At 38.6% G+C, this 72089-nt stretch overlaps 1 protein-coding gene across 1 annotated transcript; it reads left to right on the top strand.

The window, feature by feature from the left end:
• Positions 1-58778: 58778 nt before the first annotated feature.
• Positions 58779-59990, top strand: LOC149230823 (heat shock cognate 70 kDa protein-like). Its single transcript, XM_089381426.1, has one exon. It carries the CDS (start codon positions 58779-58781, stop codon positions 59988-59990), a length of 1212 nt encoding a protein of 403 aa, XP_089237552.1.
• Positions 59991-72089: the final 12099 nt, after the last annotated feature.

Here is a 72089-nt window from a genome sequence, read left to right as displayed (position 1 = left end):
AGTGGTTGTCTTCCACATTGTATTATAGGCCCAAGTGGCCTCCACAAGTCTCTCAACCCAATATTTTTTGTTGCTGCTCACAACCTTGGTGAGGATGCCTTCCAATGCTCTGTTAGTGACTTGTACTTGTCCATTGGCCTGAGGATGATAGGAAGTTGACTTCCTGTGTTTGATCTTATGCTACCTCAAGAAATTCTCAATTAGGTGTGATGTGAACTGAGCTCCCTCATTGGTGACCAGTTCTCTAGGGTAACCAAACTTGTAAAATACATTATCCCTTAAGAAATCAACCACTTTCTCTTATGTTGCTACCTTGACAGCCTTGGTCTCATCCCACTTTATCAAATAATTAGTGCATACAATTATGTACCTTTTCTGCCCCGATGGTGGATCAATGGGCCCAATGAAATCCATGCCCCACTTTTCAAATGGCTTTAGAGCCACCTGAGGCTACAAGGGAATTTCATCCTTGGGATTAGGTTTCCCCATTCTCTAGCACTGATCACATCGAGTGGTGTATCTTCTTGCATCTTGGTGGAGAGTGGCCAGTAGTAGCCAGCTTGTAGTACCTTGAAGGTTGTCCTCTTGGCTACAAAATGGCATCCATAAGGCCCATCATGACATACCAGAAGGATGTCAAAGATTTCATCCTCCCTAACACATCTCCTCAAGATTTGATTTGGGCTTAGCTTGAAGAGGCTACCCCAATCCAAGTGAATGGGGCACTCTTCCTTACAATCTTGCTCTTTTCCTTGGATGAAAGATTTGGAGGGAAATGTGCAGCAACTAGGTAGTTGGCTATGTCAGCAAACCATGAGAACTGAAATAGAAAATAAATGCTCATCTAGAAGCTAATCATCAACCATACCTTCCACACTTGCAGGAAAAGAAAGTCTAGACAAAAAATTATGCAATTACATTTTCCCTACCTGGCTTATCAATGATAGTTAAATCAAATTGTCTTAATAAAACAAACCATCTAATAATTCTGGCATTCACGTCAGGCTTGTTCATCAAATATTTGATAGCATCATGGTCAACATGCGCAAAGGTCTGATAACCAATGATGTAGTGTCTAAATTTTTTCAAGGAATGGACAACAACTAGGAGCTCATTTTCAGTCACAATGTAGTTTAATTCAACCTTGGACACATTTTTGCTAATGAAGTAAATGGCATAAGGCAAACTATTATCTATCTAGCCTAGAGTTTCTCCTATAGCTTTATAATAGGTATCAACATGGATGTGGAAAGGAAGAGCCCAAGTTGGGCCTCAGGGTATGGGTGCAGTATGTTGGTTGATAAAAGGTGCCTTTTAAAACTCCTAATTATCCTCACATTAATTATCAATCCGAGCAAGTCTTCTTATTTCAAGAGTGTACATAGTATGTGGCTGCTATTTAATTCAGAGAGTAATGTTTCCTAAATTGCAGTATAGATCTTTAAATACAAGAGTAAATGGATGCATCTAGTAAATTCCAATTGCAATTAAAGAAAACTCAATCCTCTAACGAAATCAAATCTTTCACCAATTCAAGTAACAACAACATCAGTTGAGAGTACAGTAATGATAACACATCTCCATTTAACTGATTTAATCTAAATCAAACTCACTATGCAGTAAATAATTTAAACAACAATAACATCAATCTGAGAGTCTAACAACGATAGTTAATACTCTTTACAGTTGATTATATCAAAAACAATATTTACCTAAGTAACTTGATCCAAAATGACAATATTTTAATTTATATAAAACAAAGATATTCTGTTAACACCGGAAAGTAATAAACAACGAAGGATATAAAATCACATAAAGCAAGAATACTATCAAACCATTATACTTGCGAGAATTCGAAATGTATGACACAAGGAAAGCAGTTGAATCCACCAGAGGCCGGGCCCTTAGCCTCAAGCGAACACTGCTAAGTTACTTTAGATAATGCGAGGGAACATCAACTTCACTTATATATTAATCATCAAACTGAATGAGTATTACAATATATTCGTGTTCTTCTCGACAGCGAGAGTCTGTAATTAAAATTACAATTTCAATAATAACAAAGATTCCCCCTTTCCTTCTTACAAACATCTCCTTTTATAATAGGAAAGGGTAAAAGATAAATGATAAACGCGATCCCTCAGGATCTCTCGATCCTAAGGGATTCACAACAGATTTCCAACTTCAGACATCCTTTCTGTTAACACCCAGGTTGTTCCCTTTGACTCCCAAGGGAATACGGCCGGGGTAACCACTAACCAATCTTTGGATTACAACTTCTAGACAAACTGTAATCAGAGAGGGCTCTCTCTTTAAGGTTTTTCTCTGTTTTGTGAAGATTTTAGGCTAGTTATGAATTCAGGGTTTGGTTTTGTGTTTTGGTTGAGGGATGTCTTCTGTACCTAAAGTGGAAATCTTCAAATAATTCTAGTCCATTGGGCAATGGAGTCTGTGGCTACAGGTTGTCTGAGGGATTGAGTTGAGTTGCTGAAACTGCAAGGCCAATTAAATACATCATGAAACAAAATTGAAATTGTGATTATGAGGTTTGTTCAACCAGTGAAAAGCAATTAGGAATTCTCCACTAAGCTGTGGGTGTAAGAAAGAGATATATTGCACAGGAGCAAACTTGAATTCCTGAAACAACAATCACTGTGAAAGATATAGTTTGGAGGTGCAGCAGTTAAGAATTACACCTTATGACTATAACTGAGGAAAGACATTTATACCAGCATAGATTGAGTTCAGGGTACTCTGTGAATAAATCATGGAACTATTCTTTTTCTCTGCCATTAACTATGAAACACAAAAACATGAATAAGCTATGAAAGGATATCAAAAAAAACACATAACGAAGAGTTTTTAAGGAAAACTTATTGTGCCATGAAGTACACAGGAATCCTGTAACATTCAGCAAAACACCACAATGACTCAGATAACGCAGAGCTTTGGAAATTCCATCAGCCTTTGTATTAATACTCTGAAAATTTACAGCATAAGAGACTCTAGAAGAGAATTCAACAACCACCCTCGCAAGCTTATGCGAGGGGGGAATATATACAAATGGTGATACAAAATATCTGAAGCGTTGAGTCATCTGAGAAATAAATATGTACACCAACTTGTATAGAACAATAGATAAGAAGTTATTACAGCTTTGAATACAACATAAATTCTCTTCAATTCTGTCAGAAGACTTTTTTGACCTTTGGAGGCCACTGAGTCGGTTGAATGTTCTGTTATAAATGCTGGATGACGTGTCTTTGTGGTTCTGTCCTCCTGTATCTTTTCGGCCCTGTCACATGTGACTGTCAGTGTTGCTTCAGTGGCCGAATAGTTTTGCTGAGTTGGCTCAGCCCATTCTTCTCCATGCATGCTGATTTTATCAAAATTTTCCTGTGCATGATAACTTATATATTTCAATGAGAAAACTTGATTACATGCTCTGGTTTTACAATATTAATTGTATCATTTTGGTCCAGACTTCCTGTGTGGGCAATTGATGTCTTAAAATTTCCTCTAAAGTCTCATCTGCCTCTGTGTATTTATAGAAATTTGGAGGCACTTCAAACAAATGTTTGATCTCATCCATGATGAAAAATAGGTTCTCAACCCTGTTGTAGAGACTCTGCCCTGATGCTGGCCCTGATTCTTCTGAAGTACTGGGCCTTTCTGTAATCTGATTTGTAGCAAATGTGTTGACCCTTTTGGCATAATTTTCATGGGAAAGTAGTCTTCCTGCGCTGTTCAGTAAGCTAGGAAGACCTCTGTTCTGCAATGCCACAAATTTGTCCATGAACTTATTAACCTATGTCTGCATATCCTGGCTTCTTCTTTCTAGTGTTTGCACCAGGCTTCTTAGTGTTAGGACTCTTTTTATTAGCAAAATGGTCTCAGTCCTGTTGGAAATTCCCATTGTTGCCAGCTGAGCACTTGTTCTGTTATTAAGCAAATTAATCATTCTGTTGGCAACCTCGGGCATATTGCCAAGAGACGCCCTTGCTCTTTGGATTTCTCTATGTGCTTTCCCTATGAGCTCTATTTTCTCATGAATGGTCTCAATGTATTGCCATTGATCAGTTATGGATTGGCCAATGTTGGCCCATAGGACTGTCTTGAGTTCAGCCACTACTTTTTCAAGTGTGAGCTCCTTCTCCAGCTCCTTTATCTTCTCTTTGAGAGCCTTTATCTCTCTTCCTTTCTCAGCAACACTTTGTTTTGATTTATCATATCTTTCATTTAACTTGACCAAATTTTCCCTGGCCTCATTTAATTCTGCCATTTGGGCTTCCAGGGCTTGGATTTCATTCCTCAGTTTCTGCATGTCCAGGGTTGGAGCCTGCTCTGTTGTTGGCGCTGGTGCTGATGTGGAAGGCGCTGCTTGTTCTGTCCGTTCAGTGGGAGGAGCAGTAGTTTGAGGAGGCTCCTCAAGGTTGATTATCTCTGGAGGAGGCTGAGATGTTTGTCCTCCTTCTTTTTGTTGTAATGTTGCCTGCAGTGCAGCCTGTGCAGCCTCTGATTCTCCCAATTTCTCCTGTGTCTGGATCAGCTGTTTGTATAATGACACCAGCATAGCTGCTGCATCTTGGTCATGTCTCAGCTGGGCAACTTCTCCAGTTTGTGGGTGAATGGTTGCTGGGACTTTTACCATTTTCCTTAGTGCTGCCATATCTGCATCTCTTAACTTCAATAATGCTTGTACAGCCTTGATGTCCTTGGGATCATGCCCAAGTTCTATGATTATCTCCTCTAAGGCTTTGATTCTGTTGTCCTTAGCTTGAGAGGATGCTCTCTCCAACTCAAGTTGGGCAGCTATATTATTTAGGCTATTTTCTAGCCTGTAGTTCTCCAATGTCTTATCCGCCAAGGAGGCATACACCATCTCACCCGTTTGCTTATGTAATTCGATTTGATCCATTGGGTGGATGTCCTTGGAAAGGACCTCAAGGTTGGTCCTTATGTAATCTGCAGTTAACTGCGGCTGCAACACGGCTGGCATAAAGTGGCTCATGATCATCTTGCCCTCCTGGACATCATATGCAGACATTAGTCTTTGCTGGTTAGTGGGAGCCATTTTCAACAAATGATTATATAGCTGTATTCTTATGGGATCATTCCTCTTCTTTATATCAATGAATTGTTGCTTGATGCCCAGTTCACCTCCTCTTTGATGGCTTGAGGAGCTAACTTCTCCCCCGATCATCCTCTCTTGTTCCTGCTGGAAGGAACTTGCAGATGCCTCCATACTAGGTGGGCCCATGCCCAAAGATTGCCCTATAGGCATTTCTTCCTCTGAGAGGGGATTCATTCTGTGTCTTTTCTCCCCTTGAGTTGTTGATGTTGTGAGGGGAGTCTCTCTGTCCCTCTTTCTACTTATGTCTTCTTTTTGTGGGGTTTGGAGGACTGAGGCCTCCACTGTTGTCTCCTGCCTAGGAGGCAGAGTGTCCTGAACTTGCTGCCCGGTGGATTTTGGGGCCTGTGATGTTGGCTCTTGTTGCACTGGCTGTTCCTTTTCTTGCTGCCCCCCTTGTTGCTGTTGTACCTGTGGCTGTTGCTGCACTTCCTGCTACTACACATGTTCATGAGGTGGCTGCTCTGGCTCCATCTCTTTCTCTTTGCCTTTGCTAGAGGTTTGATCAGTAGCTTTGGATGCTTGCTGATGTGCTGTGGAGGATGAGGCAGCCGCTCCCACCTGAGTGCCTGGAAGAGCAAATACCTATGCACAAAGCTCTAAGTCAGCCATCTTTTGGAGATTTTTAACTGCTCTTTGATTTAATTCTTCTTGTGTGACAGCTTCCTCTAAGGTGCCTCTCCTCCACTTTATTTGAGTTGCATATTTTTCTATGTGAGGCAACCTTACGTGGTCATAACTGGCCAGCCTATACTTGACCCTTCTTAAGGTTATGAAGTGATTGGGGTCATAAGGTTTCCAAAGGAAACTGGTCTGTAGGCCAAGGGATTCTAGCATTCTATCTGCTTCTTGCCAACCTTCCTCCCTTTTGTTGTAAATGAAGTGGCCTAATTGGTTTCTTACTTTGAGCTGTGCTTTCTTGCCTTTGCCTGAAAAATGTAGCACATCAGCATTCCCAAATTGCCTGAAGTATTCAAGGGCAAACAATCTCATGGGCACATATTTGGGCAATCTGTATGGGGGCAACTCACACCCATATATTCTGATAACTGTGTGGTTTTGGTAATAGTACCAATCCCCAATGTTGTATACCTTGGACAGCTGAAGAATCCTCTGCATCTCATCAGTTAGTCTAGGAGGAGGTGAGCTCAGAAGCAGAGACATGGCTGGGTGGATGAAAAGGTCTATAAACTCACAATAAGTGTATGGAGAACAAGATCTGCAGTGGATAGCAGAGGACCAATAGACTACTGACCTTGGATTGCCTTGTGCATCCACTCTCTTCACAGCAAAATGAAATTTCTCATGTTGATAATACAAAATTAAGTGGTAGATGTAGGAGGTGTATCTGAACACCCTTTCTCTTGCCAAGTTCATCAATTGCTCATGTATTTTGTCAGATATGTAGGTGGCATAGTCATAGCAGATTGGAGACTTGCCAGGGGAAAACATGAGCATCATCACCAGCACAGTTTCATCAACAAACTCAATTGAATTATAGCCCAGAATGGGACTGATCATGTCTACAAGGTCCCTGCCCAATTGGTTGAGGTAAACATGAGAAATGGGAGGGTACTTCACGGTGTCAGAGTCAATGTACAATTGATTTAGTTTGGTGACCTGAGCATCTGTCAATTTAGCTCCTTGCTTTATCAGATCAGTCAGTGATAAAGGAACTAATTTCTTCTCAGTTTTGAAGTGCAGCATCACTCTGATGGCTTCAGGGGTGACATAGAAAACAACTGAGCCTGAAGGGTCAATCACAGCCCTCTGAGTGGCGTCGTAGCAGTCAGCACATAGGTGGATTAGGTCAGGAAACTGGTTGACCTGAGGGAGCTTGAAGATAGGGAGGAAAGAATCCCAAATGCCCAATACATCTGTTCCAGTCTCGTGTTTAATCTTCAATTCGTTTAACAAGTGGATGTGGTACTTGCTGTGCATTAGCATTTCTTCTGATATTTGATAATCCAGGTCTGCTAATGGTTGCCATTCCAATTCTCTCTAAGGGGCATTTAATGGAGCAATATTCAAGGCTACAGGAGCTACTAGTGCATCCATGGTTACTTTAGGATTATGTTGGTATGAACTGGTGTTACTGTGCAGAGCAACACAAAGGAGTATTTCTTGGAAAGAGAGGTGATTTACTGAGGAACAGAGGATAAAGGGGCAATGGCAGCAATTGAAACACTGCACAAAGCACTGATAAGGCAAATGCTTGGCCTTAAAAACTCTCTTTACGGTGAATTGGCGCAGCTTGGGTTCTCCGTTCACGAATGCGTGAACTGACTGTATGTTTTGTGAAAACTCGGGTAAACAAGGCTCTGCAGGCGAATTTCGACTTTACAACTGAAAACGGAGGCTAACCATAGGGGATTTAGCGGTAAACACAGTGTTTTCTTACTCTTTAAGCTATTGTTGGAGAATGAAGGATAAAACCAGGCGCAGAGGGAATGACTGGGATAAATACCTGGTAAACTGTCGGCAATAGTCACAAATGCAGGTGGATTTGGTGCACCAACGGTCCTCGGGTCGAATTTAGCAGGTTGACGCTTGTTTGGTCGTAAAATACATGCAGAGGTGCCACAGTCGTTTTTTGCAAAAGTAATGAAAAACACGGTTTTTTCAGCCAAAATATGGATTTTTGGGTTTTTTGGCGCTTTTTTTTGGATGACATCAGCACGACGTCATCAGGGGGGGTCAAGGTCGGATGACGTCAGCATGATGTCATCGAGTGACGTGGTGGCTTGAGAGTGGTCCACGGGGATGGTGAGGTGGCGGGCAGGTCAGAGCAGTGGCGGACGGGGGCGCTGACGCGGCGGTGATGTAGAAGTGACGCGGCAAGGCGGGTTCACAAAAACCGGAAACGGTAAGCGGTATAATATCGCACCGCTCTCTATACGGAAGCGGAATTGTCAGATGGCGCTCCGATACGATTTGGGGGTGACGCGTGGCAGAGGCCTGATGTCACCCTCTGACAGATTTCGGAAGGTAACTTACGGACGTCGGGCCCGGTCCGAAATGCATGAGAGCTGTCGGATGAAAAGGGCCAGATCCGACGGCCGACAGATCGTTAAGGTGCCAGGTTGATACGGACGTGGGCGGGGATTAAAATAATATATTTTTTTTAAAAGCACGCCCAGCGGGATTGTGGACTTTGGCGAATTTGTAGGACTTTTCAAAGTATTTTATCAAAACGCACATTGCACCAATACTTTGGGTAAAATGGGAAAAGTGGGTTTTTATGTATATTTTGCAAATGAAGTGGTTTAGGGGTGAAAATGGGGTTTTTTACAAGGTTCTTTAGCAAATGAAGGGGTTAATGGTTTAGATAACTTCTGAAGGGGGAAGAGGGGTAGGGTTTGGGTTCTTAAACTGACCAGATGTCAATTTAATCCCTGACTGTGAACATATGGCTATAATGCCAGGGGGGAAGGGATATTTATAGAATGCTTGGGGTTTATACACCATAGTGTTTATAATAATAGGGAAAGGGTAACATAGGGGATTTAGATACTAAGAAGTTAGGGGTTAATATGAATGGAAGAGGTGAATGAGGAGTGATATCACTAAGTTTATATAAAAACAACTTAGCTTAGGGAGTAGATCAAAATGAAAAGAATTTTAGACAAGAAATGTGGCTTTTAAAGGAATAAGAACCAACATAAAACCTTAAATTCTTTCATGAACACAACTGATGAAGGGATGTTAGTAATGAATGTGAAAGGGGAGAAAAGGGAGTTAGTCATGCTCCTTTGCTTTGCTGCAACATGATGGAGAAGAGGAGCTTCTCTATCCACTGATGTTTCCTTTATGTTAGACCAGCAAGATTCAGTTGAAATGAATGACATTTCTGCAACCCCATCTACCTACCCATCTACTTGCCTAGCATTTTTTGTTTCTTCATGGAGGGTGCACTTAGACTTGCAGACCCTTATGTGCCTTTTCTTTTCTTTTGGATTTTTCTTTTGATTCTCTACCTCAGGCTACCCTTATTGCTTCCAAAGTCCCTGATTAAGCAGTTGGGAACCTTACTTCTCTACCTAGCTACTGGTCTGCCAAGATTAAACAGTTTGGACAGACTTCTTTCTCTATTCTACAACAAAAAATTGAAACATGGCATGATCCAGATTAGGCTGTTGGACCATCCATCAAAATTGAGACAACATCAAGCTATATACACATGTTGCCTTTCCTTTAAAATATGGGATCTTTGCATCACCAAAGCAGAGCATATTTGGAACTTTCTTTGCCAATCATGAAATATGAAACCTATTGGTATAGGTAGCTAACAATGGCTCCACATGGGGATGGTTTTTCCATTTGAAAGACCAAGAACAGCAGGTCAGAATGCCTTGGCCCTTGACTTCTTGTATCAAAACTTGGAGTATTCCTCTTTGAATCCCAAAATAGTGCTCTTCCCCTCTTGGTAAATCTCTGAACTTATTTGCCTTTTGCTGATAACTAATAAAACTTGAGAAACCGCATTTTTACATGTTAATAGAAAGTAATATATACACCTAAATATGTACAAGGGAAACTTAGGTTGCAGTTATGGATAGTAGTCAAAATAGTGCTTCAACATCCTGCCATTTACAGGTTCTTCATCCAAATCAGCTTCATCAAGACTTTTAAGGAAATAAGTATTGTTTCCTTGTACTGCTTGAACAGCAAATGGTCCTCTCCAAAGGGAATCAAATTTTCCATGTTTTCCCTTATCTTCCCTTCTTGAATCCCATTTGAGGACTTTGTCACCAATGTTGAAATCTTCTGCCTTAGTCCTTCTATCAAAAGCTTTCTTTAATTTCTCTTGTAAAACTTGAACTCTACTATAAACTTGATCTCTAGTTTCCTGCAAACATATTATTTGATTGATCCTTCTTTGCATATCATTGGGCTCAGCTTGATTTTCTTGAAGAAGTTTCATGACAGGAACCCCTAGTGATGAAGGAAATTTGGCTTCTAGTCCATAGACTAATTCATATGGGCTGATCCCAATTGATCTCTTGGTTGTTAGTCTATCTGCCCATAAGGCATTGACCAACTTCTTATGCCAATTCTTCTTATTTTCCTCCAACACTTTCTTTATGATGTTTACAAGGCTTTTATTTGATGATTCTACTAGGCCATTTCCTTGGGGATAGTATGCAGTAGAATGGCCCAGGGTAATGTGAAATTTGTGGCAGAAATTCACCATCTTCTTAGATCTGAAGGCAGCAGCATTGTCTGTTATTATCTTATCAGGACAACCAAATCTAGAAAGAATATTGGTCTCAAGGAACTGAATGATAGTGGAATCATTTGCTTGTCTGCATGGAACAGCTTCAATCCATTTAGTAAAGTAGTCTGTAGCTGTTAGTATCCATCTATGTTGGCCTGAAGATGAGGGATGAATTTCTCCAATGAAATCCAAGCGCCATTGTTGAAAAGGTCTCTCTGTTGCAATAGGCCTCAAAGGAAGTGGCAGTAACTTTCTCTTTCCCTCAAACACTTGACATTTATGACATGAAGTGGTGAATTTCTTGACATCAGAGAAAATAGTGGGCCAATAGTAACCAGCCCTCAGTATCTTATCCACAGTGGACTTCCAATACAAGTGTCCACCACAGTCACCTGCATGAAATTATTTGGTGACATTGTTAGTCTCATTCTCAATCAAGCAGTTTAATAGTATACCCTCATGGTTTTTCCAAAGCAAATTGCCATCCATAACACAAAATCTTGAAGCTTTCATTTTTAGGAACCTACATTTAGTTCTGGACAATCCTAGGGGAGCACACAGGTTTTGCAACACATAACAGATATCAGAATACCAAGGGGATTGTTCAAAGGCTACATTGATCTTTGGAGTCGCCAGCTCCGGTTCATTGTCCAGCTGGTTTATGTCTAAGGCTTGGAAGTTTGCTTCTATCATTAGTTTGGCCAAACCTTGCCCTTTTATTAGTTTTGTAGGTTTTATTTCAATATCAAATTCCAAAATGTTGGCGATCCATTTTCCTCTTCTGCCCTCTAAGTTTTCTTGAGTGAGTATGTCTTTCACAATGGGACTTGGCACATAAGCTATAACATGGGAATAAAGGATGTAAATCCTGAAGTCTTTAATGGCCTTGACCAAAGCATAAGCTTGTTTTTCCATGATCTGATATTTCAGAGGTGCATCTCTAAGAACTCTACTGAAGAAAGCAATGGGTTTCTCATTTCCTTGGTCATCTTTCTATAATAGAACAGCAGCAATGGTATGTTAGGAGGCGAAAGAAAAAATGATAAATTCTCTATCAAATTGGGGATTTGTTAAGATTGGGGTTTGGGTAAGGGCCAATTTTATACCTTCAAAGGCTTGATTTGCTTCTACTGTCCATTTCACTTTTGAATCCTTCTTCAACATGTTGTTTAGTAATCTGATCAATTCTGCTAAGTTTGGGATAAACCTTCTTAAGAAATTGATCTTCCCTAAGAAAGCTTGCAATTCTTTGATGTTTCTTGGGTGGGGCATTTGTAAGATAGCTTGTATCCTGTCTGGGTCAATTCTTATGCCATCCTTTGAAATGATATGCCCTAAGATCTTACCTTCTTCCAAACCAAATAAAGACTTCTTGGGATTCAAGGAAATTCCATATTTCCTACATGTTAAGAAGATCTGCTTTAAATGCTTCAAGTGTTCTTGGTCAGATTTTGAGAAAGGTGTGAGGTCATCCAAATAAATGACAAGAAAGTCATGAATCTCTTTGGAAAAAGAAATATCCATTGCTCTTTGAAATGTTGCCCCTGCATTTTTCAATCCAAAAGGCATTTTTACATATTTGAAAGTTCCCCATGGGGTTGTGAATGCAGTTTTGTCCTGATCATCAGGGTGCACTAGGATTTGATTAAATCCTGAGAATCCATCAAGTAATGAGATCCTTGAGGCCCCTACCACTCTTTGGAGAATGTGATCCATCTTAGGTAAGGGATAGTTGTCTTTGAGGGACACTTGGTTTAGATTTCTAAGATCAACACAAACTCAAAGTCTTATCTCACCAGTTTTCTTTCTTGTAGGTACCAAATTAGAAATCCAATCAGAAAACCTGATGGGTGCTATGATGCCAGCTTTAAACATTTTTTGCAGTTCTTTTTCGATTGAAGGGAGAAGCATGGGATTGATCCTTCTCAATTTCTGCTTAAATGGCTTCTGATTAGGCTTGAGAGGGGTAGTATGATGGATAACCGAGGTGTCATAGGATTTTAAATCCCCATAACCCCATGCAAAGACATCTTGAAACTCTTTGAAGAGGTCAATGTATTTAGGTTTTTGATCAGGAGGTAAGGATGCAGACAATTTTATTATTTTGGGCTTCTCAATAGTTCCAATGTTGCATTCCTCAATGGCAGCATTAAGGGGCTGCATTTTTGGTTTTCTAGGGATATCATTTGAGTCAAAGATGTCCTCTAATGGAGTTAGGCCTATTGGAAGAAAATTGTCTTTCAGCTCTATGATCTCAGCCTCTGTAGCAGCTATTTCTTCATAACTGGTTTGTTGAATTTCTTGTATGTTGTTTTTGTTAAAAATTGTTGGATGTAGGATTTGGTGAGCTGTCTTGGGTGATATTGGCTTGTTGTTCTGTTCACTCTGTATTTGTGATTGACTTGCTCCCTCAGTGTCAATGTTTAATCCTGCAAATTCTTGTTGCAAGGTCAAGAAATTATTTATTTGTGTATCATCTTCAAATACTTGCCAATCTTTAACATTGTTTGGGACAGAAGGTCTGTGTCTTACCTCAGCTGTAAAACAATGCTTAGGTTCAAAGGGTAGCTTGCAGGTACTTGCAAATGTGGCTAAACTATGAGCATGAAGATTGTGGGTCCTAGAAATTTTGGCGATTTGAAATTCAGTGAAGGAGTTTAGTATTTCAGCAACAGCAGACCTATAAGATCTCAACCTTTTGTCATTAGTAACAAAATTTCCCTTCACTTGTTGGATAATTAAGTCTGAATCTCCCATGATTGAAACCTTTGTGGCTTGTGAGGATTTTACTAGTTTGAGGCCTAGTAAAAGAGCTTCATATTCTGCCATGTTATTAGTGCATCTGAAATTTAGCCTATAGGCTCGACCTTCTGCATGATTGTTCTGCTTGTTATGTATCCAAACTCTAGCTCCTACCCCTAATTTGTTGACTGGCCCATCAAATTCAAGGAACCATAGGATATCTTGTTCTAGGGGAGACTTAATAACTTCTTTGTGATCTGGGATTGTGAGTTGAAGTTCTGGTTTTTCATTTAGTTTGTTTTTTAGGACAGTCTCATCACTTGATTGGATCAGCTTTATTTCTAGAGCAGCAGCTTGTTCATTAATGTCCTGATCTTGTTTGAGTGTCTTGGTTTCATCATGATTTGTAAGACCTGAGTTATCATTGAAGAGAATATATGAATCTATATCAGAATGGACAACATATATGGGAAATTTTTGAGGTTTTTCTTCACTGCTGACCATGTATTTCATAAGTGACTCTCTATATAACCTCTTGGGTTGACCAAAGACTGAGATGGTTGCATACGACATGTCTAATTGTAGGGAACCTTGGAGTTTAGCCCCCCATGATCTTGATAACAGCATCCCATATTTGGGTGGGATATCAGCAACTACAACGTCCATTAGAATTGTTTTATTTGGGTACTGAACTAAGGACACACATAAGTCTTTTATTAAGCCTAAACACTTAACTTGGCTGGAGTCAAATGAGAATAGGTCCTTATATGGTCTTGTAATATCTAGATTCAATCTTTCCATGACTGATTTAGGCATCAAGTTGTGAGAGGCACCTGAGTCAAACATTGCATTGTGTAGTATCTTATCATGAACATGCAGGCTGACATAGAAAGGTAAGATCCCTGTAACTGCTGTCTTTCCATCAACCTCTGGACCGAAAAGCAATTCTGGGGTGTCATCCAACACATTGACATTATCTTTATTACGATTAAGTTGAAGGGACTTCTTGATTTGTTGTCTATAAATGTCATGCTTGGCTAGTTCTAAAAGAGGAATAGCTACCTTCAATTTGCCAATTTCAGCTTCTAAGTCAAAGGGTCTTTCAGATGGGATCTTGGTGTTGTGGGTGACAGCCTTTTCCTTGTTCACTAAGTCTTCTTCTTGATTCTTTTCTTGATCTTGAGGCTTGTCCTTCTTACTCATCTCTTGAGGAGTATTACTTGGATTAGGGTGCAAGGGTGATGTAGCCATAGGCTGTTGTTTTGAAGGCAATGGTTCAGTGACTTCTTGAACGGTTATTTCATTTGTAACTGAATCAGTTGTGTCATTTGGTTCTGTGACTATGGCTCTTTTGGGCTGCTGGCTATCCTTTGTTTTTTCAGGTTGTGTTACATTTATAGTTCTGCTTCTTAGCTTATATTGCTTATGAACTTCATAAACAGCTGTGTCATAGCCTTGTTTAAAGTCAAATGACTCACCTGACCTGGTTTGGAATTGCTGAATGTCATCATCCTTATGATCCTCTTGACTCAGAAAAACTTGCTGCTCGTCATTCAGGCCCATCAGGTTAATGTGGGTGTCATCTGTTTGCTCATTCGAAGTGGATGCCTCAGTATAGTTTTCCTGGAAAGGAGGTCTTATGTCTGGATCAGAACGGCCTTGCCAGCGTTTGGGTTTTGATTTCTCCTAAAATTGGGATTCCTGATAGGGTTATTTTGTGGTGCTTCCCATGATGACTTTCTCTCAACTGATTCTACTCTATCACCCAATCTCTTCATACCAGTGAGTATTGCATCCAGTTTTTGATCAAAGGCTGAGGGTTCTTCTTTGAAGGTGGTTCTCTTTTCCAATCTTGCCCTGTTTCTTTTGGCAATCAGGTTAGCCTCTACTGTAACAGCAAACTTTTGGGCATCTTCAAGGGTTTCAGGGGCTCTTTCCTTCAACTGATATGCCATATCAGGGTCAAAACCATCAGGAAATTTGTACAAGGCTAAATCAGGGGGAGGTCTTAAATTCTGTGGTATTGCGTTATATACGTTGTTGAATCTTGCACAATACTCCAAAACGGTCTCTTGAGGACCTCGTTTGATTGTATCATATTCACCAAGTATGTGCAGGGGATCTTTCTTTTTCTCCCATCTGTTAGTAAAGGCTTGATAAAGCTCATCAGGAGTTGTGATGGTATTTACAGCCAGTGATCTAAACCAAGTTCTTACATCCCCTGTCAGGCTTTGAACAAAGATTCTCATTCTCACACTATCATCATCTATTTCATAGTTCTCAAAATGGTCTTGCATCCTCTTGGCATGCTGAATTGCTGTGAAAGGGCCAGTGGAGTCAAAATATGAGATCTTGGATTGGTAGTCCTGAGGTAGAGCTGCAGCATTAGCAGGCAACTGCAGGGGTGCATATCTATTAGCCATATTTGCAGGATTTATAGGGTTGACAGGGATAACTGGGATAACATGAATGACTGGTACAACAGGGGTAGTGGGAACAGTAGAAACTAGAGTGTTGGTCAAGGGAATATGTGCAGTGGATGGAGGTGTGAAAGGAGGGCTTTGAGATGTGGATGGTGAACTGGGGGAATCAAGGGTAGATCGAAATAGAACCTTGATTGGAGTTGGAACAGGGTTTGGATAAGCTGTCTCAGGACTTAAATCAGCAAGAGTTTCCTGTCCTTGCTGCTTCCTAATGATTTTAGGGATTGTATTAGGATTTTCAAAAATAGTTGGTGGATTGGGGTCAGGATTTGACCTTGTATATCGCGGATTCTTCTTGGGAGCCAGCTTCTGAACTTGTTTTTGAGTATGTTTTTTGGAATATTTTTGTGTCTACAAGGGCCAGACAAGATTTTGGAGTGACTGTGTATATCTTAAAGCTAGCATGAAAATTGACTGAAGCAGCTTTAAGAAATATACAGAAATTAGAAAATCCTGAGGAATCCCCAGTGGAGTCACCAATTATGTTAACACCCAGGTTGTTCCCTTTGACTCCCAAGGGAATACGGCCGGGGTAACCACTAACCAATCTTTGGATTACAGCTTCTAGCCAAACTGTAATCAGAGAGGGCTCTCTCTTTAAGGTTTGTCTCTGTTTTGTGAAGATTTTAGGCTAGTTATGAATTCAGGGTTTGGTTTTGTGTTTTGGTTGAGGGATGTCTTCTGTACCTAAAGTGGAAATCTTCAGATAATTCTAGTCCATTGGGCAATGGAGTCTGTGGCTACAGGTTGTCTGAGGGATTGAGTTGAGTTGCTGAAACTGCAAGGCCAATTAAATACATCATGAAACAAAATTGAAATTATGATTATGAGGTGTGTTCAACTAGTGAAAAGCAATTAGGAATTCTCCACTAAGCTGGGGTGTAAGAAAGAGATATATTGCACAGGAGCAAACTTGAATTCCTGAAACAACAATCACTGTGAAAGATATAGTTTGGAGGTGCAGCAGTTAAGAATTACACCTTATGACTATAATTGAGGAAAGACATTTATAACAGAATAGATTGAGTTCAGGGTACTGTGTGAATAAATCCTGGAACTATTCTTTTTCTCTACCATTAACTATGAAACACAGAAACATGAATAAGCTATGAAAGGATATCAAAAAAACACATAACGAAGAGTTTTTAAGGAAAACTTATTGTGCCATGAAGTACACAGGAATCCTGTAACATTCAACAAAACACCACAATGACTCAGATAACGCAGATCTTTGGAAATTACATCAGCCTTTGTATTAATACTCTGAAAATTTACAGCATAAGAGACTCTAGAAGAGAAATCAGCAACCACCCTTGCAAGCTTATGCGGGGGGGAGGGAATATATACAAACGGTGATACAAAATATATGAAGCGCTGAGTCATCTGAGAAATAAATATGTACGCCAACTTGTACAGATAAGAAGTTATTACAGCTTTGAATACAACATAAATGCTCTTCAATTATGTCAGAAGACTTTTTTGACCTTTGGAAGCCACTGAGTCAGTTGAATGTTCTGTTATAAATGCTGGATGACGTGTCTTTGTGGTTCTGTCCTCCTATATCTTTTTGGCCCTGTCACCTGTGACTGTCAGTGCTGCTTTAATGGCCGAATAGTTTTGCTGAGTTGGCTCAGCCCATTCTTCTCCATGCATGCTGATTTTATCAAAATTTTCCTGTGCATGATAACTTATATATTTCAATGAGAAAACTTGATTACAGGCTCTGGTTTTACAATATTAATTGTATCATTTTGGTCCAGACTTCCTGTGTGGGAAATTGATGTCTTAGAATTGCCTCTAAAGTCTCATCTGCCTCTGTGTATTTATAGAAATTTGGAGGCACTTCAAACAAATGTTTGATCTCATCCATGATGAAAAATAGGTTCTCAACCCTGTTGTAGAGACTCTGCCCTGATGCTGGCCCTGATTCTTCTGAAGTACTGGGCCTTTCTGTAATCTGATTTGTAGCAAATGTGTTGACCCTTTTGGCATAATTTTCATGGGAAAGTAGTCTTCCTGCGCTGTTCAGTAAGCTAGGAAGACCTCTGTTCTGCAATGCCACAAATTTGTCCATGAACTTATTAACCTCTGTCTGCATATCCTGGCTTCTTCTTTCTAGTGTTTGCACCAGGCTTTTTAGTGTTAGGACACTTTTTATTAGCAAAATGGTCTCAGTCCTGTTGGAAATGCCCATTGTTTCCAGCTGAGCACTTGTTCTGTTATTAAGCACATTAATCATTCTGTTGGCAACCTCGGGCATATTGCCTAGAGACGCCCTTGCTCTTTGGATTTCTATATGTGCTTTCCCTATGAGCTATATTTGCTCATGAATGGTCTCAATGTATTGCCATTGATCAGTTATGGATTGGCCAATGTTGGCCCATAGGACTGTCTTGAGTTCAGCCACTACTTTATCAAGTGTGAGCTCCTTCTCCAGCTCCTTTATCTTCTCTTTGAGAGCCTTTATCTCTCTTCCTTTCTCAGCAACACTTTGTTCTGATTTATCATATCTTTCATTTAACTTGACCAAATTTTCCCTGGCCTCATTTAATACTGCCATTTGGGCTTCTAGGGCTTGGATTTCATTCCTCAATTTCTGCATGTCCAGGCTTGGAGCCTGCTCTGTTGTTGGCGCTGGTGCTGATTTGGAAGGCGCTGCTTGTTATGTCCGTTCAGTGGGAGGAGCAGTAGTTTGAGGAGGCTCCTCAAGGTTGATTATCTCAGGAGGAGGCTGAGATGTTTGTCCGACTTCTTTTTGTTGTAATGCAGCCTGTAAAGCCTCTGATTCTCCCAATTTCTCCTGTGTCTGGATCAGCTGTTTGTATAATGACACCAGCATAGTTGTTGCATCTTGGTCATGTCTCAGCTGGGCAACTTCTCCAGTTTGTGGGTGAATGGTTGCTGGGACTTTTACCATTTTCCTTAGTGCTGCCATATCTGCATCTCTTAACTTCAATAATGCTTGTACAGCCTTGATGTCCTTGGGATCATGCCCAAGTTCTATGATTATCTCCTCTAAGGCTTTGATTCTGTTGTCCTTAGCTTGAGAGGATTCTCTCTCCAACTCAAGTTGGGAAGCTGTATTATTTAGGCTATTTTCTAGCTGTAGTTCTCCAATGTCTTATCTGCCAAGGAGGCATACACCATCTCACCCGTTTGCTTATGTAATTCGATTTGATCCATTGGGTGGATGTCCTTGGCAAGGACCTCAAGGTTGGTCCTTATGTAATCTGCAGCTGACTGCGGCTGCAACACGGCTGGCATAAAGTGGCTCATGATCATCTTGCCCTCCTGGACATCATATGCAGACATTAGTCTTTGCTGGTCAGTGGGAGCCATTTTCAGCAAATGATTATATAGTTGTATTCTTATGGGCTCATTCCTCTTCTTTATATCAATGAATTGTTGCTTGATGCCCAGTTCACCTCCTCTTTGCTGGCTTGAGGAGCTGACTTCTCCCCCGATCATCCTCTCTTGTTCCTGCTGGAAGGAACTTGCAGATGCCTCCATACTAGGTGGGCCCATGCCCAAAGATTGGCCTATAGGCATTTCTTCCTCTGAGAGGGGATTCATTCTGTGTCTTTTCTCCCCATGAGTTGTTGATGTTGTGAGGGGAGTCTCTCTGTCCCTCTTTCTACTTATGTCTTCTTTTTATGGGGTTTGGAGGACTGAGGCCTCCATTGTTGTCTTCTGCCTGGGAGGCAGAGTGTCCTGAGCTTGCTGCCCGGTGGATTTTGGGGCCTGTGATGTTGGCTCTTGTTGCACTGGCTGTTCCTTTTCTTGCTGCCCCCCTTGTTGCTGTTGTACCTGTGGTTGTTGCTGCACTTCCTGCTGCTGCACCTGTTCATGAGGTGGCTGCTCTGGCTCCATCTCTTTCTCTTTGCCTTTGCTAGATGTTTGATCAGTAGCTTTGGCTGCTTGCTGATGTGCTATGGAGGATGAGGCAGCCGCTCCCACTTGAGTGCCTGGAAGAGCAAATACCTGTGCACAAAGCTCTAAGTCAGCCATATTTTGGAGATTTTTAACTGCTCTTTGATTTAATTCTTCTTGTGTGACAGCTTCCTCTAAGGTGCCTCTCCTCCACTTTATTTGATTTGCATATTTTTCTATGTGAGGAAACCTTACGTGGTCATAACTAGCCAGCCTATACTTGACCCTTCTCAAGGTTATGAAGTGATTGGGGTCATAAGGTTTCCAAAGGAAACTGGTCTGTAGGCCAAGGGATTCTAGCATTTTGTCTGCTTCTTGCCAACCTTCCTCCCTTTTGTTGTAAATGAAGTGGCCTAATTGGTTTCTTACTTTCAGTTGTGCTTTCTTGCCTTTGCCTGAAAAATGTCGCACATCAGCATTCCCAAATTGCCTGAAGTATTCAGGGGCAAACAATCTCATGGGCACATATTTGGGCAATCTGTATGGAGGCAACTCACACCCATATATTCTGATAACTGTGTGGTTTTGGTAATAGTACAAACCCCCAATGCTGTCTACCTTGGACAGCTGAAGAATCCTCTGCATCTCATCAGTTAGTCTAGGAGGAGGTGAGCTCAGAAGCAGAGACATGGCTGGGTGGATGAAAAGGTCTATAAACTCGCAATAAGTGTATGGAGAACAAGATCTGCAATGGATAGCAGAGGACCAATAGACTACTGACCTTGGATTGCCTTGTGCATCTACTCTCTTCACAGCAAAATGAAATTTCTCATGTTGATAATACAAAATTAAGTGGTAGATGTAGGAGGTGTATCTGAACACCCTTTCTCTTGCCAAGTTCATCAATTGCTCATGTATTTTGTCAGATATGTAGGTGGCATAGTCATAGCAGATTGGAGACTTGCCAGGGGAAAACATGAGCATCATCACCAGCACAGTTTCATCAACAAACTCAATTGAATTATAGCCCAGAATGGGACTGATCATGTCTACAAGGTCCCTGCCCAGTTGGTTGAGGTAAACATGAGAAATGGGAGGGTACTTCACGGTGTCAGAGTCAATGTACAATTGATTTAGTTTGTGACCTGAGCATTCTTCAATTTAACTCCTTGCTTTATCAGATCAGTCAGTGATAAAGGAACTAATTTCTTCTCAGTTTTGAAGTGCAGCATCTCTCTGATGGCTTCAGGGGTGACATAGAAAACAACTGAGCCTGAAGGGTTAATCACAGCCCTCTGAGTAGCGTCGTAGCAGTCAGCACATAGGTGGATTAGGTCAGGAAACTGGTTGACCTGAGGGAGCTTGAAGATAGGGAGGAAATAATCCCAAATGCCCAATACATCTGTTCCAGTCTCGTGTTTAATCTTCAATTCGTTTAACAAGTGGATGTGGTACTTACTGTGCATTAGCATTTCTTCTGATATTTGATAATCCAGGTCTGCTAATGGTTGCCATTCCAATTCTCTCTGAGGGGCATTTAATGGAGCAATATTCAAGGCTACAGGAGCTACTGGTGCATCCATGGTTACTTTAGGATTATGTTGGTATGAACTGGTGTTACTGTGCAGAGCAACACAAAGGAGTATTTCTTGGAAAGAGAGGTGATTTACTGAGGAACAGAGGATAAAGTGGCAATGGCAGCAATTGAAACACTGCACACAACACTGATAGGGCAAATGCTTGGCCTTAAAAACTCTCTTTATGGTGAATTGGCGCAGCTTGGGTTCTCCGTTCACGAATGCGCGAACTAACTGTATGTTTTGTGAAAACTCGGGTAAACAAGGCTCTGCAGGCGAATTTCAACTTTACAACTGAAAACGGAGGCTAGCCACAGGGGATTTAGTGGTAAACACAGTGTTTTCTTACTCTTTAAGCTATTGTTGAAGAATGAAGGATAAAACCAGGCGCAGAGGGAATGACTGGGATAAATACCTGGTAAACTGTCGGCAATAGTCACAAATGCAGGTGGATTTGGCGCACCAATGGTCCTCGGGTCGAATTTAGCAGGTTGACGCTTGTTTGGTCGTAAAATACATGCAGAGGTGCCACAGTCGTTTTTTGCAAAAGTAATGAAAAACACGGTTTTTTCGGCCAAAATATGGATTTTTGGGTTTTTTGGCGCTTTTTTTTGGATGACGTCAGCACGACGTCATCAGGTGGGGTCAAGGTCGGATGACATCAGCATGACATCATCGAGTGACGTGGTGGCTTGAGAGTGGTCCACGGGGATGGTGAGGTGGCGGGCAGGTCAGAGCAGTGGCGGACGAGGGCGCTGACGCGACGGTGATGTAGCAGTGACGCGGCAAGGCGGGTTCACAGAAACTGGAAACGGTAAGCGGTATAATATCGCACCGCTCTCTATATGGAAGCGGAATTGTCAGAGGGCGCTCCGATACGATTTGGGGGTGACGCGTGGCAGAGGCCTGACGTCACCCTCTGACAGATTTCGGAAGGTAACTTACGGACGTCGGGCCCGGTCCGAAATGCATGAGAGCCGTCGGATGAAAAGGGCCAGATTCGACGGTTGACGGATCGTTAAGGTGCCAGGTTGATACGGACGTGGGCGGGGATTAAAATAATATATTTGTTTGAAAAGCGCGCCCAGCGGGATTGTGGACTTTGGCGAATTTGTATGACTTTTCAAAGTATTTTATCAAAACGCGCATTGTGCCAATACTTTGGGTAAAATGGGAAAAGTGGGTTTTTATGTATATTTTGCAAATGAAGCGGGTTAGGGGTGAAAATGGGGTTTTTTACAAGGTTCTTTAGCAAATGAAGGGGTTAATGGTTTAGATAACTTCTGAAGGGGGAAGAGGGGTAGGGTTTGGGTTCTTAAACTGACCAGATGTCAATTTAATCCTTGACTGTGAACATATGGCTATAATGCCAGGGGGGAAGGGATATTTATAGAATGCTTGGGGTTTATACACCATAGTGTTTATAATAATAAGGAAAGGGTAACATAGGGGATTTAGATACTAAGAAGTTAGGGGTTAATATGAATGGAAGAGGTGAATGAGGAGTGATATCACTAAGTTTATATAAAAACAACTTAGCTTAGGGAGTAGATCAAAATGAAAAGAATTTAAGACAAGAAATGTGGCTTTTAAAGGAATAAGAACCAACATAAAACCTTAAATTCTTTCATGAACACAAATGATGAAGGGATGTTAGTAATGAATGTGAAAGGGGAGAAAAGGGAGTTAGTCATGCTCCTTTGCTTTGCTGCAACATGATGGAGAAGAGGAGCTTCTTTATCCACTGATGTTTCCTTTATGTTAGACCAGCAAGATTCAGTTGAAATGAATGACATTTCTGCAACCCCATCTACCTACCCATCTACTTGCCTAGCATTTTGTTTCTTCATAGAGGGTGCACTTAGACTTGCAGACCCTTATGTGCCTTTTCTTTTCTTTTGGCTTTTTCTTTTGATTCTCTACCTCAGGCTACCCTTATTGCTTCCAAAGTCCCAGATTAAGCAGTTGGGAACCTTACTTCTCTACCTAGCTACTGGTCTGCCAAGATTAAACAGTTTGGACAAACTTATTTCTCTATTCTACAACAAAAAATTGAAACATGGCATGATCCAGATTAGGCTGTTGGACCATCCATCAAAATTGAGACAACATCAAGCTATATACACATGTTGCCTTTCCTTGAAAATATGGGATCTTTGCATCACCAAAGCAGAGCATATTTGGAACTTTCTTTGCCAATCATGAAATATGAAACCTATTGGTATAGGTAGCTAACACTCTCCTTTCTCATGATGATTCTTCTGATTTGCTTTGGCCTTATCTGCGACCGCCACATTCCTTCCTTAGCTTGCTGATTTTTGTTGTTCCTTCATAGGGAACAACATTTGTCCCTTTTGTTGTTTTCCTGCATAAAGAAGGGTAATAATTAGCTAAGTCGTAACTGCAGATAATTCCTTCGTTTCTTATTGTAATTCCTTAATAGATTAACGCATTAAGATATAGAAAAGATAAGAATAAAGGAAAATGATGATGAGATTAATAGTAAATGCATACCTTTTCCATGACTCAACATACTCCCCTTCTTACCCTGTTTCATGTCCTCATGAAAAGCAATTAGTTTGTATGCAGAGCAGTTAAAGAATAAGCTGGAGAAGGAATGTCGTAAAGTGGTCTAAAACCATGGTTCTTGTCTAAGAGCTCAAAGATGTGCCCTGTCTTTCCTTCAGGCAGTTCATATATAGCTTGATAACCTTCAGTAAGATACCAAACAATAGGGCTATGGAACTGACAACCTAGCCAATAAGGACCTTCTCTTAAAATGAGATTGCTATAAGTGACAAAACGTTCTGCAGCCAATTTAAAATTTTTATAATTAAATGGCTCTCTATTTTGTACATTACTAGTGGAGACTATCCACCTGAGCTTGGCTATAGCCAAGGAGCTTTCCTGAATGGAGAGGAAGCATTCTACTCCCTTCTATACAATCTCTTTCTGAATAGGCCCCAAAATTTTGATTACTCCTTCCCTTTTCTTCAGAATTTTGTGATTGGCTAGCGTTTGCAAAGGGTGTTTGGGTTCACCTCTAACCCAAAGGTCCAGTCCATGCTCTTTCCTTTGGAACGCGTTATGAGCCTTGAACCATTTCAGTTGATTGACAACAAATGAGATAAAATCTTGGAATTGCACATCCCCCACAAAAGGGTTGGGGTTCTTTTCCACTTCTTCTTCTAATACAAAATTATGTAGGTAAAATTCGCAAAGCAATCTTTGAACTTTTACCCCATGCTGTTTGCAATAGTTTATAAAATCCTCAATTGTTTTTAATTCTATCGATTTTCCAGCCCTGATGGCTTTGATTTTCAACTGCAAGTATCTTTCTAGAAAAAATAAGGCATAATTATTGGCAGGAGATCTGCATGCCAAGACATCAATGTACAATGAGCAGATAATGTCTATTTGATTCATGACCTTCTCTAATATTAGCTTAATTTTTTCAATTTTCTCTTCTGCCTTTAGGTATTTGTTGAAGGTCTTGCTTTCTGATGTATTCATGTCCCGAAGCTGCCTATGTAATTCTTGATATTTTTGCTGGGAGACAGTTTCTAGTTCAAGCCGTTCTATGACAAGCCGAGCTTGTGCTAAATCTTCTTGAAGATTCAATATACTGGGGTCGTTGCTCGTCATGATATCTTTGGCTTGAATTTTTGTCTATGTACTCTTGCTATGATAAGGAATGCCTATTGTCTGTGTTCCTTTATTATGGGAGGTCCATGCCTCCGTCTAGGTAGCCACACTACAGGAGGGTACCACCTCCGTCTGAATAGCTAACTCATAAGAGGGTACAACCTCTGTCTGGGTAGCTACTTCTATAAGACTTGCATGTTGTTCCTTAACACGTTGAGTGAGTATGGGCTCAGTTTGAGTCCCTGTAGCTTTTGTTTCATATAATTCAGTTTGAACTGCTGCGTTTATTGTTTCCGAGGTTTTGTCTGGAACCTTCCCCACTGATAATTCTCTTATCTTCTGTCTGAGCCTTTTTACCATTTTCCACAGCCTCTACTATTCCTTCCTAAGATTTTTAATTTTGTCTCTATGATTTTTAGGAGGAGAAACTATTCTTTTAATCATTTATGCTCCTAACGAGCTTGGTTTCTCATCTTGGCTTTGTTCTAAAAGAATCGTGTCCCCAAATTGGTAGTCATCTTCCTAGTTTATTTCTATTCCTTCTGTTTGGCCTATATTCTTCGTATTTAGGCCTGCCTGGCTGGGTTCTCCTGGAGGCATATCACCAGGTTGGTTCACCTCTTCTTGAGTGGCCTCTACCCTTGTTTCTGCTTTGCATCTTATATTTTCTTATATAATTCTATTGTGGCTGGATTTTTCTACAAATTGGGTTGCTCCAATGTTAAAATTGAACGGGCTTTTGGGCTGTATGAAATCATCCATATTGGCCAGGATCTGGGCCAATTTGACATCATGCAATGAATCTCCTGGGGGACTTGTATTCGATGTTGAGGGGAGTTCTGATTCATTTCTTTCCTCATCTCCAAAATTCCCTAATTCTTCCTCATGGTCTGATTCAGGGTTATCCTGGCCTTCTATCTACAAGTGTTGTTCACTTCTTGGGCTAGACAATTCTATGGGTTGGGTGATACTGCCCTGGGGGGTTTCAGCTGCTCCTAAGTTTATCCTCAGCCTAGCAGAATGTCTGCGATTTTGGGGAATGTTTATTGTAAGGGTAGTCCTCTTCCTTTTCAGAACAGGGTTAGGCGCAGGCAGAGCTAAACCCCCTTCAATAGCAAATATTAATTCCTCCCAACTTGATTGCTACTAGGTGAGGTTGTAATTAACTATCAACCTAATCAAACAATGGTGGCTTACGATGGTTCCTATGTGTTGGGACTTTTTTATCCTTTCAGCAGTGTCATGCAATAGAAAATTCAAATATGCAGGTAAATTCACATAACACTTTTGTTTCAGGACTGCTAATATTTTAAGTTGATGCGGCCTTACCACATCTTTTTGCCCATCACATATGATGTAATTCTGGATGACTCTGGCTAGTTCTCCCCACGGTTCTCCATGGGATGATGGTCGAACTCCTTTTCATTTGATGATCAGCTCCTGTCCTTCGTCCTTAAAGACTGCAATAACATCTTGCAAATTTAATCTTTTATTAGCCCATACGGGTCCTTCTACTAGTAACCCAAATACTTCAGCTATCACAGCATCTGACACTGTGATTTTCCTGCCTCTTATCATAGATTTTCCATTCTGTAAATTTTGTAGGAATTCAATGGAAATTGCTTTGTTGGGTTGCTGAAATCGTGTGAAGTATGTTATCCACCCAGCTCAGGCTAGAATTTCTCTGGCTGCATCAGAAATAGCCAGTATTAGTGGCTCCTTGCGCACTATTCTTCCTCCCATATTCCCTGAATTCTACAAACAGTTAGTGTAGCAGAGATATCACAGCAATAGATAGAGCCGAGTGATGGAACAACAAGTTGTTATAATGGTTATATCGGATGATACTTTACAGGCATAAATACCGTTATCTAGGACTTGCTATTATACCACATACTCCGTAATCATGGAATGTCGTATTTCCCTGCAAAATCAAATAAAGAATTGACACGCATACATACGTACACTGGAGGTTGCTCCTCACCCCCCTTTGAAATAATAGGTCGTCTTTGACCGAATGATTGAAGAAATAACGTGCTGGCGGCTAAGTACAGGAGTGATGAAAGTGGCAAGGTACACATATTAATGAAAGGATCGCAAAATATATCGGAGTGCTAAAATCAATGCATATAACGAGAATTATCAATAAGTGAGGAGATGCCGTGAGGTGATTCGAAAAGGAAAAAGGACAACTGACGCAGGAAAGATACTTTGCCGTCATCATTCCACTTAAAGCTACTATGATTGATTTTTAAAAGATATCGCATGCATAAAGGTTCAAAAATAGATTAGGAACATAATCTCTCTGTAGTAAAGGTAAAAAATAAGAAAAGGGAATTATAATAACTATTGATGTTGAAAATACGACTTCAATACCATCAACAGAGCTTCTGTTGCCCACAGGCATTTATAGCCTCGACAGAGTTTCTTTTTCACCCTTTGGAACCATGATCCTCTATGTATAATAGGTGGAGTGCATTATAATGTTAGAGTAGAGACCAATGTGCTGGCATGATGACCAAATGAACACATTGTCATTCAATGGGAAGGAGTGAAAAGTGGAAAATCCAGCTCATGATGAGACCTCCTGTTCCAAGGACTTTATTTTTTTATGCATCCATTGGATAATATACTTGGTGTGGTGGCAATAGTGGGAATTCCACTTCGTTGCTTTTTTATGAGCATGGTAGGCTGGCTCGTGATGAGACCCCCTATCCTCCATCTGAAAAATCATTGAATTGTTAGTAAACATATGTGTGTGTGTGTGTGTGTATATATATATATATATATATATATATATAGATATAGATATAGATATAGATATAGATATAGATATAGATATAGACATATATATATATATATATATATATATATATATATATATATATATATATATATATATTATATATATAGATATATATATATATTAGAACAACACTTACTATATATATATAGAGGGTGGCTCAACACTCCTTAGGAGTAGGGATAGTGGAAGAAGTCTGAACATATCAATAAAAAAAAAGTATGCCCTTAACCTTATTTGATGAACAGAGAGAATTATAGGGGTTAGGGAAGAACCAACATGGTACAAATAATCAATAAATTCGATTTATAATGGAAATGAGGACAGTGAAGTGATATAGATGGTTGTGTCCTTTCTTTTTCAATCAATATGTTATCTCAAAATCAGATCCTGATAGGCTGCTGGTCAGGTTGACTCTAAGTAACTATTTCAAACCGACTTTAGGCTGAGGCATAGCCTCCTCAACCTGAGAGGGCTCTCTCTTTATGGATTAATGATTTTGATTAAAGATAAGATGGCTAACTCTTATAGAACAACTGTGAAAAATATGAATGGTGTAAACACATTAAACAACTATCCATTGGGCTTATGGAGTCAACAACACCTCAATATAACAATGAACTCAACCTTACATGGAAGTGAGGGCATTCAGCATTTAAACATTCAGAACATAAACTCATATGGGACCACACAGTTTATAAATGTATACAGGAAGTCATAGCACATTCAGTGAATTCTGAGTGATTATACATCCATACCACTGTAAGAATTAAGAAAAGGACAACATCACATATTCTGAACATAAAAAATCCTTCATGAATCCTGAGAAGTAAAGTCAAGCATGTATTACTGAAAATGAGTCTTACATAGGCCAAATACAAGCTTTTCCATAAAATTTCCAACCCTGATTACATTGTTGTTTCAGCTATATATAGAGCTCTTATTCTAACTGATCGAGATTCCTCCTCCAGCATGAGGGGAATTTGAAAACTACTTCTATTACTGACAACTCTTAAACTTTAACTACTTAATAAATACAACAAAGTGTTGACTGGAGTTTTTAGAGATCTAAATCAACTATGACTCTAACTCCATATTACATGCATGATGGCTATAATTAAGATGATTCCTTTCTATGACATCTGGTTCTCTTTCAGTTTGGCTGAGATGGGTGTTTAATGCTCCATGTTGACCTTGGATGTTGTATCTTCTTTACTGTCCAGAAAAATTAGGAGACTATCCTTGCTTCTCGGCTTTAGGATCTTCAAATCTTCATAAGTCGGTTCTTTAATTGTTGTCCCTCAAAATATGACGGTGGCCACGTTTTGATGTGTTGTCCGCTGTTATGAAACCTGATTTGATGATGTGTCATCCACTGTTTCGAAAACAAAAAGGAAAACGTATTCAAGCTGTCTGATACATGCTTCAATTTCCTTATGATATGACAAAATGCCACTTTTTGATTCAAACTATTTATTTCCACTTGTGCTAGTCTGATTAGCTGTTGTAACTTCAGGTGTTCTCGTTGTACACAACTATCCTTCAAAATTTTCCCGCTTCAACTTCAAAACTGCTTGATTTATGTTGAAATCATCACTTTCAGCAGTTTCGTAGCGTGCTACGAAACTGCTGAGTTATTTAAAACAACTTGTTTTTAACCTGAGACCTTTATTAACCGAGTGCTTGATTTCCAAAAACTTCTTTAGATTTTTCAAAGGCCGAATAGAGATTTAGATTTCTTCAGAAAGATAAGATCAAGCAAACTTATCAAAATTTTGAAACAAAATCTTACTTGAAATGAAAACTCATTTAGCAAGTCCTTTAAGCTGGCTTAGTTGTGCCTTCAGATCTTCAATTTGTTTCTTCATAACCTTATTCCCAGCTCTCAGTTGCATATTGATCATTCTGATGTACTTGGATTCTTTGATTGCTGGTACTGTCCAGGTGTGAGATTGTGTATTGCAATCAACCACTTCTACAGTTGCATTCTCTTCCCATAGAGTTTTAATTCTATAATAGTTTGCTTGTATGACTGCATGTCTTCTAGCAGCTTTCTTCATTTGGCAATCTCATGTTTAGCTGATTCTAATTGGCTCTTTAGGTCTGCTATATTATCTTCTTTAGATTTAATGACTGTTTTGCCTGTGTTTTTCTTTTGCCAACGTTGTGTCCCTTCCCCTGTTTCCTTTGTTCTTGGCAGTGCTTCCTGTACTTGCTGGAATCTCCTTGTCATAGGTCTTCTAGGTTTAAAAACAAACTCTTTAGCTGGCTCATCAAATTTAAGCCTTTTTGAGGCATTGGCTTTCTTGGTGCTTTCTTGTTCTGACTGTATCAACTCAATTTGAACTGGTAGAGACTGCTCAAAGTCAATAGCCTGTGATAAGTCATTTAAACTTCCCTTGGACACTGGACTTTCTTCGACTGCTATAGCTTTACCTTTTTCCTTATTCATCTGGCTTCTTGTTCTTATCCTTGAAACTACTTCAGATGTGCTTGTTTCAGGTACAATCTTTTTACCATGAGCTTTTTCCTTAGTTGATTGCTGAGGTTGATCTTGGATGATGAGTGGCTTCACTTGTTTTCTTACTTGTGAATTTGGAACTCTTTTAGCTCTTGCTTCTGTTTGGAGCTCAGCTATTGTAAAATGTCTAGCAGGTAGAGGAGTGAGGCCAGTCTGGCTTTTGAAGCCAACCATAAAAATGAATGAATTCCAATCTCTGTCTACCTTTTGGAGCCCATCTAAAATCAGTAGTTTGATCAAACCATGATGAAAAAAAGAGGTTTCACAATCCTCTTTCCTCAGTTGTACCTTATCACACATCTTACTCAAACTACGGAAAAGATAAAAAGGTAAGTCTATGGAGACCTTCCCGGTGAAATGCAAAAGGAGTTTAAAATGGTAAGAGTAAACCTTGTTATACCTTCCTTCACAAGTCAGATATTTCTGTATGCAGGTGAGTAAATGAGCATAATATTCTTTGACATAACTCCTGGGCACTGCCTTACTTAAATCTTCATTTACAAATTCATCCTTCAAAAACTCCTTGCAAGGATTCATGTCAAACTTGAAGTTTTTAAACCATTGCTCTTGTCCTCGTGGGATCTCTGTCACAGTAGATATCACTTATGGCGAAACCTGCAATTCTATCATGGCTACTTTTGAATTCAAGCCTGTGAAGTTAAGTGCAAATTCTTTAGTTACCTGTGCGTGTCCTCCTTGTAACTTTTTACAAAAATTCCAGCACCCAGCCTTTTTAAATGCTTTCTCCACCTCTTTATTTCTCAGCATTATATCTAAGCCTTCAGGCTCAGTCCTTAGAAATTTTCCGGATCTGTGCTCCTTTTTCTCCATTGATTCTTCCAAATCTTCGCAAACAATGACTACCAGCTCCGGTTGGAATTGTGATTCAGCTTCTATTTGAATTCAGCCTCGCTTGATTATCTTTGTAGTTGAATTTTAAATTTTGCCGCTTAAAATCTTTCAAGTTGTAATCTTGCAGATTTGTCATTCATGCAAGACTTACGACCATCATTAAGATTTATGCACGGTGGTCTTTCTTGGAAATGATGATTCGTGCGTATCAACAGATCTAGTGGTGGTGATAGTGGCAATGAGTGGTGAAATGTGATAAGAGGGGTACATGAGCTGACATGAGAAGACACGGCCTATGAATCACCTAACGGACTTGACATTTTGGGAAAGATTCACTGCGAAATGTACGAATCCATGATTTCGCAGCGTTGTCAGTTTTAAATTTGAATGATGCGCTGCGAAACTGCCTAATTGGGATTGCGCTGCGAAATTACAAAAAGGCACGGTGACTGACATAAGATAACAGGTGGCTATAAAACAATGGTAGATGGAGGGGAACCAATGGGAGCTAAGAATAACTTGACTCAAAAACTCTTCAAAACTTCAGATTCTAAGGGAAGACAATTAAAACAAAAATAGACTAGCACTGACCTTTGTCATCGGGCTAGGATGAAAAGTTACATATATCAATTTTAGTTCTAAGTGATAACACAATATAAGGCAATCTTTTTAAAGATGATAATATTCAATATATTTGCTTGTTCCAGAAAACTTCAGATTTGTATCCTTACATATATATTTGTACACTTGTGCTTTAAAGAAGATCATAAAGAGTGAGCAAAGGAAAGAAATGATGTTCTCAAACAAATATTCACAAGGTTCTATTTCCTAAAGGAAACATCAAAATTAAACCTCACACAAAAAGTGATGTTCCTTATAGGTAACAGCAAGGAAAACACACAAAAATGGTGTCGTTCCTTAGAGGGAACAACAAAGAAAATACATACGAAAGTTGTTGTTCCTTAGAGGGAACAACAGCTGTTCCTTGGAGGGAACAGCAAGGGAAATACACACCAAAAGTTTGTTGTTCCCTGTGGGGAACAGTGAAGAAAATACACAAAAAAATTGATGTTCCTTACAGGGGACAATAGCTGTTCCTTAAAGGGAGCCGCAACTATTCCTTAGAGGAAACAGCGGTTGTTCCTTAGAGGGAACAACAGGAAAAAAAGTTGCACACGAAATTGTTGTTCCTTATAGGGAACAACAAAAAGAGAAAAAATAGAATATTACACTCGAAATTGTTGTTCCTTAGAGGGAACAGTGGATGTTCCTTAGAGGGGACAACAGGTGTTCCTTAGAGGGAACAAAAAAAAAAAAAATTGCACGCAAAATTGTTGTTCCTCAAAGGGAACAGCAGTTGTTCCTTAGAGGGAACAATGATTGTTCCTTAGGGGGAACAACAGTTGTTCCTTAAAGGGAACAATAAGAAAAAATACACACGAAATTGATGTTCCTTAGAGGGAACAGCGATTGTTCCTTACAAGGAACAACAGTAAAAAAAAACAACTTATATACAATTTATACAAGCAAATTCAATCAAATAGAAAGGAAATTTTATGTACAAATTTCAAAAACAAATAAATTTTTTACTAGACCGATGTTGTGGACGGGTTGCCCTCCTCAGCAAGAATTTGTATAGTGGAATCTTCCCATAATTGTTGGCCAAAGGACTCCCTAGTAAGCAGTTTGTGATAAAGTCGTACTCAATGTCCATTCGCTTTAAAAGAGTAGCCAAACCCATCAATGGTGGCTAATGTGAGGGTTCCATTATCATGCACCTCTTGTATCTCATAGGGGCCTAACCATCTGGTCTGGAGTTTTCCCGGGAAATCCTGGAACCTAGAATCATATAGAAGTGCCCAATCACCTTCGTGGAAGATCTTCTTCTTGATAAGGGCATCATGCCATTTCACTCTTTGTTGTTGGATCAGTGCAGTATGTTGAAGAGCTGATAGTTGGATTTCATCCAATTCATTGATTTGATGTAGCCTATTAATCTGTGCTTCATTTAAGTCCAAGCCTACCTCCTGAGCTATCCTCAATGTCTGAATTTCAAATTCGATTGGGAAGATAGGTTCTTTGCCAAACACTAGTTGATATGGGGAATATCCCGTGGTATTTCTCCATGTCATGCAATATGCCCACAGGGCTTCTGGCAATCGGGTATCCTAGTCACGTCTATGTGATGCAATTGTCTTTGTGAGTATTGCCTCGATTACTTTATTGGTACTTTCTACCTAGCCATTTTCCTGCGGGTGGTATGGAGTTGTGATTCTGTATATGATATGATGATTTTTTAATGTCACAGCAATCTTATGGCATATAAATTGTGGCCCTCCATCTATGATTATTTCTCTAGGCAAGCCATATCGCACGAATAGTTGGAAAAGAAAGTGGATTATTGAGTCCTCCGTTGCCCTTGGTAATGCTTCTGCCTCCACCCATTTAGTCACATATTCTGTTGCGACTAGTATGTATGTCTTTTGATTAGATGATGGGTTTATTGGACTAATCAAATCTAACGCCCATCATTCAAAAGGTTCAATGAAACCGCGGATGCAGGGGAATCTCATCAAACTGCCCAGGGCATCCCATTCTTTGGCAATTGTTGCATGCCTGGACAAACTTCTTGGCGTCTTTAAAAATGGTGGGCCAATAATAGCCCATTTGTAAGACTTTGTGACCAGTCCTGCGGTCTGCAAAATTTCCACCGCAAGGCCCATCATGGCAATCTTTCAGGATGTCAAAGACTTCATCTTCCCCGACACATCCTTGAATGTGCATATCGGCCCCTGTATGGAATAAATATCCTCTGATCCAGCAGAATTGATTGCTATGATGTACTATTTGTTTTCTTTCATTGGGCATCAGGTGCTTGGGTAATTTTCCCACTACCAGGTAGTTTGTGACATGCGCGTACCACGGTGTTTTCACGATTACAACAAATAAATTTTCATCAGGGAACTGGTCTTCTACTGTTGCCGAGTCGTCTGTCTTTGGCATACGTGAAAGGAAGTCTGCTACTAGATTTTCTTTTCATAGTCGATCTTTGATTGTTATGTCGAATTCCTAGAAAAGGATCAACCATCTTGTCACTCTTACATTTGTAACAAGTTTATTAGCTAGATATTTAATAGCAGAGTGATTAGTATACAAAACCACAAGGTATCCTGTTATATAATGTCTGAATTTATTGATAACATAGATTACAGCCAAAAATTATTTTTCAGTCATAGTGTAATTCAACTCAGCTGGAGATAGATTCTTACTGATGTAATATATTTCATATGGCTTCTTATCTTCCTCCTGGCTAAGAACTGCTCCAATGGTTGTATCTGAAGCATCGGATGAAATCTAGAATGGAAAATCCCAGTTTAGGCCCCGTAATACTGGGGCTATTGATACAAGTCATTTTAAATCTTCAAAATAAATGTCAAATTTGTTAGTCCAAATGAAAGCGATATTTCATGTTAATGCATATAATATTGTATCAACTTGAGAGAAATTCTTTATAAATCTCCTATAATATCTAGCAAATCCCAAGAAACTACGTACCTCAGTTTGTGTGGAGGGGGTAGGTATTAAAAGAATTATCTAAATTTTTGTTGGATCTACCTGAATTCCAGCTGCTGAGATGTAGTGACCCAGGATGAGGCCCTCGGTCATCATCATGTGGCATTTTTCATGGCTTAAACAGAGCCTGGTAGCAATGCATCTTTGCAGAACTTTCTCTAGTGTTTGTAATGCCAGCTCGAAGTCATCTCCATAAGGTGTAAATTCATCCTTATACACCTCGAGCCCTTCATTTATCAAATCTGAAAAAATGCTGAGTATAGCCCTTTGGAATGTGGCAGGTGCATTTCACAACCCAAAAGGTAAGATCCTGTAAGCAAATGTCCCCCAAGGGCAGGTAAAGGTAGTCTTATCCTGGTCTTCAGGGGAAATTTGAATTTGATTATAGCCACTGAAGCCATCTAGGAAAGAAAAGAATTTTTTCCCTGCCAATGTGTCCAAGACCTGGTCAATGAACGAGAGGGGAAAATGGTCTTTTTGGGTTGCTTTATTAAGCTCTCTAGGCACCACTACTAATGGAGAGACCCATTTGCTATCAGATATAGGATAGATGAAGTTTACATCTAACAATTTTTGTAGTTCATCTTTAACAATATTTTTAAGGTGAGGGTTTAACCTCCGTTGAGGTTGTCGAATGGGCCTAGCATCTTTCTCTGTATAGATGTGGTGCATGCATAATTGGGGATCAATCCCTTTCATGTCTGGGTAATCCCATGCGAAAGCCTCTTTGTATTTTCTCAGAAGTTGAACAAGCTTCTGCTCCTGGTCAGCAGTCAGGTTTTTGTTGATATTTAATGTTTTCCCTGGCTCGATTTCTATGGTTTTGCTATTATAAACAGAAGTTGTTGGTATTGGCTGGTCGTTAATATATTTTAAGGGATCTTCTTCAATTTCATTATCCAGGGTTGCTTCGATCATGTGACATTTTAGATGGGATACGACATCTGGTTGGTTAATGTAAGTGTTAATGATGTTGTCTTCTGTTTGATCCTTGAATTCGAGAGCATCTTCTATAATTAGTGGTGATATAATGTTTTCAGTTAGATATGATACATGTTGTTTTCTAGTTTTTATTATTGCTAAACTTGGTTGAGCTAGAGGATATAAGGCTAAATTCTTCACATTACTTCCTCTTGCTATAGTCATGTTGCCTGTTCGAAAGCTTATGTAAGCATCTGCGGTTACTAGCCAAGGTCTTCCTAGAGTTAGGGGATGTCCATCTAGTCAGTTTCTAGGATTGATGATCAAAAAATCTGCTAGGTATTCTCAAGAATCTACATACACCATTACATCCTGTAATGTGCCTTTTGGTTTGACTATCGATCGTTCAGCTAGTTCCAGCAATGTTGTGGTTGGGTCCAAGGATGTAATGCCAAGCTTTTGACAAGTTGTTGTTGTGAGAATATTGATTGCTGCTCCTAGGTCAACTAATGCATTGGGGAAGGAGCATCCATTTATTTGCACTGTGACTATAGGGTTTCCTAGGTCCTCATATTTTACGGGTGTTTCTCTACCTGATAATAAATCAGACAAAGTACCGACTACATGGACAGTTGGGGTTGTTTTTATTTTCCTCTTCGGCTTTTTCGTACACAATTCCTTAATAGTTTTTGCATAAATTGGAATGTCCTGAATAGCCTGGAGGAGAGGTATTTTTACACAAAAATTTTTCAATTCTCCCAGAAGATCAAATTCGGGATATTTAATTGAGCGGGGTATAATTAATCTCTCTGGGAATGGTGGAGAAGAGGTAATAGTTTGATCATGAGTTTTTTGTTTAACTAGATTCTCCACTTGTGGTACTTGTTCTACAGGTAACGGGTCTTCAATTTGTATATTTTTATCCCCCTCTGACTCTATTATCTGTCTAGACCTTAATTGAAGCTCATTACACTCCCTCAACTTGGTTTCTAGCTCTGGTCCTTCAATAATTTACACAGATTGGACCGGTCTATTGTTGGGGTTTGGGTTGGGTTGGGCGGGGAGTTGTGGTCGTAGGTTGGTCTAAGGGTTCTGTTGCAATGTGTAGGGTGGTGGTAGTGTAGGTTGAGGTAGGGGAATTGTTCCTGTTGACTGGTTTGTAGGTCTTTGCCAGTTTGACTTCCAACTCTAGTTTTGTGAAGTGGAGGGTGGCCATTGAGATTGATATGCATTATTCTGCCAAAATGGTGGGAAGTAAGAGGAATTTGGCCAATTTTTATTTTTATTTGATTGGTTGGGCCAAGGTGGCATAGAGAATGGTTGTTGTGACCAACTGGAAAAAGGTGGTTGGTTCTGCCACATAGCCCCTGGGTATTGTTGTGAATTATATTGTGAGGGCTGAAAGAAAGAAGATGGGTCAGTAGGCGTACCTGTTTTTCTTGGTTGCCATTGGCGATGCTAATTTAGCAGGTAGACTAGTTCTGTTTCTTCCTCTGCCTCCTTATAGACTGCTTTTAACCCTGGGAGTGATGAGCAGCTTTCTGTGGCATGAACTTTAGTACATATGGCACAGGTTTGTACCATATCCAGTGGACACTCTTTGTGACTATGCTTCTTCCTCCATCTAGGACAAAATATCACCAAGTTTTGTTCTGCTTCAGCCTGCTTTTGCTTGGCCTGCATGATATCTAATTGCGTCATCAAAGTTACCAAGATATCTGTTTTGAAATCCTCTAGCACGTTGCCAATTTCTGCACGAGTTATACTTCCGCCAGAGGTTTTTTTGTCCCTGGTTGTCATGTCACGTTCTTCTATTTTCAATCTTGTACTGCCTCTTGAGCACCTAATACAAAATTTAATATTATCAGCATAGTCTTCTTGATATATATCACCTTTACCCATAATATTTAATGTCTCTATCCATTGTTCTTTCATCCCTTTAATCAGTTAGTTTTTAGCACATTATCAGGCAAAGGCAGAGTTGCATAGGGAGACCACTAGAGGTTGTATTGAAAACATTCCACATATTCTTCTAACGTTTCACTAGGTCTTGTTACCATTTGGAATATTTCGTCTTTCAATTCCCTAGATCTACAATAGTCCTGACATTTTTGAAGGAAGCGATTTTCATTTGATCCCAATCATTTATTGTGCCCCCACATAGTCCCATAAACCAACGCAGGACTGCTCCTTTTAATGTAGAGGGAAACAACTTTAGTTTCTAGGGGTGAGTGGTATAATCATAACCCTGACATAATACATCAAATTCAAACAAAAATGCATCTGGATCCTTTAATGTGAGTCCATGAAAGGTGGGAATATTTTGGAGAGGGGTAGCTTTCATGGGTGCGTTGACAGTTGTGTCAACGATGGGATACTACAATGTAGAGGTCTAGGGTGCTTCTGGGTTGTTGGCCATTTGATCAAATATATGCCAGTACCCTTCCAGGATCTCTAGAGAGTTATTCCTAGGGTGATTAGAAGGGGTGGGAATGATCTTAACAACACTCCCTTGGTCTAGGATACTGGGTGTTCCTTGTTGAATTACTATCTAAGGGGATATGGGATCCTCTGTTTCCCCTGTTTCTCCTCCTCCTTCACGAATATTACAAGAATTCCCTTCTTGTGAGGAAATTGGGCGTGAATTTTCAATTTCTTGAAAACTTTGCTCAGTCCCTACTGTTTTGTTGTGGACCTCAGCGTAGGCTACAGATGGTGAGCCTGTGGCCTAAAGGGAGACAGTAGGTTGTCTGGAGGCAACATTTTTAGGACCTACTAATGGCTGAGATTTAGCTTTCTTTAAGATGTCGTCTATGAAAGTTGATCATCCAAGGGTCACTGGTCCCTTAGATTTGTCGGGTTTGGGTAGTGGAATTGGATTGTTTTCGGGTTTTTTCTTCTTAGTCATTCATGCAAACAATTCAAATGTTTATCTCTACCCTAAGTTCCTAACAATTATGCAGGAAAGAGGGTGGGGGAGCAGGCATTTTACATGCTCCTTACATAGGTTCTTAGCTTCCATTTTCAATACCCAGTTCTCTCTCAACAGACAAGCATCAAACACCTACCTTAGTTTTCTGTAATTGTGCTGAAAAGCGGGCGGAGGAGTAAGCACTTTACTTTCTCGTTACATAGGTTCTTACCTTCTGCTTTAAATACCCAATTCTTCTTCAACAACAATTATCATATGTACATCACTCTTTGTAAACGGCTACACTCTCCCCGACAACGACGCCAAAATGTTGGTTGATAAAAGGTGCCTTTTAAAACTCCAAATTATCCTCACATTAATTATCAATCCAGGAAAGTCTTCTTATTTAAAAAGTGTACTCAATATGTGGCTGCTATTTAATTCAGAGAGTAATGTTTCCTAAATTTTAGTATAGAACTTTAAATACAAGAGTAAACGGATGCATCTAGTAAATTTCAATTGCAATTAAAGAAAACTCAGTCCTCTAACGAAATCAAATCTTTCACCAATTCAAGTAACAGCAACATCAGTTGATAGTACAGTAATGATAACTCATCTCCCTTTAATTGATTTAATCTAAATCAAACTCACTCTGCAGTAAATAATTTAAACAACAATAACATCAATCTGAGAGTCTAACAGTGATAGTTAATACTCTTTACAGTTGATTATATCAAACGGAATATTTACCTAAGTAACTCGATCCAAAATGACAATACTGTAAATTATATAAAATAAGGATATTTTGTCAACACCGGAAAGTAATAAATAACGAAGGATATAAAATCACAGAAAATCAAGAATACTATCAAACCATCACACTTGCAAGAATTGGAAATGTATGACACAAGGAAAGCAGTTGAATCCACCAGAGGCTAGGCCCTTAGCCGCCAACGAACACTACTAAGTTACTTCAAATAACGCGAGGGAACAGAAACTTCACTTATATATTAATCATCAAACTGAATGAGCATTACAATATATTCATGTTCTTCTCGATAGCGAGAGTCTGTAATTAAAATTACAATTTCAATAATAACAAAGATTCCCCCTTTCCTTCTTACAAACATCTCCTTTTATAATAGGAAAGGGTAAAAGATAAATATTCGCAATAGATTTCCAACTTCAGACATCCTTTCCTTTCTCACGTTGATTCTTCTGATTTGATTTAGCCTTATCTGCAACCATCGCATTCCTTCCTTAGATTGCTGATTTTTGCTGTTCCTTCATAGGGAACGACATTTGTCCCTTTTGTTGTTTTCCTGCATAAAGAAGGGTAATAATTAGCTAAGTCATAACTGCAGATAATTCCTTCATTTCTTACTGTGATTCCTTCATAGATTAACGCATTAACATATAGAAAATATAAGAATAAAGGAAAAGGATGATGAGATTAATAATAAATGCATACCTGATCTGAAAATGGATTGTACTTGTTTAAGGGTGCAAGGTATCCATTTCCAATAATTTCAACTGTGAGCTAGACACTCCAAATGACCTCTAAAATTGTATAAACTTATTATTTCTTATACAGAGATAGACTGTAGGGGCATTCAATGGACATGTCACCTCTAAAGAGAGGATGAGTTCCAGAGGCTACTTGGCCCTCTACAGGCTTTGCCTAAAGAAATAACAAAGTAAACACTTAGAAGTCTTTGACATACACATACTTGAAGTTAAGGTCTTGCGGAACAGGTCATTATGTGTGTATGAAAGATATATTTATTTGTTGTTTAATAGTTTATATCAGTTTTGTTTAGCATATCATCTTCAGCAAATAAAGACATCAAAATGATAAAGCAGTTCACCCCTTCTGGGCTACATCTGTTGGACCAAGCCTCTCCAACTAGGCTTGTCCTCTTGTATTAAAATTGCTACAAAGGCTAATACAAGAATATGGTGTCTCAAAGGACAGATCTAACTATAAATACAGAATCAGAAGATAGGAATTATCCAAACATGCTCTTTCCCAAGCACTAAACAGTGAATTTTGTACCTTACACAGTACTTTCCCCAATTGGCCCTGGTGGCCCTTTAAACTTGCATGGAGAATTTAGAGGTGAAGATGACCTCAATTTGTTTTGAAACCTCTTCCATTAGACTCAGAAGGTCGAAAATAGCAGACATAGGCTTTTGAATCACCAAAAACGGATGAACAGAGTCCCCAAACAGCTCAATCCCTGAAATGGCCCTGGTGGCCCTGAAAGCTTCCCTGAAGATAAACAGTGAGAAGAATGTCTCAGAAGGCAAAAAAAGCTATAGAAATGGATTCAGAATGCTGAAAACCTTCAGAAATGACCTTCGTTCCACATTCAATGGCTGCACAATTCCCAATGCAGCTCCCAAACTGGTTTGGCCCTAGTGGCTCCTAGAACTTCCACGAAGCAAAAACACCTGCAAATGACCTCAGATGGCTGTGACACCTACACCAATGGCTTCAGAAGGTCGAAAATATCCAAAAAAAAAATAAAAAAAATCGTCCAAAACCGACTTTCCTAGCCAAATTTATGGCTCATTAAAATTTTCCTCCAGTTTGGCCTAAAAAAACTCCAGCTAACTTTAGTTAAGTCCAGATAGCTCCGCCAATTATGGCGGGTCCGCCAAATTTGGCGCTCTGCCAAAAACTCTGCCAACTTAACTGCAATGATAAATGCGCATGTGACCAGATTTTTCGCGCTGGCTGTTTGCATAGGATTCCGCGCTGGGCGGTTAAGGTTTTAGCCCACGGTTTTGGGCCCCCGGTCGTATGGTATGCGGGGCTAGCCTTTAGGGGCTGGTCCCCTTCCTTTCCCGCCAACGAAATTTTAAACTTTAAAAATTGTTATGTCCGCCCATATACACAGCTTGACCCTGTGGCGCGTTGGTAAGACTTTGCGTTGGCTTTCGGCAGGTTGTGGGTTCAAACCACGCTCAACTGAGTTTTTAAACATATGTGCCAACATAAATTTGCTGACGTCACCCAGTCCATGTGGCAGCCTCCAAGCCTGTCATGTGGCAGTCTCTGATTCGCTGGCCAAAAGGAATATTCCCTTGCCTCCTCGCTTTCTCAAGAGAACAACTACTTGATTCCCACGAGATCAAAAGAGAACAGCTACCTGTGACAAGAGAACAGCTACTTGCGACAAGAGAAGAACACAACACAAAGGCAAATATTCATATTCATAAATGATTCAGGATTAGAAGCAAATCAAATACACTAATGCAATCATACAAATACACCAGTATATAGGAGAAAACCAAGATAGCTTTATTGATTGATAACAAGGTTCAGGAAGAGATACAACCCAGAGGGCTCCAATCCAGCATCTCCTTCCCAGCAGAATGGAATTCCTTCTTCAGCTCCCTTCAAAGCATTAAGCACCCAATGTTTCCAGTCTCAAACCAACAGCAATTCTTTGCAGTAACAAAATTCCAGCCCCTAGATCTCATGGAGAAGAGATCCATATATAGATGTTTGGAGAGAGGATGAGTCAGCTTGAGATCTGACTAGTGTCCTCTCAAAGGTCCAATTGGTATCTTATCGCCAATTTTCTGGTCCTGATAAGATAATCTAAGGGATCCAAAGTCCCTAGACATGTTGTTCCTAACCCTAGAGGAACAAGGCTAACTAACCACAGCAATTCACAAAAGTTCTCCACCTGAAACCACTCAAAAACAAGTCAATTCAGGATCATGTCAACTGCTCCACTAAGCATTTGCGCTGAATGTCAATTGCTCCACTGTCTACCTGCGTTGAATGTCAACTCCAACAAAGGCTACCTACGCTGAGCGAGTTTGGACAAGTGGCAGGCTCATTCCTCAATGTGTCAATGCTCAGGAAGCTTCCAAAATGACACTTGCCTCAGGGAATTCGACTGGTGATGAGTAAGAGGTTCCAAATCTCCAAGTGGAAGCAAGAACCTCCAAGTGGATCAAGAACTGATAGAGGGAGAGGACACTAGTCAGATCTCAAGCTGACTCATCCTCTCTCCAAACATCTATATATGGATCTCTTCTCCATGAGATCTAGAGGCTGGAATTTGGTGATTGCAAAGAATTGTTGTTGGTTTGAGACTGGAAACAATAGTGCAAGGTATCCATTTCCAATAATTCCAACTGTGAGCTAGACACTCCAAATGACCTCTAAAAATGTGAAAACTTCTTATGGTACAAGTACATTCCATTTTCATATCAGATGGTATCAGAGCACTAGGTTGCTTGACTGACATCACTAGCTTGATTGTGTAGCTTGGGTGTCTTAAGCAGTGTTGGAGATTGAGTGCTTTATTATTCTGCAAAGTACTTGTTGTTTCAGTTTGTTGAAGCTCTTTTGCTCTTTTTTACAATGACAACTTCCATAAGTGAGTTCTCAAAATCGTCCTCCTTCACAAGATTCTTTGATGAAGGCTTGAAGCAAGAATTTTTCATCATGATGAATATGGTGAGAGAAATGTATGAGGATGAAAGAAAGAGCTCTAGACTTCAAGAGCAGTTGAATTCCATGAGGGAAGAGAAGCAGTTTCTTTCTAACCAATTGCAGGAAATGGAAGGCCAACTTCATATTGCAAACATGAAGCTGGAAAGGATGCATGAGTTGGAGACACAACTCCTTGTTGCCAAACAAGCCTTAGCCAAGTATCAGCTTGAAGAAGAGGTAAACAATTCTAGTTTGTCTTCAAATTCTGATAAGAATGTTTATGTTGGTTCTTTTGAGAAACATACCAAAGGCATAGGGTCCAAGTTGATGTCCAAAATGGGATATGAAGGAAAAGAATTGGGCAAACATGCACAGGGTATAGTTGAGCCAATAATGGTTGAGGTAAGGCCTAAGAATTTGGGTCTTGGTTATGGACAATCTTATGGAGAAAGTTCCAAAGCAGCCATGAAGGCAATGGAAACAGTTCCTAGAAGGAGTTTCATTTCAAGATCTCTATCTCAAGGTTGTAAAGGTTGTATTCTTGAGGAATGCAATAGTTTGAAACATACCTTGCAGGAAGAAGGTGTGCATAAGCATGCACTTGAACAAGAGAATTGTGAAAGCTCTAAAACCATTGAAGGGATTCATGGTGTTCCAAAAGGAGATTCTTCTTCATTCGATTCACCTCCTCATGAAGGTAATGAAGGTGAAAGACAAAGGTATAAATCTGATTTCAATCATATTTCCTTTGATCATGTAAAGCATGGAAAATTTCCACACAAGCATTGGAAAAGAATTGCATGTTCTTTTTGTGGTTTGTTTAACCATAGTGTTTCTAGATGTTGGAAAAGAATGACAACATGCAGGAAACTTTTGAAGGAAAGGAGGAGGCAAGAAGCCAAATTTCCAATGAACAATGCAAATCATGCTGTCAAGAAGATGAACATGTGTTGCACTTATTGCCATAAGCATGGACATACTGCTGAAAGGTGTTGGACTCTGAATCCAACAATGCTTCCACAAAAGTATAAGAAATTGGAGCAAGAGTATGGCAAGAATGGGAAGGAAGTTTCCATCATTGATATGTGTCAAGATGATACACATCTTGATATCGATGTGCAGTTAAAGGAAGCGCCTTTGAAATGGATTGGTAAGAAGTGGTTAGAATTCTTATCCAATTAAAGTTGCATGTCTTTTGATTGAATGCCTTTCTTGGGTAAGGGAATGCAAGTTGCAGAATGGAAAGTTGAGTATGAGACTCACTCTATTGCAGCGAAAGTTATATTCATTTCAGCTTTGAAAGTACATGTACATGTGATTGAGGATCTTGTACTTATGATTGTACTTAAGAGAAAGTTGAAGGATAAACTGCATGCATGAGAATGATATGCATGAGCACAGGGATCATGATGATTTCCTTGTATTTTAAACATGTATGTGTGATTAACTTGAAGGGTTGATTACTTTGTTTTTAACCATGCATGTAATGTAATCTTGACTTGGAAAAAGTTAATTTGATCTCCAAGATTGTAAAGGGGAGAGATGATGAAGTATTTCATCTTTGTAAGAGCCTTCTCATTTGGGAGGCAGTTCTTCTTCTGGAGCAGAGGTGCCATGGATGGGCATCGTGACAGTGACAAACCCACATGTTTAGAGAAAGCTTTCAGCTCATATATCAGCAAGTTTCATTGCTGGTTTCTGTAAACTTTCAGCTTGTCTGGCGAACAAGCTTGGTCGGGATTGGACAAGAGTTTGGCTTATGCAGCGAAAAGTTGCCATGACGACAGTTGGCAAGGCAGGACATTTTGGCATCAGTATGCTCTTTTGGATGAAAGGAAGAGGATATTTCTGTTCCTCAAGTGTTGTACAGTTCAGTTCAAAGATTCAGTGAGCTTTTGGGGACCAAAAGCCTTCTCATTTGGGAGGTGTGATCAGGAGCTCAGGACTAAGTGTCGTAAAATGGTCAAAAATGAAAGTTCTCAGAACTAATTGGAACCTGAACGACCGGATAGAGCTCGTCTTCCTAATTCCGGCGCCGCAAACGGTTCGAAAAACGGTCACCGTATGAGAAAGTTATGCCAAAAAGAAAAATTTCTCAGTAACATTAGAATTTTGAATTTTTTGAAAAAAAAATTTAAAAAGGAATATTCCACAGAATATTCCTTGGAATATTCGAGGGAATATTCCTTTTTAATTTTTCTTTTCAAAAAATTCAAAATTCTAATGTTACTGAGAAATTCTTCGTTTTGGCATAACTTTCTCATACGGTGACCGTTTTTTGAACCGTTTGCGGTGCCGGAATTAGGAAGACGAGCTCTATCCGGTCGTTCAGGTTCCAATTAGTTCTAAGCACTTTCATTTTTGACCATTTTACGACACTTAGTCCTGAGCTCCTGATCAATACCTTTTCCATGACTCAACACAGTGGTCAACTTGTCCTTCAATATTTCTAGGGCCTTTTGGCAACTTTCTGACCAGAAAAATTCGGAGTCCTTGGCCAGTAGTTCAAACAATGGTGAGGCTACTTTTCTAAAGTCTTTGATAAACCTCCTATAGTTTCATGTTAAACCCAAGTAACTCTTGACATCCCTCTACTTTTGAGGAGTAGGGACCCTTTTTATGATAGCAATTTTATTTGGGTCCACTTGTAGTCCTTCCTAGGATATTGAATGACCTAGAATAGTCCCAGCATTCATCAATAACTCACACTTCTTAGGACTAATGGATAGGTTCATTTCAATGCACTTATTCAATACTTTCCCCAAGTTAGAGAAAGCCTCCAGGAAATCACAGCCATAGGGATTGAAATCATCCATATAGATTTCTACAGAGTCATGGACTAGCTTAGAAAAGATGCTCAGAACTGCCCTTTGAAAAGTGGCAGGGGAATTACATAATCCAAAAGGAAGGACCCTATAAGAAAAGGTACCCTAAGGACAAGTGAATCTAGTTTTATCTTGGTCCTCTAGGCTGATATGGATCTGATTGTAACCACTGAATCCATCCAAGAAAGAGAATAACTTCCTTGTAAGACCATCCAAGACTTGATCAATGAAAGGCAGAGGGAAATGGTATTTTTTAGTGGCTTTGTTTAACTCTCTGGAATCCACACGGATCCTACATTTTCCATTCTTCTTTGGGACAAAAACTAGAGGAGACACCCACTCACTATCCAAGATGGGGTAAATGAATCTTGCATCCAACAACTTCTGCAGTTCTTCTTTGGCTATGTTTTTTACGGTTGGGTTCATTCTCCTCTAAGCTTGGCACATTGGTTTGCAACCTTCCTTGATGTAGATGTGGTGAGTACACACCAAAGGGTGCACTCCCTTCATTTCCTTATAGCTCCAGGCAAAATCATCCAAGTTCTCTCTCAGCATGTTGCACAACTTCTCTTCCTGATGGGATGAGAGCGAGGGGTTGATTTTCAATGTTTTAGATGGACCAAATTCTACCATTTTGATATGAGCAGGACTTGAGTCAACTAGGAAAAAATCAGTCCAAGGGTTATCTTCATATTTCTTCACCAGCTCGTCAAGAGGCATGGTGTTGGGGGGTTGGTTTTGGAGGATTTGATCAATTAGGTCATCTTCATCAGGTTTCCCCCCTCTTATAATAGTATCTAGGGTACATATTGGGTAGGATGTGGTATGGTACACTTCATATTCCTCTTCCTCTTCCAACCATAAGGGTAATTCATGCTCTAAGGATGGTTGAGCAGGAGGATACAAGACCAACTGTTTGGACAAATGCCCATTCTTAATGGTCATGTTCCCAGCCCTGCAACTTATGTAAGCATCAGCAGTGGCTATCCATGGCCTTCCAAGGATGAGAGGATAACCATTGAATTTGTTTTGGGGTAGGAGAACTAAGAAGTCAGCAGGGTACTCCCAGGAATCAATAGAGACCATCACATCCTCAACAACTCCCTCGGGAGCTACTGTGGATCTGTCTGCAAGTTGCAATGCCATTGTGGTCTTCCTCAATGATCCTTGGAGATTCAATTTGAGTATGGTCTCCTTATTCATCACATTGATGGCAACCCCAAGATCAATCAACGTGTGGGGGGCAATGATGCCATCAATGTGCACATTTACCACATGACTCCCAAGGTCTAGATACTTTGGTCAAATCACTCTCCCCAACATTAAGTCAGACAACTGTCCAATGAAATTAATGGTAGGGGTGCCTTTCATTGTCCTCTCAGTATGTTTGAAGCACATCTCCTTGATTAGATTGTTGTAGATGGGGACATCCTTAATGGCTTGGAGGAGTGGGATTTTAACACACAAGTTTTTCAATTCTCCTAGAAGTTCAGTCTCTTTTGGGGTGTGTTGATTAGAATGGATCAATATTTCAGGAAAAGGAGATTGATTAGCTTTAGGAACACTCTCTTCCTTTTCCTCTTCAAGATCTTCAGGTGGAGATGGAGGTTGGTTATCTAGAAGCACTCTTCTAGACCTGAGGTTGATTTCTTGAATTTCCACAACATGGCCATGGTAGGATGTCTCTCCACTATAGACTTGATGTGCATGTTTATTGTTCAGGTTCATATTTATTTGAGTAGGCATTTGAGGTTTCTTAGGTGGAGCAGGATGAAGGAGTTGTGGTTGATATGGAGGTGGAGGTAGTAAGGATGGAGATCGGTTTAATGGGGGCCTCCACCCTTGTGATGGGGTAGTCCACTGAGGATGGGGAGGAGCATATGGCTGAAATGATTGATTGGCACGTTGGGAAGGGTATTGAGGTTCATAAGACCAACGAGAAGGTATGGACCATGAAGGATGAGCAGGAGAACACAAAGGGGGAAGGGATGCAATCTGATTGGGATTATAATATGAATAGGACACCCCTTGCATGCCCTGCTGGTATGGTCAAGGTTCTTGAGGCATCCTTTGGTTGACATAACAGAGTTGTTCAGCCCCACCTTCAGTTCCTTGATATACAACTTTAAATCTAGGTAGAGAAAATTATGCATCTGTGGAGTGGTTTTCCTCATAGACCGAACAGACCTCTATAACATTCAATGGACATTCATTTTTAGGGTGCCTTGTAGTGCATTTAGGGCAAAATACAATTAAGGCTCTTTCTGATTCTTCCTGCTTCCTCTTGATCTGCATGGTGTCCATTTGCAGAGAAAGGGTATGCAACATTTCACTTTTAAAGTCTTCCAACATGTTTCCAATTTCACTCTTGATAGATGTGTTGGAGGAAGAGGAACTGGCCAAATCTTGACTGGCCCTACCCTTCTTTTTGGAAGCCCTAGAATGATTTTTAGAAACTATCTTGATATCATCATAAGATAGCTCATTGATATCCCCTCTAGACAACATGTTTAGGTTTTCTAGGATATCTTCTGTGATCCCTCTAAGAAGGACTAACTTGAGTGGTTCAAGATCAAGGGTGCATCTAGCCCTTTTATAACTAAGTTTGAACCTTTCCTCATAATCCTCCACTGATGCATCATGTCCCAAGGTCATTAAGAAGATTTCCTCTTTGGTTTCCTTGGACCTACATTAGTCCCTATACTTTTCATTGAAGGATTGTTGCATTTGAGCCCAGGTAGTGATGATGTCCCTAGGTAAAACCATGAACCAACATAAGGGTGCATCCTTAAGGGTGGATGGGAGCAAATTCAACTTTTGGTCATCAGAGGTATAATCATAAGTTCTGCATATGACATCAAACTCAAACAAAAAAGTATCAGGGTCTTCAGAGGATAATCCATGGAAGTGAGGAAGGGTAGAGGGGCTTATGTTTTTCACCCTAGCTTCTCCATTAGTCTCTCTAATGGGAAAAGCACCCTCATTTATGTTTTTAGCCATGGTGTAAGTGTGTGGGATGGTTTCTTCTTCTTATTCTTCCCCAATAGGTTCTTCAAATATCTCTGGTTGCTCGCCTAATGGGTCCTCTAACTCCCCTACAGTCAGAGAGGGAATGTGACAACCACCGAAAAAGAGGGAAGGTTGACTTCCTGATGGTGTGGGGGTATTTGGCAAGAATTTCCCCAAATTTTCTCTACTCCTATGAGGCATGATTTTTTTTTTCCTTTTATGTGTTTTTTAGAATTAATTGCAAAACAGAAAGGAAAGTAGAATAAAATCTACATAATGAATGCAAATTAGAAAGAAAAGAAAAAATTACATCTACCTAGACACCTCCCCAACAACGGCGCCAAAAAATGATGATCCTCAATATTGCAGAAAGGATTCTACAACTCCTAGGGATACCGACTTTACTTTATCAACTCGGGGTTCATACAAACTTGGAGGTGAAAATGCTATATACACAGCATATGCAACATTCTACTCATGTCACTTCTTAACTGGGGCACTAGACCACTAGGGTTCTAGATCAGTCTTCTATTGACTAGAAGGAGTCTGACCACTGAAACTAAATGTAAATCTAGTTCTAATGCAGGAAAGTAAATGCTTGCCTATATAGGAAATGAAAGTTTTTGAATGATAAATGCTATCAAATTCCATAAATCATCTAGCTAGGAAATAACACAAATTACTTGCAGAAAAGAACTAGGCTAACAGTGCAATTGATCATCTAGCTATTTGGACTATTTGGACATGGGAAGTTGTTCTATTATTATATGATTTATATATTTATGCACTAACTATTTCATTTTGTATTTACAGAAGAATAGTCTTTTAATTTCTAAATTCAAAAATGTAAATTATATGCTTATTCTCTTTGATCTTACAGGGGGGGAAGGTATAGGAGAGTTGATCTCAAGTGGAAATGATAGGCATGGAATACTCTCACACTAGAATTTATGGTCAAAACAGGGTCAATTAGGATGCTACAAGAGATCCTGTAGCTGCTACAAGAAACTGCTACAGGAGATCTTGTAGCTACTACAGGATGTCCTAGTTTGCTACAGGATGTCTTGGTTTTCTACAGGAAGTTAGCTGAAAGCTTTGGGAGGAAAATAATGGTGGAATGAGGTGTTGGATAGATGGATGATAGTGAGAGGAGGTATAGGGAAGGTGCAAATTTCCCGAGGTTAAGCCCAACACTTCAGGGAGGTTGGATTTGCCTAAGGTGGCTGCTCATGGTGGCTGCAAAACAGAGATTTGGACTATGGGCTAGTATGCCTTGGTAGAAGGTGGAGAAGGCTTAGGTGAAGCTAGTTGGATGAGTTCCTCCCTGCAAATAAAAATCCTTGCAACAAAAACTATTTTTCTCTTCATTTATGCATCGCTACATATCAACATGGAAAAGATGAATTGAATTTGAGAAAGTTGATCTATCTATTTCTAATGACTAGATATATGAAATGGAATGCCTTTTTAAGCTATAGAAAACTCAAGAAACAAAATAACAACTATAGGTGCTTCCAAGAAATCATAAACAATGATCTATCTAAAAATGAACCCTAAGCTATGCAATGACCAAAAGACAACTCTGTTTTTGGGGTTGTGAGAATGGGACCCTCTAATCATGATCCCATGAGGGAGATGAGGAAGAGGCCAATGTCATAAGATTTTTTGGAGTACCTTCCTTCACTACTACACCTCTTATCTACTTTTTCAAATTAATGGAAACAAGATTAAGCAATCATTTAAATACTTGTTAATATAAACAAAACATAAACAACTTCAACAACTAACTATCATTTTACTCTAAGAATACTGATACAGAAACAAGAATTTCTGCTACTAGGGTTGGGCCCTAACTCAAGAGCTTCAGCCCTCTAAGTCAACTCAGTGCTAGATCAAGATAAAATTTCTCATTATCATCAAAATGTCAAATACAACAATACAATCACAATCACAATGTTTTAGCTCAAATTGCCTCTTGGTTACGTCAAAAAAATCAAATCCTAATGAGTCCCTTGGATCTTTTATTTATACAAAACTAGAGCTCCCAAAAAATCCCTAGAAAATAGGGATACTTGTCTCCCTAACTCGAGAATGAATTTTTCTTAAATGTCACTGGCTTGGCTACCAATGGACTTGGCTTGCTTGGCTGCTAGTAACTCCGAGCTGATGAGATATGGTGGGGGGATCTTCGAATGATTTGAGGAGTTGAGAAGGGAGACCAATCTCCTAAAATCTCTCTTTCTTGCCCACTTCAAGTTCCTGCACTTAATTCAACCCAAAACTACTCTAGTTCCTGCATTTAATACATATTATGCCACATGATATAGTAACTCACCTTCACCCTTCTCACTAAGCAAAACATAACAAAATATGAGATAAAAGTCAATTTTAATAAGTTGGAGAGTGGCATTGTGAGCCATATAGTTTACATATTGATGAGCCTCATCGATAATATTATGTATATGTTATGGACATGTTATACTGAGGGATACATCAAAAAAATGAAAGTAGTGTGGTCTGTGACATCCTAGGATAAACATGTATAAGCTATTGTAAGAAAGGTTTCCTGGTAAAGACAGTGTGGTTTTGGATGTGTGGTACTATTGTTGTGCACATGTTGCATATGAGATGTTATGTGCATATAGATGTTGTATATGTGGTGCTATGTACATATTGTATTGTGCGCATGATGTATATGTGGCGTTGTGTACATATGATGCTCTGTGCATAATGGATATGCGGTGTTGTGTATAGATAATGCTATGTGCATGTTGGATATGCAGTGCTATGTACATGTGGTGCTATGTGCATGTTGTACATGTGGTGCTATGTACATATGTTGTTGTGTGCATGATTGTACAAGTGGTGTTGTGTGCATGTGGTGTTATGTAAACATTTTGTAGGTGGTTTCATGTACATGTGATTTTGTGCACATGTTGTGCAGGTGGTGCCTTATACATATGGTACTGGTGTATGTGTGGTATTGTGTGCATGTCATACATGTCGTGTTGAAGGCAGACGGTACTAGGTGCATGTGTTGCATGGTTCTATATGCCATGTGTGGTTGTATGTGTGTGAAGCACACTATGTGTATGTGCACATGGTTTAGGAGAAGGCACTGGGTGTTTTTTAGGTGTGGCAACCGATTCAAAGTGCATACAAAATAAAGACAAAGGTAGAAGCTACAAATTGATGAAAGCATAAGTATCAACATTTTCTTTCAATTTTTTTATGCATGTGATTTATGACTATGGTATATGATGATTATATATGATCTATCATTCTAGTTTATGATGGTTACATGTGATTTATGATGTTGATCTATGATGGTTGTGTTTTAAGCTAACCTAATGTGATAAGTTTATACATGATGTTTTGATCAAACAGTTAGTTTGACTTGTTGTGAGAGGAAGTGAAAAAGATTGCAAGTGTACCTTATTAACGAACTACCAATGAGGTATGATTTGAGGTTATTTTAATTTATTTAAATCTAGTGAAACTTATGTGCTTGGAAAAGAAATGCATGAACATTCCCGGTTGGGTGGAAAAAATTGACTACAATAATTGGCAGCAACAATGAAATAAATTGGAACATGTAACAGTATGTTGGTAAAGCAATTCAGGAGCAGGGCCATTGTGGGACATTGGTGCCCAATAGTGGCCATTGATTTCCATGAGCATGCTATGACCGATATGATGGTTTTGAGGTAGGTATATGCCTTGGTTGTTTTATCTTCCAATTCGAGGAAGCCTTGTCAAGGGATGGATCGCAGAGGATAGGGGATGCCAGGGAACTTGGTAGGTGAGTGATTGCATGGAAGGGGTGACTGGATTGCCCGAGTGACTTTGTAACAGAGAAGGGAAGGCCAGGGATATATTTGTTTTGGTCATGAGCATTGCTAGATGGAGTCAGGTGCACATTGGGAGTGCACCATGGAATAATGAGATGGTAACGGTTCCCTAAGAGGACAAGTGGCGCAGGATTGTAGCGCTGGACATTAGATGCAACTTTGAATGTGGTAGTGGATTCTGGACTTCCTAGAAAGGAAGTGAATCCTGGTATTACTTTCAGCGTGGAGGTATGATCCTTTGGATTCCCTTGTTGATTGATATGGGCATCATATCCTTTTATTTGTTGGTTTAACAAATGTGCATATGTGTATATGTGGTTATTGTAAATACTGTAATGAGTTATGTTATAAAGCTCCAGTATGGAGTATGTTTTCATGATGTTTTTCATTTGAGTAGGTCATTGATTATAAATACGGCAATGAGCTATGTTATAAAGCTCCATGGGAAGTATTGTTTGTTTTCAACAGTCTTGTGGTTATAGCTGTTGTTGAACACTAAGGGTGGTGTTCCCCCAAGGGGGAGGGTTCTATAACAACCCTGGTGAAAATTCCATGTAAATAGATATATATGTAAATATATATATATATATATATATATATATATATATAGATATATATATATATATATATATATATATATATAGATATATATATATATAGATATAGATATATATATATATATATATATAGATATATATATATATAGATATATAGATATATATATATATATATATATATATATATATATCTATATATTTATATATATATATATATATATATATATATATATATATATATATATAGATATATATATATATATATATAAGGCCATGGTGGTGGGACACTTATTCCAAGTTGAATGTTGGAAAGACATCCTAGGGGGTGTTCATTTGGTTGTTTATGGCTAAGGAAATTGAAAAAGGCAATGGCTAAGGATTTGGAGAGACAAAATGACATTTTTGGCACATTTATTTATGAAAATAATGGAAACTGAAGAAAATAAAGGCCTCATTGATAAAAAGGCTTATGAAGATAAGTTGGAAAGCTCTTAGTTAGTGTAAGTTCTTGGCTAAAGATTTTCCTATGGTTATGCATGGGATCAAGAAAGGAAAAGAAGGCAAGAGGAAGGGAAAGGCAGGATCAAGCAACTACAGCAAGATTCCTTGCAGGTATCGATTTGCATGTGTATTTTCCTTGCTAGATTTGGCATGCGTGGTATTGCATGTGGTTCTTTTCTTGTTGTGGCATGGAATTTTCTAGGTGTAATAGTGTTTTCAACCTAGCCTTGATGATTTCTGGATAGCCATGGTGTGGTGGGGTTCTCATGTTTTGGGTGAGTTGGATTACCGGATGGATTCGAAGCTGAGTGGGGTGGATCTCTGAATGATAGAGCACATGGCCTAGTGGTCCCTGAACCAAAATGTGGATCATGGTAAAGCCACTAGCCTACTAACCCCTGAGCTAGACTGTGGGTTGCAGAAAAGCCATGATTCCGTTACCTCATGGGCATAGGAATCCTTGTCGGTGAATAGAAGGATGTACGGTAAAGCTAAGAGGTGGTTTTTCTCCGTTGGGTATAGTAATCCTGGGTTTGGGATAAGCAGTAAAGCCTAAAGAGTGGATCTTGTTTAAGGGCCTAGTGATCCGAGTTTTGATTGCAGTAAATCTTGAGAGACTATGTTGGGTGTGGTTTTTTACCTATTTTCTGCACATTCTTTCCCTAGTTTTGACCTTTCTGTCCTCTAGGCCTATGACTTTACATGATCAAATTCCTTGTTTCCTCACCTTTTTAACCTATTCTACTTTCATGTTACTTTGTTGTATTTTATCGAATAATACGAGGCTTTATTCCTTTTTGTGGCTAACTGGGAGAGTATTGAAGAAGTATTTTGGGAAGCTTTTCTTTTCAGGTGATGGCTTTTGAAGAAAAAGCTATGAAGCAGACATGCAGCGTGGATTAACTGCAAAAAAAGGTAGAACGATTCAATGTTACACCCTAGATGTTGTTACAGGTTGATGTTACACATTGGATGTTGTTATAGGTTGCTGTTACACATTGGATGCTATTACAGGATGTTGTTACAGTACACGCTAATACAAGAGTCCGTCGTCACACCAAAAGTGTTGTCACCAGTGATGTCATGACATCCCGAACTGACATTCACTCGATGTTGTTGCGCCGAAGCTAAGAAATGTGGGTACTATTCCACATAACAGATGTTAGCAGTATGGATTGTTTATTTTGGAAGCAACAACACCCAAGCGATTGCAATCATAAGTGATGTATATTTGTATTTAGCAATAGGTTGTAACTACTTTTATTTTTTATCAACATGAGAATCATGAGATTCTCATGACTGGTCTATTTCTAATTTTGGGTTGTAATGACTATAAAGGAACTAAATTTTTCATGTACAAGGACACGACATATAAAAAATTCTTGTTACTGTACTTCTATAATTCTGAGTTTATTTTTAATATTAATCAGCACGGTGATGTTGTTACTATTCTTCAGCTGATTCGTTAATCACTTTTGTGTTGTTCTTGCGCCCTGCTGAGGAGGAAGGTCCCTCCTCTTTGGCAGGGATTACAGTGATGGAGGTAGTGTGCATTCTAGTTTAGCTAATTAATTTATGGTTTCTCGTTGTTGCTGTACAAATCATGGATTACGTTTGATGTTGTTTCCATTTGTATTATGTTGTTACACTGAGTTAATCAACATAATGGTAGTAACCAGCTGAAGTAGATATTAGTTCCTATGTGGCGCGCGTTTATTTTGATAGTTGCGAAGTGTGATTGAATTCTGTAGAGTTTTTTTATGTCTACATGTATGGTTTTATTAAGCAATTTAGATCAGTGACATCTTTTACTATTTTCTGCATTTCCTTATTCTTGGCTGGAGTGTATCGGCATAGACAGTGCAAACTCCATTGAAACAGCAAGACTTGCCCTAGGTTGACAATTAAATGTTGCAGTCTCAATGAATTAAGATTGATTAAAACAACACTACAAACTAGGAGGCAGGAAAATTCCTCATGGTGTAGGTGAATAAATATGGTGGCATCCATGCTTGTTTGGCCTAGTGATCGGATCGGATGGAGATCACGATAAAACTTGTTATGATGTGTTCATTGTGTTGGCCCAGATCCAGGATGGATTACGGTAAAACCTGGTTTATATTGATGAGGGTGAGGTGGTTTAGCCTCGGTATGCCTTGGTTGATTTTTTTGGTTTGAGCCCCACGTTCATGCTTGGAATATGGCACAGGGGTGAATGGCTAAAGAGAGATTTGGCTCAACCATTCTATGGTCACGTGGAACATGGAAGTCCCATCTCGGGTTTGGTTTTTACATCATTAATGAAAGGTTATTTCTCCTTTTATTTCTATGAACATTTTGATGGATTATATGTGGTTTATATGGTTGTACTTTCATGAGTATTTTTGTTGTTATTATATTGATTATATGTTTGTTTTATGGCAGTAGCTATGTATGGCTCTCAACATGTTTTTACTTGTAAATGAATGGATAATGTATCTATGGCCTAATAGATGATAATGCGGCAAATGACATGAGGGAACAATGGTTCATAGCGATTCTCATATAATTATGAGATCCCTACACTTAATTATGTTGTTTACACCTATAGGTTACATGTTGATGACATGTTTGACAAAATGTCCGTCATGGCTAGTAGGGATCTAATTAAGGTCTTGTTTAACATATTTCCTTTGCATAATTGTTTCCCTATTCTTTTACTACTCCTAAGTTATCATTCCATTATGGGCAGTGACCTCGGCTCTGGACCTGAAAAAGTGGCTCAAATCCCGAGGTCACTGGCAGGCAAGCCTGTGAGAGCGAATTTGGGTTTCTGGACACTCTCATGCATATAGCATGAGAGCGACTGAGCCTTAAGATGTCCATAAAATCAATGGGACCTAGGGACATGATGTCTAAGTGGTTGACATGTCTCCTGAGGGTTCTTTTGCTAATTTGGATAGGTTGGTTGATGTGTTATGTCTATTCCACTTCGTTAAGGTCACATAGGAGGCCAAATCCAATCTTAGTAGTCTCTCTTCGTTTGTTTACCTAGTGGGCATGGTTACTTGGGTAGATGTGGGAGGAGGGTGTTACAGGCTAATGGTCATAAGATTTGGTGATTGCAGTAATTAGTGGATGTTAGATAAATTAGAATGAATAACCCCAAAAAAAATATTAAATGAGATTAAGTGATGAAAATAAAAAATTAAATAAAATAGAAAATTAAAATAAGAGGGAAAAATTGAGGAATGGAAAATGAGTGTTTAATTTTGTTGACATTTCTATTAGTCCAATTATTTTTTTCCTTCTTGTAATTTCTCTTTTCAAGGATTTTTTTGTTGATTGTTAGCCAAGGAGGAGAATGGAGAAAGAGCCACAAGTCTCATCATAATTGGAAATTGTTAAAATAAGGTTTAGTACCATTAGAATGATGATTTTTTCATTTGGGTTTCCAAGGTAAAATCTATGTGTGACTATGTATGTGATTTGTTTTTGTAGGATGGACGTTTTTTTACAACTATATTTCCATGGTTTGTTATGGTAAAATATGTGTACAAAATTCTATGTTGGATTTAATATGTGGTGTTGGAAGTAATCATTTGTATTTATGTGTTGCTTGTCTTATCTTGATGGTGTGAGAATCCATTCTTAGTTATATCATGGTAAAATTTACTCAAAATGTTATTCACCATTAACAATTGATAAAATCCAAGCATGAGAGAGAGAATTCAGACCATCCACCCAATGAGATCGTTGTATTGTTATTGTTGTCGTATATTTTGGCTTTAACACATATCAAATATTTAAAATTGAAAAGTGTATATATATACTCAAATAAAAGCTTAGATAAAGGAAGACTTAGTCATAATTTGTTTATTGAGTTCTCATTTTCTAAGCCTTTTAGGTTATCTTAAGAAATGAAATTCTATTTTTTTTCATATTTTAATGATCTCAAACTTCCTTTTTTAAAGCCAATATTGTATTTTGACTGATAGACAAGAGCTTCCAGGTATAAAAATTTCATCAAACTCCAAACTCTAGGAACAAAGTCATGGCTATAAGAAGATTTCAAACATACCATACCATTGACACATGATAGACAGTTTATAGCCCTACCCTCATTCCTTCACTTACTATTATATTCACGCCCATTCTCACTACCACCCATACCAAAAATATTATGTTCTTAAAACTCTTATCTCCCAAATCCTTAAAATATTTGCTCCTTAGTTCCTTTCCTTTAAAAAGGCTTAATCGATTCAAGCAGTTAGAGCCAATGGTTACACCTCCTCACAGATTAATGAATCCTTTCAAGCCACCTTTAATCCAAAGTCTAACCATTCTAGTTCCTCTCCTCCCCGTGGCTAGTTCTCTCCCATGCATAAAAGGAACCATAGATCTTATTGCTAAGGTTTTTTCCAAATGGAACATAAAAATTGTATTTAAAGCCCATAAAACCCTCAAGTGAGTATTCTAGTTAGCCAAAAATAATTCTAACCACATGTTAGGATCAAGATTTTAACAAATTCCTTATTCTTGCGAGAAGTATTTGATTGGATAGACTCTGCCAAACCTTCATACCTTTCCTTAAAGAACATATAGCGAATACCAACTATCATATGGTGTCAAAGTTTTCCATCATTGAGCATTCTTTTAGTTCTAAGCATCTTGTTTGCTTTGACCAATCTAAGATCCTAGCATTCATCCCTTTTTATAATTCTCAAATTATCAGGATAGATCTTGAGATCGATAAGCACCCTAATAACTTCAATAGGGAAGATGGTTATATGCTAAGCCAATCATAGAAGCCAATAATCCATCAATTCTCTCATTGATTTCATTCCTAGATATTCCTCACTTCCTCTTCTACCAATTTCCATATCCTCGGCTATCATTGCTCTATTTTATTTTGGATGTTGCATGTTCCTCTCCTCTTCAGTCAATTCTTTAATCCATGGCTTCCGCTCATGGTGATGGTGGTAAGGATATCGACATAGATCTCAGAACCACTTACAACTATGTGGGTATTTGGCGTGATGATCATGACAGAGTGGACATCATTCCCAATGAACAGGGAGATAGGACTACTCCCCCATGGTTTCCTTCACACACAATGAGTGCCTCATCGGACAACCTGTAAAGAACTACAAAGAATAAAGTCTCTTCCAACCCTGAAAACACAATCTTTGATGCCAAGAGGTTGACTTGAAGGCGCTTCTCCAATTCGTGTGTGGAAAGTGATAAGTGTGTATGGCCATTTTCTATTGCACGCGGACCTAAGGACAAGCCTATCATCCAAGTTTTCTTCAAATGGAAAAGGAAAACCTTTGAACTTGAGGAAATATTGTCAATGGTGTTTCATAACATGAAAGAAATCTCCCAACAATACCTAGTTTGTCAATTAAGTAAAGTCGTGATTATTGTTACTACTTACTATAACGATTCTCAAAGGCAGGCCACTAAAATCGTAGGGAAGATAGTAGGTTTGGATGTCTTACAAATATTAAACGAACCAACAGCTGCTGCAATTGCATGTGGGTTTGACATGAAATCTTATTCATCATATGATGGTGAGAACGTCCTCATTATCGATTTGGGTGGAGGGACTTTCAATGTTGCTATGTTGAATATTAAGAAGCACAAAATAGAGGTGAAGGCAGTTGGAGGAGATACCTATCTCGGAGGTGAGGATTTTGACAACATAATGGTCAGCCATTTTGTGCAGGAATTTCAGAGGAAATACAAAGCAGACATAGCAAGAAATGCAAGAGCACTGAGGAGGCTTTGCAGTGCACATGAAAGGGCAAAGAGAGATTTGTCTTCAAGTATGGAGGCCATCATTGAAGTACCATGTCTTCATGAAACACAAGACCTTCATTTCAAAATCAAAAGAGAAAAGATTGAGCAAATGAATACTGATTTGTTTGAAAAATGCATTGAGATGGTTGAAAAGTGGATGGGGGATACCCGAATGACCAAACCCCAGACTGATAAAATTGTCTTAGTGGGAGGTTCTACGCGAATAACAAAAGTGCAGGAGTTTCTTAAAGATTTCTTCAACAGCCAGAAGGTGTTGTGTAATTCTACCCATCTGGATGAAGCTGTAGCTTATGGTGCCTATGTGCAGGTTACGGTGTTGAATGACGATAACACAACAACACACCTCATACTTCAAGATGTCACTACCCTTAGTCTAGGAATTGGAGTTAAAGTGGATATGGTGAGCATTTTGATCCCGAGAAATACACAAATTCCAGTTCGAAGGGAGGGCGACTACTTTACTACATACGACAATCAGGAAAGAATGAGAGTACACACATATGAAGGAGAAAGGCCTAATGTTGAACACAGTAATCTTTTGGGCGTATTTTATTTGGAGGGACTTTCACTTGCACCTAGAGGCGATGTCAAAATTATTATCAGTATGGAGATCGATGAAAACATAATTTTGAAGGTGTCAGCAGAGCATAAGACTTGTGGGATAAAGGAGGCGATGATTGTGATGAATCAGAGCAGCAGGTTGAGAGAAAATGATGGCAGAGGCAGAGAAATTAAAAATTGAAGATCAACATAAGAAGGAAACAGTGGAACTAAGGAATGCACTGGATAAATATATCGACGACATGAAGAAAAGGCTGAATATGGAAAAACTATGGGGAGATTTGTAGAAGGAAGATGTTGAAAACATGGAGGAAGGTCTTGAGGAGGCTGAAGAGTGCCTCAGTGAACATGAGAATGCAGTTAACGATGAATTAGCAGAGAAGATGGAGGATTTTAGAAGGTTATGCAGAAAGATAGACAAGAGCTAAAAGGGGTTGGAAACTTGTGTCAAATTCTAAATCATCTCGTTCAGTTTCCATTTTTCCTTTATGACTCTGCTAAAACATTCCTCTGGCTAGTTTGTTACAGACCAATATTTATGTTTTAATGTTCTTATATCAAATATTGTATATGATGTTACTGTTAGAAAATTCTACAGTTTCAACAACGATTCTTGCATGCGGAATAAACTCAAAGAATCATTAAATCTTAATGCCCAGGGATACGAGTTACCTCCAGCCATTGGTGATGTTTTGATGGAGGCCACAGTCCACTTGCTTCTTCTTCAGCACTCCAGCTTCAATCCAAGCAAAAAGAAAAGAACAGAAAAATTCTGAAGGCACTTCCAAGCTCTGCTACCTCAGCTAGATGGTGTAAAACTGAAGGGGATTGAGATGCAAGCTTGGGGACCAAACAGATGAATTTATAGCTAAGCTTCCATCAAGCTTCTGATAGCTATGTGTCAGATGTCCCACAGATCAAGGGAGAGAACTCCAGATGGGAGTAATGGACCACTTCAGTAGCTCCTAACAATAAATTTATTAGCTGCAGTTGATTTCCTTAACTTAAGGAAACTACTGCAGTTGGTTTCCATAAGTTAAGGAAAGACTGCAGTTTAAATTCCATAATTTTAGGCAGCAATTGTGTAAAACTTAATGGAGCTAAAATTCTCCCACTTGGTCCATACTTCCAAACTTAATGTCTCAACTTAAAAACCATTGATAATCTGTATTAAGTAATAGATACATTAATCATGGCGATAAGTCCTCTAACTATCTTCCATGTATTACTATGTATTTATTCTTATTATAATTTATGTGGCAACAATTTCTTAATGAATAAACCTTATGTTTATTCTTGGTCCTTCTTAAATGAATTTTCTCAAATCAACTTAAGGTGCACATAAATATGAGAAAAAACATCACAATAATTAAGAATTTCATTAAAATAACATTGTCCATACAATGAGAAACTACATAATGGGACCAAGTCCCATATTCAATACATGATCCTTGAATTTAAACGGTGGCATGCCCTTAGTCAAAGGATCAGCAATCATTAACTCAGTGCTGACGTGCTCAATGACCACTTTCTTTTCTTTAACACGTTCCCTTATAGCTAAATACTTAATGTCGATGTGTTTATTTCGACTCCCACTTTTATTGTTTTTAGCCATAAAAACAGCAGCTGAATTATCACAATATATTCTCAATGGCTTAGAGATAGAATCCATAATTCTAAGCCCAGAAATGAAACTCCTAAGCCATACACCATGTAAAGTAGCCTCAAAACAGGAGACGAACTCGGCTTCCATAGTGGAAGTGGCAATCAAGGTCTGCTTGGCACTCCTCCATGATACAGCTCCACCGGCCATCATAAAAATGTAACCTGATGTTGATTTGCGTGAATCAACACATCCAGCAAAGTCAGAATCTGAGTAGCCAATTACTTCCAAGTTGTATGTCCATCTATACATAAGCATGTAGTCTTTGTTTCCTTGAAGGTACCTCATTACCTTCTTTGCAGCTCTCCAGTAGTCTAAACCTCGATCACTCTGATATCGTCCCAACATTCCCACAACAAATGCAATGTCAGGTCTTGTGCAGACTTGAGCATACATTAGGCTTCCGACAGCAGAAGCATATGGAATGTTCTTCATTTGTTCCCTTTCAAAGTCGTTCTTCGGGCATTGGTTCGAATTGAACCTATCACCCTTCACAATGGGAGCTACACTTGGTGAACAATCCTTCATCCGAAATCTCTCTAAAATTTTATTAATATAGGTTTCCTGTGACAGACCCAAGATGCCTCAAAATCTGTCTCTATGGATCTTAATGCCAATGACATAAGATGCCTCACCCATATCCTTCATATCAAAATTTTTAGAGAGGAATTGTTTCACCTCATGTATCAAACCCTTATCATTGGTTGCTAGCAAAAGGTCATCCACATATAAAACAAGAAAACAAATTTTACTCCCACTAACCTTCAGGTATATACATTGATCCATAATGTTTTCTACAAAACCAAAAGAAGAAATTACATTATGGAATTTCAAATACCATTGGCGGGATGCTTGTTTTAAACCATATAATGACTTTTTGAGCTTGCAAACCAATTGCTCACCATTACTAGAGGGGAATCCTTCAAGTTGTTTCATGTAAACCTCCTCCTCTAGATCTCCATTAAGAAAAGTCGTTTTCACATCCATTTGATGCAACTCCAAGTCAAAATGGGCTACTAATGCCATAATAACGCGCAAGGAATCTTTCTTAGATACAGGAGAAAAAGTCTCCGTGTAGTCGATTCCTTCTTTCTGAGTGAATCCCTTAGCAACAAGTCTTGCCTTGTATCTCTCAATGTTGCCCAATGAGTCTTTCTTTGTCTTAAAGACCCATTTGCATCCAATGACTTTTGCACCATTAGGCAACTCAACAAGATCCCAGACTTCGTTACTCTTTATGGAATTCATCTCTTCCTTCATGGCATTGTACCACAGTTCTGATTCTTTGCAACTCATGGCTTGTGAAAATGATTCGGGATCATTTTCGGCTCCAATGTTGTAGTCAGATTCTTGTAGATACACAACATAATCATTAGGAATTGTTGATCTCTTAGGTATAGTAGATCTTCTTAATGTTGTACCATCATCTTCCTGAGAAGTATGTGGTTCAACTTGTTGTTCAAAATTTCCTTGCAACTCTTGAACTCCTTGATCTACTGGAATATCGTCAGCAGCTTGTGGAACTTCAACAATTGGTTGTTCAACACCAGTTTGTACTTGAGGGGTGCTATGAACAATAACCAATCTATCACTTGAAGTGGAAGGTTGAGATTCTGAATGATCCTTCTCAGAAACTATGTTTCTGGTTTGATCGCTCCCACTAATCAAGTCATTTTCAAGAAACTTTGCATTTCTTGATTCCACAATCCTAGTGTTGTGAGATGGACAGTAAAATCTGTAACCTTTAGACCTTTCAGCATATCCAATGAAATACCCACTAATGGTCCTTGGGTCCAGTTTCCTCTCTTGTGGATTATAAATTCTCACTTCAGACGGGCATCCCCAAACGCGCATATGTCACAAACTCGGTTTCCAACCTTTCAGTAATTCAAATGGTGTTTTAGGAACCGCCTTGGTTGGAACTCGGTTCAATATATACACTGTCGTCTTAAGTGCTTCAGTCCACAAGGATTTAGGAAGATTGGAGCTGCTAAGCATACTCCGCACCATGTCCAATAATGTTCAATTTCTTCTTTCTGCTACACCATTCTGGTCGGGTGAACCAGGCATGGTGTATTGGGCAACAATCCCATGCTCTTGAAGAAACTTAGCAAATGGCCCAGGTGCTTGTCCATCTTCTGTGTATCTACCATAATATTCTCCACCTCTATCTGATCTCACGATCTTAATTTGCTTGCCGCATTGTTTCTCTACTTCAGCCTTAAAGATCTTAAAGGCATCTAATGATTCGCTCTTTTTATGAAGCATGTAGAGATACATATATCGTGAGTAATCATCTATAAAGGAGATGAAGTATCTCTGACCATGTGAGTCCATGTCTGGACTACATATATCAGTATGTATGATTTCTAATATGTCTGAACTCCTATTGGCACCTTTCTTTGACTTGTTGGTCTGCTTTCCCTTTATGCAGTCCACACAAGTCTCAAAATCAGTAAAATCTAGAGTACTAATTATTCCTTCATTTACCAATCTTTTAATTCTATCTATGGAGATATGACCTAGTCTCCAGTGCCATAATGTAGAGGAATCTTCATTGATAACACATCTTTTAGTGCCAGTGTGAACATGCATTGAATCATAAGTGACATTGTTTTGTAAATTAATGCAGTAAAGACCGTTAGACAAAATACCATTCCCAACATAATCAGATTTATAGAATAGACTGAAAGATTTTTCTGAATAGTTTAAGGAATATCTGAAAAGTACAAGCCTTGAAACTGAAATCAAGTTTCTAGAAAAACTTGGAACATAAAAGGTCTTTTCTAATTCCAAAACAAACCCACTACTTAAAGTTAAATAACATGTTCCTATAGCTTCCACATGTGAGCTCATCTTGTTTCCTGATAAGATGCTTTGCTCACTCCCCACTGGCTTTCTTAGGTTTTGCAAACCTTGTAAGGAATTCGAAATGTGAATTGTTGATCCAAAATCAATCCACCATGTGTTAATATTAACGTTAACCATATTAGATTCATAACAAACAAATGAGATTATTTCCTTAAGTTCGGGAATGTCACAACGAATTTCAGAGAAATTTCCAGGTTGTACTGCTGCATCAAAATAAAGAATCACATGCTTATGTTAAAATTGAGGCTTAATAAACTTTCATGTTTTACCAATGTAAACCATGCTAAAAAGAATTGAATCAAATGACATAAAAATTGCCTGTGGGCTAAATTTTTAATTCAAACAGATTCAATAAAACTTTATGAACTTTCATGTTTTACCAATGTAAAACATGCTAAAAAGAATTGAATCAAATGACATGAAAATTGCCTGTGGGCTAAATTTTCAATTCAAATAGATTCAATAAAACTTTCAATGTAAAACATGCTAAAAAGAATTGAATCAAATGACATGAAAATTGCCTGTGTGCTAAATTTTCAATTCAAATAGATTCAATAAAACTTTATGATAAAACTTATTAGTTCATAACTCCTGTGGGTAGGTTATGAAATTTTATCCTAATTAATCACATAAATATAATAAAAATTCCTGTGGGATAAAATTTATTATATTCAGTGTAATTAATTACAATTTAATGTCTAAATAATCTTTATGTGAACTTGCCAATCAATATATAATTTTATTTAATTAAAGATGTTGTGGCTATTCTCTAATTAATTAAAATCATATGGATCACTAGACATTATTTTGTTGCATAAACATAACTTAACCAGAGAGAAAAATAATGTTTACTGAAAGGAGTAAGTCAAGATGACATTTTAATAAACTCCATATAACTGTAATATTTTTCCAGCAAAATCAAATTTACATTCCTTAGTCTAACTGTCCCATAATTTATTTAAGACTAATTCTTAAATTAATTACAAAATGGGCTCTAAAAAGTTATAAACTATTTCTTTAAATAATTTGCAAAAACTGCAAATTTGAAATATTCAAAACAAAGACTAAACCATTTCAAATATTCAAATATTGAAATATTGAAATATTTAAGAATGCATAAACTATAGTATTTGACTGGCCCATAATTTTAAAATTAAACAATAATAATGTCACAAACAAAATAATATTATATCAATAGTATACTATGGCGGATTAATATTTAGCTCCGCCATAATTGGATAATAAGCATAAAATTGTTTCCTTTAACATGACTCATATCAAAGAAAAACCTCATTGTTGAATAATGGTGAGAGACATTGTGTCAATAATGAAGTCTTAAATCACAATCCTTTCTTTCCTTACTTAGGGTGTTGACATAGAATATCTACATAGGATACGCGATATGGCAATATTTATGGTTACACTCTTCAAATATACGAACGAAAAACATGCCTAGTTGAACAAATATATCATACTCGTAAAAACAACGATTTTTTTTTATTTATCTATTAAAATACATAGTTGCTAATGGACTTCTGTAACAATGTGATTTCACCAATAAATTCTGACCAGTTTCTCGAGGCTTCTACAATTCTGTAAAATCCTAGTAAGAGCAGAATCGTTTAAAGGAAAAGCAGAATTAAAATATAGAAATTCTTTCAGACCCCTGTTTGCAGCAGCAATGCTTGCTAACGAATCAGGAGGACAAGCTTCTTGCATACTATTTACAGTAATACGCAACGTAAGCGATTTGATAACCTCGATAACTCTCTCAGGTCCCCATTTCCGAAGTTCAAAGACAATTCCTACAGATGGAGACAATGTGTAGCCAGAGACCTAAGGACCAAGGTAATGTCGATGGAATCATCAAAGACGAATGAGACCTTCCTAAGCGTTGGACAATTCTCGCCTATTCTTGACAAACCAGAATGAGTGAATCTGAAAGGGCCATTTAAACTCAATTCTTGGATATTCTTGCAATTTTTCAGTGAATCGAGGGCAATATCAGACAAATTCATGCAATACCCGAGGCTGAGAGATTTAAGCATCTTACAAATCCTGGCGATGGCCTCGATTTCGGAATCCAGCAAATTGGGTATATCACACAAGGCAATCTCCTCAAGCATTGTACAATTAGTCACAAACCCTACAAACCCTACTTTCATCATTTTATTAACTAACATACCACAGTGAAAGAAAAATGTTGCGATACGAGGGAACCGTCATTTTTATTAACAAACATACACCACGAAGCAGAGAAAGGGATTTGTCTGAAATGTGTGAACATTATGTGTCGGTTTGGAAAAGTACAAATACAAAGTATTCGAATCGCACACCAAGGCAGAGGTAAATTCAGCTCTGATACCAAATGTTAGAAAATTCTACAGTTTCAACAACGATTCTTGCATGCGGAATAAACTCAAAGAATCATTAAATCTTAATGCCCAGGGATACAAGTTACCTCCAGCCATTGGTGATGTTTTGATGGAGGCCACAGTCCACTTGCTTCTTCTTCAGCACTCCAGCTTCAATCCAAGCAAAAAGAAAAGAACACAAAAATTCTAAAGGCACTTCCAAGCTCTGCTACCTCAGCTAGATGGTGTAAAACTGAAGGGGATTGAGATGCAAGCTTGGGGACCAAACAGATGAATTTATAGCTAAGCTTCCATCAAGCTTCTGATAGCTATGTGTCAAATGTCCCACAGATCAAGGGAGAGAACTCCAGATGGGAGTAATGGACCACTTCAGTAGCTCCTAACAATAAATTTATTAGCTGCAGTTGATTTCCTTAACTTAAGGAAACTACTGCAGTTGGTTTCCATAAGTTAAGGAAAGACTGCAGTTTAAATTCCATAATTTTAGGCAGCAATTGTGTAAAACTTAATGGAGCTAACAGTTACATAATGTTGTAACACTGGTACATGGTAACTGTCAGATTTTTGGAAGCTTATCTTTGAACGCTCAAGCTTGTGAATTGTGATCTTGTGGTGTGATTTCAAATGACGTCCTTTAAATCTTTTAACTGAATTTACTGGGATTTAGCATGATATTGCTTTCCTATTTAATCAAGTACAAATATTCGTGCAACAGTGTAAAACTTGAAGGCACATTCATAGTTGGATAATAAAAAATTCAAGACGCTTGAAAGACTAAAAATGAAGAGATATTTCAAACAAATATTGTTGTTGAGTCTTCTCCACAATCCAGGGAAAGAGAGCTTAATCATGTGTATTGTACTTTTATTGGCATGTTTTTGTTCTTGCATTTTATTGGCATGTTTCTGTTCTTACATTCAGGTTGGCATTAAAATTATGTCTTGTCTACTCACATCTGTATTTTTTTATGGGAATCTGGTAAAAAAAATTAAATTTTAAAATGGTAGTGTTTGAATTGTTTTTTTGATAGTGATAATGGATTCAACACCAGCAAGAACTTCTAGAGTACCCAAAATCCTGAAATTTGACAACTATAACCTAGATTTTCAAAAATTTCTACAAGATTGTATCATAATCTTACAAGAATTTTCATTATTTTCCAAACTAAACTGTAGAGGTTTTTTAGCCTACACTTTAAAAATAAGATTAAGAGTTGATCTTATCAATGCAGTAGTTATTAGAAAGTCCAATTGCTTATTTTTTGGGGGCGTTGGTGGCATGATAAATTAACATAAATAAATCTTATTTTAGCCATGGGTTTATGAAGGTCAAACATAGGAAAAAAAAACTATTCACTACGCATTTTTAAACGCTTTAATACTTAATGGCTTTCCAGCAGCATAGACATTGTATGTTTGAAGCTCCAAGTTTTTGAAAATTTCGGTTGGATTTGTAAATTATTGTTTATTGTTTTTCTGTAGTTACCAACTTCCTCCGTAGGCATTATCTTTTTATGTAGTTTCCAACCTTTTTAAAGCAGCCACTATATTTTTCCGTTGTGTATCTGCCTTCTCCACCATAAAAAAGTACCTGCTGGTTCATCAATGCTAGCACATTTAGGTATCTCTCTCTTCTGCAATATCGTTTTATGGACATACATTTCCCTAGTTTCTTGTTTTCGTGTCCACTCGGACCCTGTTATTCTACCACGTCACCTCGATTGTTGAGAGTGCATCGAATGGATTGCGTTCTCATTTTCAAACGTCTTGGTTTAGCAACAAGTTTCCCACAGAATGTTTCTGAATAAGGATTGCCATTGAGCAGAGTGGGAGGGTCATATGAATAAGCATGAACATGCTTATGTAGAGATAATTCTCAGCCACCTTTCCATTTCAAATACCTTCCTTTAAATTGGGTAGTTGCCGTATTTTAAACATATTCAAGATATTAGTGGGTTGGTGGCAGAAGTATTCACCCAAATTTTGCAGAATGAAAACCATGAGCGTGAATGAATTGGAACTTAGGTTTTAGAAAAGGTTATTTCTAGAGTTAGAGTTAGATGGTTCTTTATTGAAAGAAAATGATGGGTTAAGAAAAGAGTTAAAATATTTTTTTTAGTTAATAAAAACAAGAAAGACATAGGACTAAATTTTGTCTTTCTATGATTTAGTGGTTGGTGTTTGTGTTTTTATTGGTTATAAAAAGGGTTGGTGGTTCTTAAATTGGAAGCCTTGGTCTCCGAAACATCAATTCTTGTGTGTTTTTATTAGTTATAAAAAGGATTGGTGGTTCTTAAACTGGAAGCCCCGGTGTCGCCCCAGTGTCTGAAACATCAATTTTTGTGTATTGGTAAGGTCAAGTTGTTTGATCAACTTTTGAACACATTCAATATCCAGACCTCCATCCTAGCAACCGACGAATAACCGAAAGTGAAGTATCCAACATATGGTGGTTGGTCCATATGATGGTTCATCACTTGACAACTCTTATCATGGAAGCCCCAACGAGCCGAGGTGTCAATATTGTTGATCTTGCAAAGTTCATCAACGATGATCTGAAGTGGTTATGTCTTAAATGGATCAAGTGGGAAGCTCTAAAGTGTGGTGAAGAAAAGAGCAGAAGCTGTGAAATTTCAGAGTGGATATGAGTGTTAGTGATGATCATATCACACAAATCTAACAAAGATTTATTTATTGTTGTAATATGTACTTTCAATGTCTTCCATGTAAGCATTAAGGGAGGGTGTTGGAAGTAATGCTTCCATGTCATGTATAGTTGTCATTATGAGTTACATGGAGTCAATCTAGAAGTTGTTGATTCCTATGTTATCACTTGGAGTCATAATCTAGATGTGTTGAAGTCAATATTATGTCCCACATATTTGTAACTATTATGATCAATAAAATAAAGTAAATGTGATTTATCTGTGTCATAATATACTCTCTTCAAATTTCTAATAGCATATTCTATTAACTAGGTTGTTAGGTGAAGTATCACATTACTAATTATTTAGGTAATTAGTGAATGTTATTAATCATTTAGGTAATTAGTGAATGTTACTAATTATTTGGGTAATTAGTGAATGTTAAAAAGATATAAAGAACATTGTAAGTGTAATGAAAAAATAAATGAGATAAAAAATGGAAAAAAAAAAGAGAAAAAAATTTGAGGAATGAGAAATGAATGGTGAGGTTTGTTGGCATTCCCCTTACTTTAATTCCACCTATTTACTTTTGTGCTAAAAGTTCAACAACTATGTAAATGTTGGTTTTCCTACTTAGGTTCCAAGGTAAAATCTTTATATCAATTATGTGTGTACATTTTTCATTGCATGATGGACTTCCACTTACATTTACATTCAATGAATTGTTACGGTAAAATATTTGTAGTTTTGACATTAAATTCTGTGATGGATTTGGTATATGGGTTATGGAAAGTATTCCTTTATATTTATTTGTTGCTTGTGTTATCTTGATTGTGTAAGAATCCTTACCAAGTTATAGCTCTATTAACTTATTCAAAATTTCTTTCTCCATTAACAATTGATGAAATCCAACAATCAAAGGATTTAGACCATCCATCTAATTAATTGAATGAGACCAATGGCTATAGTGATAGAGATGTCGCATCTTTCTAGTCAAATTGTTATTTCTATTTCTCGTATTTTATGAGAAATCAACTTATAATTTATTAACATCTAAAACAAACCATTATACAATAATTAATGGATGAATTGAGGCCATATGACAGCCCTACAAGCCATATCCACCTCCAATAGTCCATACACAATTGTTTCATGGGGTTCTAAGGTCACACACGGTGTATCCTATGCATGGGTTGTTATGGCTTGCGTCTCAAAGTTGCATGCGTTATATCACTGTTGTACTATTTCTATCGATCATCCATTACTTGGGAAAATGGTTTGGTTTTTTGTTGGTCTTGTTACTTTTGTGTTGTTGGGTTGATGTGTGTAGGTTACAATAGAGAGTAGGCTATGTGTATGATCTTGAAGAGTAACACTTAATAGTGAATTGAGAACATAAGTCTTGTAGCCATCCTAACATTGATATCTTTGTATAAGTTTGAGAACAAAAAAACAAATTTAATTTGACAAGGTATCAATATTGGTGAACTAAGTGGGATGTGAGTCCCTCATTTAAGGATCACTTTGCACGGCATATCATTTTTTCACTTGTCCTTTTGAGAAGAAGAAAAAAATCAATGTTTCTTTCTTCTTGTTGCATTCACCTCATTCCATCACACAACATTTTCACAATGGACAATGAAATCATGATCTGAAATCTACATGATTAATTATTTGAGCAATTGCATCAATTAACTAAAGTTGCACATGTGTGAGTGGATACATAAATTAAGTGATGTTTATGCCTTAATCATCAAACTTAAAGAACTGAAAGAGAAGAATTAACAACATCAATTAAAAACGCAAACTCAGTAAGCTTTGGTGACAAACTTCGTTCCTCCTAGACTACGTCTCCGGGTCCGCTTCGAATGGGAAACCATTTTTATAAGGAATGCTTCAAAGAGTTTCTTTACAAAATATCTCGCTAAATGAATTGTGATCAAGGGCACTGTTGGTTACTACAGAAATAAAGCCTTATGTCGCAACTTTCCAATTCGTGTCTCTGTTCCTGAAAAGGCCCAAGGATGGCCAAGAAACGCTCAAAAGAGCATCTGGATGCATATACCAAAACTTTGACTCTGAAGCTCCATTCAACTCGTATTGCTCGCAACTTAAGTGAAACTTCCGCCCTGGATTTGCATGCCTCCTTTCTAAAATCCTTTCTGAAAGGTTTCACCTATGAAATAGAAAAAGACTTGATGGGCTCTAGAATGCCTCTCTTCTTCTTCTCCTCACCAAGGCTAGAACTTCCTACTCCCCTTTATGCTTCTTCACTCGAAGCATTTATAGGATGGCCTAATGCTAAGTTTAGCATAATTTTTTTTAACAAACTAAGTGGTGGCCAAATGATATATCTCGGTGCAACAACATTATAACACATGGCATAGCATGCATATCGCACAACCCACCTTATCCAAAGTTTGATTGGCGCACAATGCATTAAAATTTAATGGCACACATGGTATTTTTATTAGACTGGTGCTAACTAAACATTTTAATGCACCAATTGATATAACCCAAATCTCTGACAATATAACTACAAGTTTGGAGTTTTATTTAACCAAAATTTTCTCAACGTATATATCCTTCCAAGACCTCCGACGATGTAACAATTATGTTCCAAAGTTTATACAAATAGTTAATTAACCTGACAGTTCGACTACCTGCTTCCCGACAGTTAGGTGTTAACTTCACGCTGTCAACTGACCTATCTGCCACACGTCAACT

Source organism: Pinus tabuliformis, chromosome J, assembly GCF_031772625.1.
Source record: "Pinus tabuliformis cultivar Carrire ecotype Pingquan chromosome J, CPIR1, whole genome shotgun sequence".
NCBI classification, from domain to species: Eukaryota; Viridiplantae; Streptophyta; class Pinopsida; order Pinales; family Pinaceae; genus Pinus; species Pinus tabuliformis.
This window is presented reverse-complemented; position numbering and strand designations above follow the sequence as displayed.

Bases quoted from the DNA above. Each gene is read 5' to 3' on its own strand.
- LOC149230823 (XM_089381426.1), top strand. From the start codon at position 58,779: ATGGTGTTTCATAACATGAAAGAAATCTCCCAACAATACCTAGTTTGT.